This window comes from Haliotis rufescens, unplaced genomic scaffold (assembly GCF_023055435.1).
Source record: "Haliotis rufescens isolate VD_foot unplaced genomic scaffold, xgHalRufe1.0.p SCAF_13, whole genome shotgun sequence".
In the NCBI taxonomy this organism is placed as follows: domain Eukaryota; kingdom Metazoa; phylum Mollusca; class Gastropoda; order Lepetellida; family Haliotidae; genus Haliotis; species Haliotis rufescens.
This window is the reverse complement of record NW_025963813.1, coordinates 22,651,525-22,723,613: the sequence shown is the minus strand read 5'-3', so window position 1 is coordinate 22,723,613 and position 72,089 is coordinate 22,651,525. Positions and strand designations below refer to the sequence as shown.

General features: G+C 34.6%; 3 protein-coding genes and 2 long non-coding RNA genes across 5 annotated transcripts; 1 reads left to right on the top strand and 4 right to left on the bottom strand.

Moving 5' to 3' along the window:
- The first annotated feature begins 1,812 nt into the window (after positions 1–1,812).
- Positions 1,813–6,196, top strand: LOC124125537. The gene is made up of 3 exons (XM_046488866.2): positions 1,813–3,928; positions 4,168–4,328; positions 4,636–6,196. The coding sequence occupies exons 1-3, from the start codon at positions 3,671–3,673 to the stop codon at positions 5,828–5,830; spliced, it is 1,614 nt and encodes a 537-aa protein (XP_046344822.2). The 5' UTR covers positions 1,813–3,670; the 3' UTR covers positions 5,831–6,196.
- Positions 6,197–6,608: 412 nt separating this feature from the next.
- LOC124147773 lies at positions 6,609–8,813 on the bottom strand. The gene is made up of 2 exons (XM_048394649.1): positions 8,137–8,813; positions 6,609–7,713 (listed from the first exon to the last, which is right to left on the bottom strand). Exons 1-2 carry the CDS (start codon positions 8,721–8,723, stop codon positions 6,609–6,611), a joined length of 1,692 nt encoding a protein of 563 aa, XP_048250606.1. The 5' UTR covers positions 8,724–8,813.
- Positions 8,814–22,807: 13,994 nt separating this feature from the next.
- LOC124135411 lies at positions 22,808–29,721 on the bottom strand. Its single transcript, XM_048394648.1, has 10 exons — positions 29,614–29,721; positions 28,836–29,097; positions 28,323–28,385; positions 27,801–27,872; positions 26,575–26,612; positions 25,245–25,294; positions 24,885–24,987; positions 24,466–24,530; positions 24,075–24,161; positions 22,808–23,166 (listed from the first exon to the last, which is right to left on the bottom strand). The coding sequence occupies exons 1-10, from the start codon at positions 29,719–29,721 to the stop codon at positions 23,031–23,033; spliced, it is 984 nt and encodes a 327-aa protein (XP_048250605.1). The 3' UTR covers positions 22,808–23,030.
- A 45-nt stretch (positions 29,722–29,766) lies between these two features.
- LOC125378799 lies at positions 29,767–30,988 on the bottom strand. The gene is made up of 3 exons (XR_007220511.1): positions 30,924–30,988; positions 30,475–30,528; positions 29,767–29,858 (listed from the first exon to the last, which is right to left on the bottom strand). It is a non-coding gene; the product is annotated as an uncharacterized LOC125378799 (long non-coding RNA).
- Positions 30,989–48,759: 17,771 nt separating this feature from the next.
- On the bottom strand, positions 48,760–50,114 carry LOC125378798. The gene is made up of 2 exons (XR_007220510.1): positions 49,783–50,114; positions 48,760–49,055 (listed from the first exon to the last, which is right to left on the bottom strand). It is a non-coding gene; the product is annotated as an uncharacterized LOC125378798 (long non-coding RNA).
- Positions 50,115–72,089: the final 21,975 nt, after the last annotated feature.

Here is a 72,089-nt window from a genome sequence, read left to right as displayed (position 1 = left end):
ACTCATTAAAAACACTTCGTATAATATTACTCGCAACGACGATAATAAATGGACTATGGTTGAAGCAAACATTGAGTGGCTACTGAATATCGTCATTACCCCACCTTATGTGATGATGGGTAAGGGACATAATTTAACTAAGATAATAAATAGTGGCATCGTACTCGTGGCTTATATCCCATCAAAACGAAAAAGTGTGTTAGTTACCCCCCTGCCAGAAATTCCAGGTCATATGTTATATAGTCGTCCGGCCTTAAAAAATGTTACTTTAAATTTGATTACTGAATTCGAAGATATTAAAGATAACTTGAGTGCAATACCTAATATTTCCACGCTTATTATTGAAGTCTTGTTCGGAGATGCACCGGAAAATGCCTTCGAAATATTACCAGGTCTATCGATTAAATGGCTAAAGAAACACGAGCGTCGACGTTGCAGTATTATTCATATCGGAGCATCGCCCGTTGCAACCCTCAAGGGGGTCCAAATTATTAAAAGTGACAGCATTTCTCTTTCTAAGATATTCTTGCCGTATAATATACATTTGATAAGGTTGATGTATAGTCTCAAACCATTTAAGCAAGACTAATTAAAGACTATTATATGATCGTAATATACACTATGAGTTTATATCCAGCGCTCGATGTAGCATTTGAAAAGATGGAAACTGTTGATGGATTTCGATTACATCAAATAAGCGACATAATACATCGAATAGAGAAGGATAGGGAGTTGAGACTTGGATTGTATAAAAAGTATCACAGAGCCGTGAATGCTCTGGACGGAGTTGACACCGCTCTTGTAGTATCTGGCATGGGACCCGGTGTAGCGGGTATCGGTTTACTATCAACTATAATCGCCGCGCCTATCGTGCTCGGCATGGAAATAACAGCTGGAATCTCGGGACTGGCAGGAATAGCGATAAAATTCATTTCTTGTAGGTTACAAAAGAAAGCATTAAAACACGATAGTATTCGAATACTCGCCGAAGCAAAGTTGAACAGCATTGAGGATCATATTTCGACAGCAATGGCCGATTGTAAGATATCCGAAGATGAGTTTCGTTTAGTGCTGTCTGAACTCACCAAATACAACGAAATGAAGCAGGAGATTCGATCAAAATGTGATAAGACCAGTGGTATTAGCGAAGACGAGAAAAAAAAGTTCATAGAACAGGGGAGGCAACATGCGCGTCAATTATTCCGTGCCAAAACCAAAGAACTGGTTGGAGATTAAAAATAGATTGCTTACTCTCGTTTGATCACATTTAGACAAATGCTTACATAAGTATATAATAATGGAGAAAGCTATTAAATGGAGAGAATTACCACAAGGTTTTTATTATATCAGTGATGTCAAACAAACCAAATACGGTTATCAATTGTTTCTTATCAATTTACAAGAAGAGTGTAGTTATATAGTCTGGTCTCCTAGTAAAATGAACGAAGAACTTAATAAAAATGTTGAATATCGCTTTATCGATAAAAATAATGAAGAATATTTTTATTACCATTTAGGCTCATCTAAAGCAATGATTGGCCCCAGGTATTGGTGAGCTAGAGCCAATTTAACTTAATCTCATGACTATCGTTAAATCGCATAGTCATTTTGGCATAAAAAATGCCACCTGTAGTAGCAGTATAGGTATATAAGTCCGGCTCCAGTGGAAGTGAGCCAGAACCATCATTACCTATAAAAAAATTGTATCATAGACTCCAGGTGGTGGTGAGCTAGAGTCAATTTAGCTGAATCTCATGACTATCGTTGAATCGCATAAGTCATTTTGGCATAAAAAATTCCCCCTGTAGTGGTGGTATAGGTATATGAATCTGGCTCCAGTGGAAGTGAGCCAGAACCATCATTACCTATACTACTCCCTTCCCTGTTCGTCATATATTGATGATGTCATCAAGAATCGAATATTCATTAAATGCTACATTCGGCACTTAATGTTAGACTGGGTATGCCTGCCATTAATAAGAGTGATTACATGACACAAGTTGCCCCTACGCACAACAGCCGAGCATCGTTGAACTTTTCTACTATCTGGTTAAGAAACTAACTCTAAAATGCACGTTGACATGGCCATAATCAGGGACTTAGATTATGTCAACAAACAGATGATTAATTTCAGTTCATACATTAACTGGATTGCAGCTGCAATTCTCCACGTCATACCCCGAACAATCAGAACGTAGGCCTACACTTAGACACCCCACGGAGATGACACTACAGCAGACCGGATTAATCCACAGCTCACTGGAACACATACTGAAGATGCAGGAAGATCTTCAATCAGCACAAGACTGGATATCAGCACAGTTCCTGCTAAAGATGATCATCCCACTTCGCAGAGGAGGAAGCAGAAGCAGTCCCCGAAGGGGATACCACCGGAAATGCCTTCAGACCCTACCGACATCGCTTGCCCAATGGATAACGAGTTAGAACTACAGAAGATCAAAGATACGACCACATCGAATCCAGTCGAACTAGCCGGTTTACAGACATCGACCCAAGATTACACAAGTTCAGCAAGGGGCTATCAGCATCTTAAAGGAGTCAGAGACCACTCACGGGTTCTACTCCCCAGTATTCCAGGTACCTACGCTTTGCAGTCAACGGTCAGAGATACCAGTTCAGGGTACTACCATTCGGCATATCCTTAGCCCCATGGTTATTCACCAGGTTCACCAATCCCATCATCGGTTTGCGCCCATATCAGTTCATAAGGCTTCTCGGATATATAGACGATTTCCTATTGGCCGATCAGGACAATCGCAATTAGTTTAAACACAGTGTGCCTCACTACTAACACTCTTAGGTTTCCTGGTTCACCCACTAAAACAGAGCTAGTACCCACACAGGCATCACCTACATAGGCGCAAGATTCTACTCAACAAGGGCATAGCAGCACCCCCAGAAAACAGATATGCAAGAGTAGAGCACACGATAACAAGCCCACTCGATCAGGCCGTCAAGTCGAGACGCTGGTGGATGTCTCGCCTATGCCCGTTCACATCTATCCAAGATTTAACCTACAGAGGCACATGGTCTCAGCCTTTACTGAAGGAGGTTACATGTTTATATGCCTTGGTAGACTCAGTTAGTTGCAAGATCGAAGCAAGACACATACCGGGCAAGCTATATACCCTAGCAGATTACCTATCCCGGAAGAACAAGATAGTACCCACAGAATGGTCACTACATCCCGAGGTGTTCAAGTGGATAACCCAGCTATGGGATACTCCAAACCTAGATCTATTCGCCACATGTCTCAACAACAATCTACCAGTCTACGTCAGCCCGGTACCAGACCCACAAGCACTCCAAGTCGATGCGCTCGCCATGGAATGGGAGGGAATGTTTGCATACACTTTTCCCTCATGGGCTCTCGTAGACAGAGTACTGAAGAAAATAGAGGAAACAGACTGTGTCATAATCCTCATAGCCCCGGCATGGCCAGAAAGGGCTTGGTTTCCGAGACTTCTACAACCTCTGGTAGAAGTACCTCTGAAACTCCCAGTATGTCACGACCTATTCGACTTTCCGAAAAGTCAAGTTCAATGAGAGTTATCCGTCTTGAGTTGGAACTCTTCAATTGGTTGGATGAACTTCCGCCGAGTAGTGTCAACTTCCGTCGAAAATAGCGCGCTGCTTCGAAGCTGTCAAAATGGGGAAGCAATACTGCTGTATTTGTAGCAATTTTAGGGGAAAGATAGTCGGTGAAAGAATAGTATCTCTACACGTCATTCCAGTAAGCAAGTCCCTACGACAAGCGTGGATAAGGCGACTTCGGTTAGTGAGAAAAGACCTCACAGTGACCAAGCACACGGAAATATGCTCAGAACATTTCGTGGGTGGTAACGGTCCAGGCATAGGGCATGATGTTCCATCGATTTTTCCGAAGAAAAATTACAGTACTTGCACAGTGAGTTATGTTGATTCTTATAAGATTTATGCTATTGTTGGTGTATTTAATGTGTTTTATCGTTTGTGAATGTTATGTGATTGTGAAAAAGTGCTATGATTAAAACTTGAAATGAAAAAAAAACAAAAAAAACGTTTCAAGTTGTGTTGATCTTAAAATTCTATGTATCCTCTCTTTCATCTTATTTGTTTGAATAAATAGAAAAAAATGTCTCAGTGTCTGTTGATAATTTGTTGCAGGTGTCTGATGCTGACTTTGTTGATACCTCTAAGCCAAATGAAAGCCCATTCAAGCAGGCCTGTGACCCTGAATCTCCCAAAGTGACTATGCAGATACACGGAGGGACTCCTCAGTCTGATGAAATTGAACATCATTCCACAACATTCAGTCAAGGTGCCAGGTACAGCGGGAACATAAGTTTTTTCTCTTTTTTTGAATTTGTTGATTATTATGAGAAGTTATGCTTAACAAGACAAAATATAAAAATCATGGTGTAGTCTCTCTTACTTACAGAACAATAAAATATAAAGAGCATAACATATAATAGAACATTGACCAATAAACTTGATAATACACTTCTTATATTAGCTTTTGTATTAACAGATTTATGTTAATTTATTTTTTATTAATTTTAATTCCTTTAACCTCAAAATATCGAGAAAGAAACTTTATTTAATGTGATGAAAAGCTATTTATTATTTTGACAGATCCTATGACGTTGCATCAATTATGCTGCATGACTACTGTGAGGCTGTGTGTGAAGACGACATCAGTTGCATAAGATATGGATCATCGCAAACAGAAATGGTGGAAGTTAGAAGCATGTCTACTCAAACTGACGATGTAATGTTCCAGTGTTTAAATCCTGAGAAAACATCCTGTGCAATGACTCAGACTGAGACTGAAAATAAAAAAGTCTTTCGCAATCAAGCCACTCAAGTCAAACTTCCTGATTTAACATTTTTTGATGTGAAGAATGATTCAGAATTGGTAACCTATTATACAGGTCTTGTGGATGCAGAAAAGTTTTCATGTTTATTTGACAAGTTTTCTGAGGTTCATGACAGGGACTATCCAACTTCCAATATCGGATGCCCTAAATCTTTGTCTTTGATAGACGAGTTCTTTCTAGTGTTGATGCGTCTTAGACTTGGACTCCTAGTTGTTGCTTTATCAAAGCGATTTCATATTTCCAGAAGCTGCTGTGCTGATGTCATTAATAGATGGATTGATATTTTGTACAACAATTTATCCTTCCTAGTTGTCTGGCCATCAATGGATACTATTAATACAACTATGCCTCAAGGTTTTAAAGATCTGTATCCAAATACAAGGGTTGTTATAGATTGTACAGAATTATTTACAGAAAAACCTTACTCTATTGGTAAACAGTCACAAATGTACAGTCATTATAAAAGTCACATAACATTTAAAGCGCTTGTTGGTGTCACTCCAAATGGTGTTGTTAGCTTTGTCTCTGACTTGTGGTCAGGAGCTATAAGTGACCGGCAAATAACAGTAGAATCAGGACTTTTAGATTTGTGTGATGTAGGTGATGCAATCATGGCGGATAAGGGATTTACAATCTCAGACTTGACAACACCAAAAGGTATACTCCTAATAATTCCACCAAAGAAACATAAGAGAAAACAGCTGACTGCTGTAGAAATTGAACAAACTAGGAGAATAGCGAACTTGAGAATCCATGTTGAAAGGCACATGGAACGTGTCAAGAATTTCAGAATTTTGCAGGGTATAATTCCAATTACAATTTCAAAATCTGTAAACAAAATCTGGAAAATCTGTAATGCTTTGACTACTCTGCTTCCCCCTCTTTATCCTCATGACCAAGAAATTGATGACAATTACTTCTTTGATGACAGTTCCTTGCTTGCTCTGTAATTAGTAGGATTAGCATAATCTTATTGCAGCTCCAGATGTGAATGGTCACTTGATATTTTCTGCTATATTTAAACTTAATAATCATGGTATCATGATAACAATTTGTATTGAAAACATTGAGCCAAATAAGTCTAGACAAATAAGTCTATTTTTGTCGAATATGACTATTGACATGACCACCTACTGGCTGTCTATTTTTGTTTTACTTATTGAATCAAAGCATTGATATAAAAATCCTGACTCTTCATATAAGTAGATAAACAATTTCATGTTTTAGCTGTGACAGCAGGATCATAGTCCCATGGTTCTAATTTTTGTAACAATAACTAAAAATGAAAGAAATAAACGCTTGATGATTTTCTTTAATCATGTTGTCCATGTTGTCATTTCAAGACGTTACAGAAAATATGTTATGATATGTTATGGCTTAATAGAATGGTTCAAGAAATTACAAGGAGAAGAAGATATCCTATGTCTAAGCGACATACTATCTGAATGGTCAGTCGCCGTGAATGCGGCGTTAAGTAACAATTCACCCACTGAATGGTAAGTATCTATGACTATCAAAGAATGATATGATATGGTATTGAGTGAAACATTGAATTGACTGAGTGAGCATAGGGTAAAACAACTGGTAAGATGGTAGTACAACGGTCAATCTAATACAGTGAAACACCTCGCTGGACACGTAGGGTATATTTTTCAGGAATAATGGCTGACAGATAGAAACTGCGAAGCCTTGTGACCATCTGATGCCACTTGTTCTCGTCAAATGTAATCAATAGATACATTCAATAGATATCCCTTTGAGAGTCCACACCACAAAATCACACCAAGTTCTTTTGGTCAAGGCCATCTGTCCTTGTACTTGAAAGTAGTATGCATGGTTTTCTTTTAGAGTCACATTATTGTCCACAATATGGCAGAAGAAATTTATATTTGATGCAGCCTCTTCTGGTGTTAGATCTCTGAAAACAGATGGACATTTAATCTCTACTAAGCCATGTTGATTACTACATGTACTACAATCTGTGCATGACACAAGTCCATCAGGGCTAGTTGCAAGGTAAGGGTAGTCTGTATTCACAATTAGTCCACACTGAGACACTTTCAACTGTGGATGAAGACCTGCCATTTTGTTGATATACTGCCGCCTTGCTGCAGATTCATGTGAAAGTCCCCATCTGGTATGTCTGTTACCAAATTCGCCCCGATATCCCATTAGGTCACATACAAGTCTATCTGGAGCTGTAGATGTCTGTCGGATAAATACTTTGCCAAACTGTGAACTTGTTATCCTTTCCAATCTGGCTTCCTTCCAAAACTTTGTTTTATGTTGTCCTCTTGTCATTCTCTCTATTGACCTCACATCCTTTTCTGACACTTTCATGGAATCAAAATAATTTTGAAAGGTAGTTTGACAGGTTGGCGATTTAATATCAACATAGTCAGGAATACAACGATCAATGCATGGTATTTTTGGAAGTTCTGGCATAGGTTCAGGAGCTTGAGTAACAGTAGTTGTATTAACAACATATCCACATTTACCTTTTGTTTCATGACCAATTAACTTCTTATTAAATCTTGTGAGATTTATTGTTGTCTGTGGCATGTTGCTGTTGGGACAAATTGATCTTTTGTTGATTGTTCCATTCTGTATTCCAACAGTACCTTGTGTAGTCCCAGTACCTTTTTGTTGACTCTTCCTGCCACTTGACATCAGGTTCAAGTCATCCGATTTCATTGGATCCAACTTCCTTTTTCTGGGAATTTTCCACTTGCACTCAACTGATGTGCATGAAAGCAAACCATCCTTTTTCTTCTGACTAATGTCTGCAAGGGCATGAAGCAGGGCTGATACATGATTACAAGCCTCCCCGGCACTGCAAAAACAAAATTAGTTATATTTATTAATATTATTTGGACTCTAGCTTTAATATTATGAAATAACAATCAAATGCATATAAAATGACACAGTCATGTTTCCTCTATTTCACCCTAAATAATTATTATTTTTAATGTAATCAGCTAAAGATGTCACATATTAATAAGCAACAATATCAATAATCTGTTTATTTATTTAAATTAACAAAAGTGAATGAGAGGTCCCACAAAGGACGAGATTTTAAAATGTATCAATTACTTTGCTGGTATTTGGAATTAATAATTTACATATCTTTTGATCAAACTTAATATTTGGAACATATTTGCTTTGAAAAGGTTTTTAAACGTTTTGTTTGTAAAAAAAACAGCTATCTAGATATAGATGACACGACTTTAGTTATATAAATGCAAAGTCTACATACCCAGCTGCACAAGTACAATTTGCTGAATGAACACGACCTGTTACTTTTGAGAGACTTGCCCAAACGTCGTGATCAGGGCTTTTCCTTGGATCCGTTGTTGGTAGTGATGGTATGACACGGCATCTGACAAACATATGGTCACAGTCGTGATGGATATCGTGTAGAGCTACGCCGTGAACATGTCTATCTTGGTAAAACACCACTGCCTTCATTTGTCGTTTAGCCATCATGGGTTTCTTGTCTGAAGTCCTATGGTTGCTAAGTACCATATAATTGTAGATTTCCTTCTCTGAGAATTCCGGCAATGATTCAACAGCATCGTTCCATCCAGTCATTAATGTAGTGGGGTCTGGCATTCGATATCCGCTGGGTGTGACGAGCTTCCGTTGCATAGATATAACGCCTTTACTGGGTTGTACTAAGGTGGTTGCATCCAAACGAAGTGCCTTCGCCCCTCTTGCTCGCGCTAAAACTTGTGCTCTTACCCCAGTCACCTTTTGATTTCGTCCCCGTAGGTATTCACGCAATTCTTTAACTGTCATTTGATGGAATTCATCATCAACGTCAATATTGTTATTTGCCGCCATTTTGAAGGTTTACTCGGCGGAAGTGAACGTGAAAAGGGGACACCACTCTAATTTTCTTTGCAAAGGGAGATAACAACACTTTTCGGAAAGTCGAATTGAGACAACCAATGCGGACATATTTTACGGCCGCTTCGACAACCTCCATATTCACGCTTAGAAGTTATCTCGAATAAGATGCAAGCCACCGGTTACTCTAAATCAGCTGCTCGAAGAGTGGCAAGCTCATGGAGACCAGCATCGTCTGCCCTATACAATAACAGATGGGGCAGGTTTGTCGAGTGGAGAATGAAAAAAGCAAATAACGGGAAATAACGATACCTATAGTGGCTGAATTCTTGCTCTATCTAAAAAACGACAAGAAATTACGACATCAGTATTATAACACCATATGAACCCATGAGTAGGGCGACATTACTATTATCCCCAGGGAAACTGTTGTTGTTGTTTTTCTACTAGCCATGGCTCGTGTCAGAATTACACGCTATTGACACCTCCACTGTAACTCATACTCAAGAATGAAATCAGAGTCGTTTAGATCGCTCCCAGAATTTATTGCCAAAAACCAGTCGTCAACCTTCGGCACACTCGGACAGGCAATATACAATACCAGCCTTAAGTAAAAGTGTGGACTTCCCGTATAGATTGAGATGTCCCATAAGAGCCTTGAGATACTTCATTACAGCAACTCAACCCCACAGAAAGCAGAGAAAATGCCTCTTTATCTCTTGCAAGCCCTCGTCAGAAAAGGACATCACAGAGGGCACTGTAGCGGGATGGCAAATCAGTTATCATAGATAGCTATAAACTGGCACAAATCTCCACGCCGAGTTTGGGCGTCACAGATGACGTCATCACCGGAAGTGACGTCATACTATGTCTAAGTATCACAAGGGAATATACATATACCCTTCATATGACGTTTTGAAAATTCTATACGTCTAAGTCTTGGAAGTAGACTATTAGACACATCCGTTTTAGATCCCCTTTTGGGATATAATCCTTGGTTTTACCACTCCACTAGCCAAATATCTAAGGGATGCTAGATACCAGAACCCGCCGGTCCCTCTGGTGTATACTGGAACTGATGTGATAGAGGTGAGGTATTCACAAGAATTATCAAACAATAGTTATCATTGTGAATAATTCTAAGAATACCACCTCTATCACATCAGGAATTAATCCCTCCCACCTCCCCAAATATCTGCATCTAGTTGATGAGAGTAATGGGTTGAAAGAAGTGACTACATTCCCGCCTTGCGCATGCGTGGTGGCGCCCCTGGCAAGGGATAGGGTTTCCCTCACAACTATGGATATCTTGGCAGTGTGGTGGACGTCTGTAGAGGACCAATTTGACTAGCCGGACCAATTTTTCTAATCAATATTAAAAAATCTCGCAACGTTTTCATAAATATTATTTTATTATATATAATGATAAACAGCGACTAAAATACGCTATCTGAGAGTCTCTGATTTAAACAAGCCGACAGCATGCTGAAAGCGAAGTGACCAATCCATAATGGCGGATATCGTAGCCCGAACATTAAAATGTTGCATTGGTAAACGGAAACGAAATTGACATTGAATAAATCATGCAAGTGCCTTTTCTGTACAGGCAGTTACAAATCCTGTGTTTGCTTTCAGATTCGAAGTTTGAAAGTAAACATATGAGGTCATTCTTCCAGGAACATTCATGTCAAGTTTGTGTGTCTTTTTATAAAATTTGTTTCCAAACAAAGTAGATTGTATTTAATGAAGATATGTCAAACTTTCTTCTTTTTCTCTTATGCTATTTGTTGCTTCTAATATGATATTTATTGCCATTTTTTAAACATATATTTTGTAAGAAAAATAATAATAATGTCATGAGATATTTTAGCACAAGTGTAAAGTGGGAATGGGACTACTGCATCGAAAGCGAATTATTCCTATATGAGTTAACACTATTTGTATTGTAACAATCATTATATTTTCGCGATGTTCGAAAATCCACGTAGGTGAAAGAGTTGTTATATGTGTAACTTCTGCCGTAAGTCTAAAAAGTAAAATGTTTCTGGAGCATCAACGCGTCAGTCCTTAATTCTTATCGACGTCTTAAACAAAATAACTTAATTGTCTTTTTATACTGTCGCCCAAATCCAGTTAAATGATGAAAATATATTTGAAAAAATCATAAGAAAAACACCACAATTCTGTCCAGTGGAGGGCAGTGGATATATATCTTCTGTGTTGTTTCAACATATTTATATTTAAATTAGGCACAACTTATTTCAACTTGGGTATATAACTTTCATTAACAATATTTACACGAAATATAAATACACTGTTAGGAAATGTTCAGAAATTAAGGAGTGTAAACACAAGGACGGGGAAGTACAAATGGAGATTATTGATAGATATTTTTGGAAATTCAATCTCTTTTGAAAATATATTTGTATAGGTGTTACCTACACAGACATTTATTATTAGTTCAAATCTATGTACAATTTGTGTTACTGACGCAAACAATGACCTCGTCGTCCAGTGGACATTCCTTTTGAAGTTATCTCATGACAGACCTCGCAGACAATTTTTGTTTTGATTTTATTATATATTGTATGTTCTTATTTCACGTGGTTTGTTTGTTTATTACTCTTCAGTTTAGTGAGAGGGCGGCAAAACATCTCTTGGCTTACCCGTACCCATGTTTCAATAACCCTTACTCAGTGGCCCTTGCCTTGAAAAAGCTTACCCGTACCCAATAGAAATTGATATTATTAATACTAATATTCAACACAAAGACATAGTTTTATCTAACATCGACATGACCCTCAAGAGTTTCTTGACCCAATATGCTTAAACAAAAGCGGGAAGTTCACTTAATTGATTGAGCCAATTTGTAAAACACTCATTGTTGACATTTACTATCAAAATAATGAGATTTTTTATAAAACGCTAAACTTTTGATAATCTGAAAACTGCCATGTTTAGTTAACTGAATGAAAAGCATGTTAATAACTGAATAAGCCAATCGCTACCGATAGGTAGTTTGTAATAACAATGGCTAGCTTCAAGGCAGTCGGAATTACTGAAAACAACATCCGATATATTTCACAAACTGGTCTCTTGGACGAAAGTTAGCATAAATATGATGTTGTCTACGTCAGGTCGATGTCATTCACCGAGACTGAAGTATAAATTTGTATGAATTGAATGAAATTGAATGAATATGTGCATCAAACACTTTTGTATGTTTTCCTTTGTCTCTTCTGGTTAAAAAAATCCTGTTTCTCCGCCACTTTGTTTTCTAATAACCAACACGTCTATAGGGTACGGGTCAGCCAAATGTATAGGTACGGATCAGCCAATTTTAGGTACGGCTTAACCGAATTTGGGGACGGGTCAGCCAATTTTAGGTACGGGTCGGCCAATTTGAGTACGGATCAGACAAATGTAGGTATGGGTAAGCCAAAATCTCAGGTATGGGTTACGGGTTGTTGAAAGTACGGGTTGACTAGTCCCCTTCTCCAATATGTACATCGCTTCACATTTTTTAAGATGAAGGAAATAAAATATATATTTTTTAATATTACACGCATTGCTAATTTTTTATGAAGTCCCCGTCTAAACAGTAATAGACAAAGGGTCACGTAAATATATATGTGGTGACTTTATCATTGTAACTTTTATGTAATATGCAAAGTTAGCGATGTTTTCTTCTTTCTGAACAGTGCTCCATCCTGTTTCAAGTATGTGTTTTGGTAATCCTGTAACTATGCGTGCAACTTCAAACGGACTGTATATATTTACTGCGAGTGTGCGTTAAGTTTTCTCATAGAACAAAGGTATATCGTGTTTGAAGTAGATTTTATCACTTTCTTGATAAGAGAATACCATTTACCACCAGAAGTAATGACACAAGTTTTGTTTTTCGGTCTTAGATTTTGACATAAATAATATGGCTCACATAGAAATTACAGTTTCATCGTAGATATGCAACATATAAGGAATCTAACAATAACACGGGTATTCAGCCAATTTGGTCCAAATTTAGTGTTGGAATATATCAGTTTATGGGACTTTAGCCAATTTGGTCCAGTTTCAAAACTGTGGAAAAATCTTCAAAATTCAGTAAAAAATTGAAAATTCCTTCTGGGATGTTGCCGTTTAGTCTGGTTATGTGTATTTAGGCAAGGTATACATATAAAAGAAGAAAAATATATTCTTGGAAATCATCAGTTTATGGGACTTTAGCCAATTTGGTCCAAATTTCACTATTGTGAAAAAATCTGTAAAATTCAGTCAAAATTTGAAAATTCATTCTGGGATGTTGCCGTTAAGTCTGGTTATGTGTATTTAGGCAAGGTATACATATAAAAGAAGAAAAAATTATATTCTTGGAAATCATCAGTTTATGGGACTTTAGCCAATTTGGTCCAATTTCAGTACTGTAAAAAAACTTGTAAAATTCAGTCAAAATTTGAAAATTCATTCTGGGATGTTGCCGTTAAGTCTGGTTATGTGTATTTAGGCAAGGTATACATATAAAAGAAGAGAAAAATATATTCTTGGAAATCATCAGTTTATGGGACTTTAGCCAATTTGGTCCAATTTCAGTACTGTGAAAAAGTCTTCAAAATTTAGTCCAAATTTAAAAATTCTTTCTGTGATGTTGCCATTAAGTCTGGTTATGTGTATTTAGGCAAGGTATACATATAAAAGAAGAGAAAAATATATTCTTGGAAATCATCAGTTTATGGGACTTTAGCCAATTTGGTCCAATTTCAGTACTGTAAAAAAACTTGTAAAATTCAGTCAAAATTTGAAAATTCATTCTGGGATGTTGCCGTTAAGTCTGGTTATGTGTATTTAGGCAAGGTATACATATAAAAGAAGAGAAAAATATATTCTTGGAAATCATCAGTTTATGGGACTTTAGCCAATTTGGTCCAATTTCACTACTGTGAAAAAACTTGTAAAATTCAGTCAAAATTTGAAAATTCATTCTGGGATGTTGCCGTTAAGTCTGGTTATGTGTATTTAGGCAAGGTGTACATATAAAAGAAGAGAAAAATATATTCTTGGAAATCATCAGTTTATGGGACTTTAGCCAATTTGGTCCAATTTCAGTACTGTAAAAAAACTTGTAAAATTCAGTCAAAATTTGAAAATTCATTCTGGGATGTTGCCATTAAGTCTGGTTATGTGTATTTAGGCAAGGTATACATATAAAAGAAGAGAAAAATATATTCTTGGAAATCATCAGTTTATGGGACTTTAGCCAATTTGGTCCAATTTCACTACTGTGAAAAAGTCTTCAAAATTTAGTCCAAAGTTAAAAATTCATTCTAGGATGTTGCCATTAAGTCTGGTTATGTGTATTTAGGCAAGGTATACATATAAAAGAAGAGAAAAATATATTCTTGGAAATCATCTGTTTATGGGACTTTAGCCAATTTGGTCCAATTTCACTACTGTGAAAACAAATTCAAAATTTAGTCCAAATTTAAGAAATCATTCTGGGATGTTGCCATTAAGTCTGGTTATGTGTATTTAGGCAAGGTATACATATAAAAGAAGAGAAAAATATATTCTTGGAAATCATCTGTTTATGGGACTTTAGCCAATTTGGTCCAATTTCAGTACTGTGAAAAAACTTGTAAAATTCAGTCAAAATTTGAAAATGCAATCTTGGATGTTGCCATTAAGTCTGGTTATGTGTATTTAGGCAAGGTATACATATAAAAGAAGAGAAAAATATATTCTTGGAAATCATCAGTTTATGGGACTTTAGCCAATTTGGTCCAATTTCACTACTGTAAAAAAACTTGTAAAATTCAGTCAAAATTTGAAAATTCATTCTGGGATGTTGCCGTTAAGTCTGGTTATGTGTATTTAGGCAAGGTATACATATAAAAGAAGAGAAAAATATATTCTTGGAAATCATCAGTTTATGGGACTTTAGCCAATTTGGTCCAATTTCAGTACTGTAAAAAAACTTGTAAAATTCAGTCAAAATTTGAACATTCATTCTGGGATGTTGCCATTAAGTCTGGTTATGTGTATTTAGGCAAGGTATACATATAAAAGAAGAGAAAAATATATTCTTGGAAATCATCAGTTTATGGGACTTTAGCCAATTTGGTCCAATTTCACTACTGTGAAAAAGTCTTCAAAATTTAGTCCAAATTTAAAAATTCATTCTAGGATGTTGCCATTAAGTCTGGTTATGTGTATTTAGGCAAGGTATACATATAAAAGAAGAGAAAAATATATTCTTGGAAATCATCTGTTTATGGGACTTTAGCCAATTTGGTCCAATTTCAGTACTGTAAAAAAACTTGTAAAATTCAGTCAAAATTTGAAAATTCATTCTGGGATGTTGCCGTTAAGTCTGGTTATGTGTATTTAGGCAAGGTATACATATAAAAGAAGAGAAAAATATATTCTTGGAAATCATCAGTTTATGGGACTTTAGCCAATTTGGTCCAATTTCACTACTGTAAAAAAACTTGTAAAATTCAGTCAAAATTTGAAAATTCATTCTGGGATGTTGCCGTTAAGTCTGGTTATGTGTATTTAGGCAAGGTATACATATAAAAGAAGAGAAAAATATATTCTTGGAAATCATCAGTTTATGGGACTTTAGCCAATTTGGTCCAATTTCAGTACTGTAAAAAAACTTGTAAAATTCAGTCAAAATTTGAACATTCATTCTGGGATGTTGCCATTAAGTCTGGTTATGTGTATTTAGGCAAGGTATACATATAAAAGAAGAGAAAAATATATTCTTGGAAATCATCAGTTTATGGGACTTTAGCCAATTTGGTCCAATTTCACTACTGTGAAAAAGTCTTCAAAATTTAGTCCAAATTTAAAAATTCATTCTAGGATGTTGCCATTAAGTCTGGTTATGTGTATTTAGGCAAGGTATACATATAAAAGAAGAGAAAAATATATTCTTGGAAATCATCTGTTTATGGGACTTTAGCCAATTTGGTCCAATTTCAGTACTGTAAAAAAACTTGTAAAATTCAGTCAAAATTTGAAAATTCATTCTGGGATGTTGCCGTTAAGTCTGGTTATGTGTATTTAGGCAAGGTATACATATAAAAGAAGAGAAAAATATATTCTTGGAAATCATCAGTTTATGGGACTTAGCCAATTTGGTCCAATTTCAGTACTGTGAAAAAACTTGTAAAATTCAGTCAAAATTTGAAAATGCAATCTTGGATGTTGCCATTAAGTCTGGTTATGTGTATTTAGGCAAGGTATACATATAAAAGAAGAGAAAAATATATTCTTGGAAATCATCTGTTTATGGGACTTTAGCCAATTTGGTCCAATTTCAGTACTGTAAAAAAACTTGTAAAATTCAGTCAAAATTTGAAAATTCATTCTGGGATGTTGCCGTTAAGTCTGGTTATGTGTATTTAGGCAAGGTATACATATAAAAGAAGAGAAAAATATATTCTTGGAAATCATCTGTTTATGGGACTTTAGCCAATTTGGTCCAATTTCAGTACTGTAAAAAAACTTGTAAAATTCAGTCAAAATTTGAAAATTCATTCTGGGATGTTGCCATTAAGTCTGGTTATGTGTATTTAGGCAAGGTATACATATAAAAGAAGAGAAAAATATATTCTTGGAAATCATCTGTTTATGGGACTTTAGCCAATTTGGTCCAATTTCACTACTGTGAAAAAGTCTTCAAAATTTAGTCCAAATTTAAAAATTCATTCTAGGATGTTGCCATTAAGTCTGGTTATGTGTATTTAGGCAAGGTATACATATAAAAGAAGAGAAAAATATATTCTTGGAAATCATCAGTTTATGGGACTTTAGCCATTTTGGTCCAATTTCAGTACTGTAAAAAAACTTGTAAAATTCAGTCAAAATTTGAACATTCATTCTGGGATGTTGCCATTAAGTCTGGTTATGTGTATTTAGGCAAGGTATACATATAAAAGAAGAGAAAAATATATTCTTGGAAATCATCAGTTTATGGGACTTTAGCCAATTTGGTCCAATTTCACTACTGTGAAAAAGTCTTCAAAATTTAGTCCAAATTTAAAAATTCATTCTAGGATGTTGCCATTAAGTCTGGTTATGTGTATTTAGGCAAGGTATACATATAAAAGAAGAGAAAAATATATTCTTGGAAATCATCTGTTTATGGGACTTTAGCCAATTTGGTCCAATTTCAGTACTGTAAAAAAACTTGTAAAATTCAGTCAAAATTTGAAAATTCATTCTGGGATGTTGCCGTTAAGTCTGGTTATGTGTATTTAGGCAAGGTATACATATAAAAGAAGAGAAAAATATATTCTTGGAAATCATCAGTTTATGGGACTTAGCCAATTTGGTCCAATTTCAGTACTGTGAAAAAACTTGTAAAATTCAGTCAAAATTTGAAAATGCAATCTTGGATGTTGCCATTAAGTCTGGTTATGTGTATTTAGGCAAGGTATACATATAAAAGAAGAGAAAAATATATTCTTGGAAATCATCAGTTTATGGGACTTTAGCCAATTTGGTGTGCAATTTCAGTACTGTAAAAAAACTTGTAAAATTCAGTCAAAATTTGAAAATTCATTCTGGGATGTTGCCGTTAAGTCTGGTTATGTGTATTTAGGCAAGGTATACATATAAAAGAAGAGAAAAATATATTCTTGGAAATCATCTGTTTATGGGACTTTAGCCAATTTGGTCCAATTTCAGTACTGTAAAAAAACTTGTAAAATTCAGTCAAAATTTGAAAATTCATTCTGGGATGTTGCCATTAAGTCTGGTTATGTGTATTTAGGCAAGGTATACATATAAAAGAAGAGAAAAATATATTCTTGGAAATCATCTGTTTATGGGACTTTAGCCAATTTGGTCCAATTTCACTACTGTGAAAAAGTCTTCAAAATTTAGTCCAAATTTAAAAATTCATTCTAGGATGTTGCCATTAAGTCTGGTTATGTGTATTTAGGCAAGGTATACATATAAAAGAAGAGAAAAATATATTCTTGGAAATCATCTGTTTATGGGACTTTAGCCAATTTGGTCCAATTTCACTACTGTAAAAAAACTTGTAAAATTCAGTCAAAATTTGAAAATTCATTCTGGGATGTTGCCGTTAAGTCTGGTTATGTGTATTTAGGCAAGGTATACATATAAAAGAAGAGAAAAATATATTCTTGGAAATCATCAGTTTATGGGACTTTAGCCAATTTGGTCCAATTTCAGTACTGTGAAAAAACTTGTAAAATTCAGTCAAAATTTGAAAATGCAATCTTGGATGTTGCCATTAAGTCTGGTTATGTGTATTTAGGCAAGGTATACATATAAAAGAAGAGAAAAATATATTCTTGGAAATCATCAGTTTATGGGACTTTAGCCAATTTGGTCCAATTTCACTACTGTAAAAAAACTTGTAAAATTCAGTCAAAATTTGAAAATTCATTCTGGGATGTTGCCGTTAAGTCTGGTTATGTGTATTTAGGCAAGGTGTACATATAAAAGAAGAGAAAAATATATTCTTGGAAATCATCAGTTTATGGGACTTTAGCCAATTTGGTCCAATTTCAGTACTGTAAAAAAACTTGTAAAATTCAGTCAAAATTTAAAAATTCATTCTGGGATGTTGCCATTAAGTCTGGTTATGTGTATTTAGGCAAGGTATACATATAAAAGAAGAGAAAAATATATTCTTGGAAATCATCTGTTTATGGGACTTTAGCCATTTTGGTCCAATTTCAGTACTGTAAAAAAACTTGTAAAATTCAGTCAAAATTTGAAAATTCATTCTGGGATGTTGCCATTAAGTCTGGTTATGTGTATTTAGGCAAGGTATACATATAAAAGAAGAGAAAAATATATTCTTGGAAATCATCAGTTTATGGGACTTTAGCCAATTTGGTCCAATTTCAGTACTGTGAAAAAGTCTTCAAAATTTAGTCCAAATTAAAAAATTCATTCTAGGATGTTGCCGTTTAGTCTGGTTATGTGTATTTAGGCAAGGTATACATATAAAAGAAGAAAAAATTATATTCTTGGAAATCATCAGTTTATGGGACTTTAGCCAATTTGGTCCAATTTCAGTACTGTAAAAAAACTTGTAAAATTCAGTCAAAATTTGAAAATTCATTCTGGAATGTTGCCATGAAGTCTGGTTATGTGTATTTAGGCAAGGTATACATATAAAAGAAGAGAAAAATATATTCTTGGAAATCATCTGTTTATGGGACTTTAGCCAATTTGGTCCAATTTCAGTACTGTGAAAACAAATTCAAACTTTAGTCCAAATTTAAAAAATCATTCTGGGATGTTGCCATTAAGTCTGGTTATGTGTATTTAGGCAAGGTATACATATAAAAGAAGAGAAAAATATATTCTTGGAAATCATCTGTTTATGGGACTTTAGCCAATTTGGTCCAATTTCAGTACTGTAAAAAAACTTGTAAAATTCAGTCAAAATTTGAAAATTCATTCTGGGATGTTGCCATTAAGTCTGGTTATGTGTATTTAGGCAAGGTATACATATAAAAGAAGAGAAAAATATATTCTTGGAAATCATCTGTTTATGGGACTTTAGCCAATTTGGTCCAATTTCACTACTGTGAAAAAGTCTTCAAAATTTAGTCCAAATTTAAAAATTCATTCTAGGATGTTGCCATTAAGTCTGGTTATGTGTATTTAGGCAAGGTATACATATAAAAGAAGAGAAAAATATATTCTTGGAAATCATCTGTTTATGGGACTTTAGCCAATTTGGTCCAATTTCAGTACTGTAAAAAAACTTGTAAAATTCAGTCAAAATTTGAAAATTCATTCTGGGATGTTGCCGTTAAGTCTGGTTATGTGTATTTAGGCAAGGTATACATATAAAAGAAGAGAAAAATATATTCTTGGAAATCATCAGTTTATGGGACTTTAGCCAATTTGGTCCAATTTCACTACTGTAAAAAAACTTGTAAAATTCAGTCAAAATTTGAAAATTCAATCTTGGATGTTGCCATTAAGTCTGGTTATGTGTATTTAGGCAAGGTATACATATAAAAGAAGAGAAAAATATATTCTTGGAAATCATCTGTTTATGGGACTTTAGCCAATTTGGTCCAATTTCAGTACTGTGAAAAAACCTGTAAACCTGTAAATTTCATTTTATGATGGAGCAGTTAAGTCTTACAATGTATTTTAAGGCGAGAAACAAATAGAAAAAAGAATAAAAATAACATCCTTTGAAATCACCTCATTATTGGACTTTAGCCAATTTGGTCCAGTTTCAGTAATTTGGAAAAAAAATAATCTTAAAACTCAGTCAAAATTTGAAAACTTAATCTGTGATGTTGACTTAAGTTGATGATGTGTATTTCACCATAGTACATACGAAAAAGTAAAATCCTTTGAAATCATCAATATTGTACTTAAGCCAATGTGTTCAATATTTCAATTGGGTGGAGGGAATGGGTTAGCTCAGTGGTTAGAGAGCCTGCCTTCAGCCACTTGTTTCATCAGGGCGCTCACTGAAGATCCAGAGTTTGATTCCCATCAGCAGCAGTGGTGAAATTAGGATGCAATGCTACATTGCGAATGCATACTGCATAACACCCTCTGTCAGCCAGATACCGGCATTGTCCTCCAGGTCTTACTACATCACTTAACCACCATGGTGGTGTTGGCTCTCCTACATTAAATCTGGACGTCGTGAGATCAGTGAAATATTCTGGAAAGCCACATTTAAACCCAACTCACTCACTCACTCACTTTTTTTTCAATAATTTGGAAAAAGTTTATGAAATAATATCCTTTGAAATAAGCAAATCAGGTAATTTTGAGAAGTCATTGAAAGTGAGTTAAAATTTGAAACTTCATGCACATGTGCTCTTTAACCCATCAGGCAATAAACCTACATGTATTCATGCCACTGCTGTGCATATATGTATGTGGACATCCAACCTGATGTGTGAGACTTACAATAGATTATCTTTCTATGTCATTTAAGAAACAAAGACAAATTTCAATTATAATTTTTATTACTTCACATAAAATATCAACAGAAGAGTCCTTCACATACCAGTAAGCACTCATTACAATCCTTACTCAATCCTCACTTTCATTCATACACTAACTCTGTAACAAAAAATCTGACTTAAAATATACATTGAAGAAGAGTTCTATTTCTCATAATGAAACCATAAATACATTTCATGTACATAATGCATGCTCAAACAAAAGTAGATGAGGTACAAATTCTTCCACATGATTGTGTTTATAATTCACATTTAATTGTGGCAGAACATCTGTTACAAAAAGGGTAGTTGGAGACCCATGCAGAAAACTAAATGTGGAAATGTTTTTGGTCTTTGTTAAATACAGAGGACAAATACATGAACAAACATTCACAACCATTCATTCACTCACACATGAACTCTATTTTTGCATCATAAAGAAATTCATTGATCTTTAAATATTTTGTATTACTATTGTATGCAATGTATTCTCAAACAATTCTACCTGATTTTTATTCGAATAATATAGTTAAAATAACAGAAAAATATTATCTGTTTTGACCCAGTAGAAGAAAATGAAACCAAGTGAATAAATTCATGACAACTCTGTAAAATAGATCACAAGCAAACAATCTAATCATTAACTAACTTCAAAGGACATACATGTTACAAAGTCAACTTTTCACAGAATAAACACATACAGTATAAATATGTTCAGGCCAATGTGATGTCCAATATCAGTTATTGGCAATGTACATTGAAGCCCCTGTAGTCAAGAAAATACCTCTACCTGACAATCTTGACTTGGTAAATTGATTCATTAAAACCAGATACAATGTTTTCAAGTTCTATAGACTTTGATATGGACACCAACCTGCAAAAACATGTTACAATCTGAGCGCAAGAACTATGCAAGATTTGATGCTGAACTTCCAGTGTGTTTGTTTTACTAACATTCAGTAACTTTTTTAAGAACAGGTTTACTCAATTGTAAGTATTAATCAATGATTACATCGGCCACAATTATTGGTAATAACCAGAAAATGGTTACTGCTATGCTTTTCAAATGAACAAACTGATGATCATATGATGATCAAATCACACCTTTTAGGAAATTTACATCTAAATATATTTTAGCAAAGTTTATTTTGACATTCAATGTAAACTGCTAATGTTATTAAACAAACACTGATAACAAGAGTCATAAGAATATGACACATCCCCCTGCAGCCTCACAATATATCACCAATCTCATAAATAAGAATAAAAGGCAGTATCCATTTCCCACTGAATCTACATACTGAAAAAAAGTTATAAAAAATTGCCTATATTCAAACATATCCAAAGTCACATCAACAATATCTGACTGATCATTTTCCAATTTTTTTTTGAAGATATCATTAATATACTTTCTTCTTGTGAAGAAATTCAACTCAACTGAATGTAACTCCAACTTTATTCCAGAAAAAGTAACAACTTGAAACTTTAAAACATTTTTCAGTAGCAAAAGACAATTGTCCACTATCTGATTAATCATTCTGCATGTTTCATGAAAACATGTCTCATAATTCTTAAATTTTAATCTTGAACAACACCCTACTCCATCTAAATCCAAGTTCAAATTGTTTCAATGTCAACAGAAAGACTTTCAATAAATCAAGAAATTGCTAAAAGCACTAGTTTACTGCTTTAATGATACACATGCCTTTTCTTTATGATCAGGTAAGTAACAAGGAGAACCGTTAAGATCTGTTTCTATAGTATACCCCCATTCTTTTTTCGATTATTGATTCACCAAAACATGCTACATCAAATAGTTTGGAAATTCATAAACATGGATAAGTTTAACACACACAATGATCTGCACTAACAGGGTTTTACTATATCCAACTGAAATATATATCAATGGGAGGAGACTGAGGTATGTTCTATACACATATGTGAATAATTTGTTTGTTTGTTTGTTGTTTAACGCCACACTCATCAATATTCCAGCTATATGATGGCGGTCTGTAAAATAATCAAGTTGGGACCAGACAATCCAGTCATTGACATCATGAGCATTGATCTACGGATTGGGGATCGATGACATGTATCAACCAAGTCAGCGAGCCTGACCACCCGATCCTGTTAGTCGCCTTTTACGACAAGCATAGTCGCCTTTTACGGCAAGCATGGGTTGCTGAAGACTTATTCTACCCTGGAATCTTCACTGGTCCTTATGTGAATGAAAGAAAGGTACAGCGAACAACCAAACCACATCAAGGCATCAATGAGTTGGCTGCATTCATTAAAACAGTAACCCTTTCAAAAGAGCATCATAATTATGCAATTAAAGCTCTTTTGGATGCAATTCTGTCCTTTGACACTCTGGGTTGATTGAAGAGTAGGTTCTCCCTGTCAGTTTCTCGGCAAGGAATACGATTACTTCCTTAATGGCCACATACAGAATGTAGTGCCATGCAGCCCTGTAATAAATTAGAGCATATTTATAACCACACTCAATTTTAAGAATAAAATAAATATCTCCAGTTCCAGTTTCATAAATGTAAGTTGTAACTGGAATAATTGGAAATCATTTATTTGCCAAAATTTCAAAGAATGAGTTTTTTACCATTACAATGAATATATTTATTTTCAGTGGCTTCACTAGTTACATTGTAGTTGATTATTACTTTACAAGACTATTATCTCATTCTTTGGTGTCTCCATTTTCACAATACTAAATGTTTTTCCAATGTTGGAGATGTTCTAACAAAATATGACTGAATCTCTGTTCCCTTCACCAAATTGGTTCTTTTCTGTTTAGCATTCATTCCAGTGAGTGTTTAATAATAATTTATCTAACAACATTGTACCTATAACTATGTACCAGAAATCAAGTAAGCAAACCTGTACACATAATACACAATTTAATGTAACAGACATGTTTGTTTTTCTAACTGAAGGAGACAAACACGTATAGAGGATATTTGACTTTTCCTGTCGAATACAGTGTTTATCTTGTTGAGTGAAATTGACTAGTTTGTATTGAGTGAGTGGCGTAGCCGCAAGTGTAAAAATTAAACTTAGAATTAAATTAAATTTCAACTAGACGAGATGACATAAACATAGTGTTCGACAGGAAAAGTCAAATGTTCTATTTATTCTATTCTTCCTATTGCTGAATATTATGAAAACCGTACCAATGACTCGCAAATTCAGTACATTCACTGTGTCAGTCGTCTTGTTGACTGGTGATACGCATTACGTCATCACACTGTTTACTTTTTGATTTTGATATCTAACTCAGTGAAGATGCAGGTTTTATTTTAACCAATAAATGCAGTATTTCACCGATAGAAATAGAATAATAAATTGTATTTTCTGTGCTTACTGTGTGTACTCCATTGGAAGTTCCCTGAGATTTGCATCAACATCCGGCACAGTAAAGATCTGAGTCACTGACTTAGTGTAAGGGCGACTGAAAGGAATCAAAGGTGGTCAGTGACATTAATGTGAAATTTAGACTATGAGCAATTTTCAATGTATCAATTTCATCTGTATGTCTAATCAAATGATAAGTTTCTTCTGTGAATATACTTTAGATGTAAACTTTTCCTTATCACATTTCAACTACTGCTCTGTTCTCATTCAATTTGGTAAAATTCTGGTTACAACACTGGTAAATATATGCTCAAAACAACAACTGTGAATTTACACTGATTTTAAATTTGTGCCATTTGGATGTTTAGAACAGAATCTACACTATTCACCATTATTCTTACCGTTTATCCCTCACTAGACGGCGTGTCAAGGATTGCCCCAGCCACTGAAGTATGTGCCCATACATCTGAAATTTGTTTTGCCATGTATAAAGAACAATTCACTAAGCAACTGATTTCATCAACCATTTGCCATTTTTTCACCCAAACATTTTACTTTAATCTTCATGAACACTTATATTTTACCTATATGCAGAGAAGTGTATGTCAGAAACAAAAGTACATATACATTGTGTTTATTGCATAAGATGATGATTACTATCACAACATAAGAATTGTTACAGTCATGGGATTGGAATTTTTTCAACGATGAAATTTTGGAAATTTTCTCTACTAAATTGTGGACTTAGGAATTAATTGTGAACATTATCATTCTCATACTTTAATGAAATTTAGCTTTACATATGAATTCATTTTCTTACTTCAGCAGACACAAAATCTGACCCAAATCCAGCCTTGACTTCATGGTAGGGATACTTGGTAACAAACCAGTTGTGTCTCTCACCACGTCCTTCTTTGTCCTCACTGTAAAGAAAAAAGTGCCTCAAGAATGCCACATTCATTTTATATTGACTCTGTTGTGTGATATTGGTGTATATGTGACTGTTAACTTTCAATAAATAATTTCCATATTCATATCTGATGTACAGGAATATCAACAACAGTGTTATATAAAAGGAAAGGATACATACATTGAATTGGTTTATTTTGGCTAGATGTGATGTGCATGTTTAGGACTTCAGATCATTTTCCATGGCCATGTACTTTATAGAGTATATTACCTGAACCTTCCCTGTAAAAGGCTCTTAATGTAACAGCAAACTTCTGGTTTCTGTGAAGAAAAGTCAAACAGTCAATTCATTAGACAGTTTCCGCTTTAACAGTTTCAATTTCAACAAGCATATAGTCGACGAAGTCATCTATATTCCCTGCCAACCTTAAAATGTAATGGTCCGAAACCAGGTAAACTAACCCAACATTTCTTTAAGCCCAAGTTCAAATAGCTGCCATGAAAACCTTAAAATAAAACGTTCTAAAATTGTTGAACAGCAAAAGGCACCAGTTCAGCATGTGTTTGATTCAAAATACTACATGGTTTAGCAGTTATTTTCTGGAAATGAACCCTACCCTTATAGAAGTCCAACTTGTTGCCATAAAAATGTTAAAAAAATAAAACATTCAAAAATTTCTAAATATTAAAAGGCACCATTTCAGAAGTTTTGTTAGAAAGTATTGAACGTTTTTTCAGTTACACTCTGCGAACCAACCCTACCCTCATATTAATGCTAAGTCCAACTTGTTGCCATGGAAACTAAAAAAAATCAAAATTTATAAAGTCCTAAAACTAAAACAACAACTAGTCCCTCAGCCTGTCCATGATAGCAAAGACAAGGTACTGCAGGGTAGGAAACAGGGGGATCTGAGTTGAACTCATTAAGAAAGTCTAGCTGGCAGCTGAGTGTAGTTGGGAATTCTGGATAGTGTTATGACAAATCAAACATAATTAATGTCAGAGATATGTATAATTAAGTTTAAGCATAAGATGTAGTCTGGCTGCAGAAACCATAACTCTGTGATGTTGCACCCTATAATTACTACCCCAATATGTACAGCTGGTATATGGTTTCCGCAGCTAGATGTACTATGTTTTTTGCAGCTAGATGTACTATGGTTTTTGCAGCTAGATGTACAATGTTTTTTGCAGCTAGATGTACAATGTTTTTTGCAGCTAGATGTACAATGTTTTTTGCAGCTAGATGTACTATGGTTTTTGCAGCTAGATGTACTATGTTTTTTGCAGCTAGATGTACAATGTTTTTTGCAGCTAGATGTACAATGTTTTTTGCAGCTAGATGTACAATGTTTTTTGCAGCTAGATGTACTATGGTTTCTGCAGCTAGATGTACTATGGTTTCTGCAGCTAGATGTACAATGTTTTTTGCAGCTAGATGTACTATGGTTTCTGCAGCTAGATGTACAATGTTTTTTGCAGCTAGATGTACTATGGTTTCTGCAGCTAGATGTACTATGGTTTTGGCAGCTAAATGTCCTATGGTTCTTGCAGCTAGATGTACTATGGTTTCTGCAGATACATGTGTAGTAATATCTCACCTTGTTTTCAAAGAAATCAGCTGTGACTCGAGGGGAACCTGAATAGTAAATTAAAGTAATTTTAGTATTAACATGATTAATCCGTATTGATAATTTGTGGGTAAGGGCAAGGACAAATGTCAGGTCAATGTGAAACAAAAACATGTGTTGATGCCCAGTATGTCCTCTTGTATTAAATGAAAAAGCATCAAAGGTGACAATACAATAGTATTATAAAGATTTGAAATTCTACATTAGAAGTTAATCATGAAAATCATGGTTCTTAATTTGTACAGCAGAGATATCAATTTCATAACAAGAAAGAAGTGAGCAAAGCTCACATACCCCCGTTATCCCCGCTGGTCAACAACAAATAGTAAATAGTTTGTTAATTAATGAAATATTACATATTTCTAACTGATTTTAACTTCAATGTTTTAAAAACTAAGATTGAGTTCCAGTGACAATTGACCCCCCCAAAATCTCCCATGTTACCAGTGTTCACTACGAGGAAGTAGATCACCATGAACACCTTTGAATAAAAATTTGAATGAGGAGTTACATAAGAAGATTTATCAAAAGGACCAAAAATTGTTGATATAAAAACACATAAAAAATGGAACAGTATCATATAAGAAAATCAATAAATTAATAATTTCCATCTAGCCTTTACAAATATGGTAAAGAATTCATAAATTCAAACTAACACAAAGCACAGATACTTATGATGATCTACATGAGTGGAAACAATTTTGGAAAATATATTAGCTATACAAAACCAGACATCAAAATTTCTAAATTCCATCATGTTTCCATGAAAACAGCAAAATAGAAAACTTTTAGAATCTTATAAAAGATAAAAAACAATCATAGTGGTTAATATAGCAAGTTTGAAGCTAGGATACATAATATTGTAAAAATGGATTGTACAAAAACTCTACCCAAAATATATGTTTCACCATGATTCCATGGAAACAGCAAAAATAAAAAAATCAGAATCTTCAAACTAGCCAAAGGCACAAGTACTCATTGTGGTAAATGTGTGTAGCAAGTTTGGTGAAGCTAGGGTGCATGGTTAAAAAGTTATGGGCCGTACAAAAGCTCGGACGGAAGGACGGACGAACGGAACGCTATATACCCCCGATTTACTTCGTAAACGGGGGTATAATTATGGATGGAAATGATTGTGACACAAAAGAATCTTGTGTTAAGAATGAGACTTTGTTTTATTAGGAGTAAACACACACCATCATTGTCTGATTCATCTCCACTTGATAGACTGGGTGACCTACAGCTGTCATCATTGTCAGAAGCGTCAGCTGTGGGAAAAATTACACTTACGTACAATTAACACTTTCAATAGATGTTCACAAAAGTACATTACTGAAAACATGAAACAATTAATAACAAAAACAGAGTTAAAATAAACAACACTGAATTATCTCCATTGCAATTTAACGAACAAGAAAACATTAAGTCTTTTCAGATGTTACTTAAAGTTCATGTTACTTAAACTTCATTTAACTATTAATTAGTTTTCATAAGAAAGGAAAATCAATTAGAAGTAAAAATTCAAATTACATATCTATTTTTATTGATAGTGATTTTATATATATTTAGCGCACAATACAAGGAAACAAATTTGCCTGCTTTAATTGCCTCCCACATATGCCCAAATGAGAAGTTCCAGCCCATGCCTGTGACACAGTAGGTTGAAAAGTTGTCACTAGCATTTCTGTGACGTTAAAGAAACATTTACATTCTCTTACCATTAATGCTTACAGCACATCTGCAGACACTTAGCGTTTGGTGGCAAGTTCTGCACTTCTGGTCTGAAGAATAGAAAGATTATTTGAAGGAAAAAATATGAAACAACACTACATATTTATTATTTTGCTGACTTACATTAAAGCAATGCTGCGGGTGCTTGATCTCAAATTGGGAGATACTGGAATAAATCTGAGGAACTTAGCCTCATTTTATGTAAAATCTACTACAGTAATAATATTATTAATCACGTTCACTTTCACACTACTTTAACCCATGAACGGAGTATCTACATTAGGTTTTAAAATTATATGACGGGACACACTTAGGACCCAGATTATATGGAATAGTTTAAACTAGTCTAAGATACAGATATTGATTCAAGGGCAGAGATGTGTGATCTATCTACATGATACGACTATAAGCAAAGGGAAATATAGATGATGATAGCAGTTATCACTTAACTCTTAATAGTTTGCACTCACTGCTTACAAGAATTCTCAACGCTAGGGTACCTTTTTTTTCCAAGCTGACATAGTGGAACTCTGCCAGATGACCTAGACATAGTGTTCTGAGGCTGGCCTTTTTTTCCCTGGGTTTGATGACTATGGGCTCATCTGACCATGTGCTAATGACTTTAATCGTGACTTCTAGGACGTCTGCCGCTCCCATCAGCATGAGATTGTCTCCCCATGTCCCTTTCTGCAGCATCTCGTCCAAATATGTGTTCCACTCCTTTTTTTCCGGAACAAAGTTCCTCAGATGTGTACCATCAATCTGAAATACATACTTTATTTACATTAAATTGCCTATCCCACCAGTCAAATTATTTTTTTTATACAGGCCAGAATTAATATTCAATTAACCATGTTAACCTAACAAAAGATAAGAACTTAACTGCATATGCACACATCATGGTAGAAAAAAAATAGTAGTAGGACCTCAAAGTCTTTGGAATAAAGTCATGGTTATTGTCTTTCAATTTAAGTTTATCATTACCAAACCCATTTTTGCTTTTTCTTCAAGATTACACAATATTGATCAAGATCTGGGCATCAACTAAACTGGTCTAGCTTGTAACTCTTTACAGTTTACAAAATAATGTCAAGATATATGCTAAACATGTTTTTCTGGTACTTTAGAATAGTATAAACCTCAAGAGTAAGTCATATTAATGCCCTATACAAAATTATCAGTATAAGTCGTTATAATATAATAGCTATAACAGTGGAATTAATAAGGACTAAATCTGCTGTTTTCCCTTCATGTCATTATTGCATCTACCATACTTACCGTTCGGGGGTTTTTCTGCAGATGGTCAACCACCATGTCCCTGACTTCAAGGGCATTGACCTCTAAATCCAGCTGATGATAAATCTGTTGGCTGAGTGCAAGAAACATGCAGTCACCACCTCCTAAGTTATGTCGAACAGCGTAACCTCTCTTGCCAGCCATCTCTTCCAGTTTTTCCAAACTATTTGGTGTAGCTCGGGAACTGCTGAATCTTTTCAGCTTTTCTAGAATTTCGATAAATTCAGCTGAAAGAGAAAGACTGGTTTAAGTTCCTTATAAACCTATATAGTGTCAAATTCAAAACCATGAAGGGTTACGCTCGAAGTACATGACACATGATACCCCAGTAGTTAACTTTGCATGTTTACTTAGTCCTGCTTTAAATACCACTCACCATCATAGCATGCTTTACAATTGATATCATCAGGTCAGTTAATGGCAAATTGTTGCACTTAGAGGGTATTTACATGGTATACACTTTCATGCTATTCAGCTCTTATTGTTATTCGATCAAAGTTGACATCATGTAATACCAGACCAATGTACATCTCTTTAAAAACTATATACTTCATTCATTTCTTCTCAATTTTCTACTTCAAAATAATGATGGGCAATAATAATAACAGTAATAAAGAATATAAATTGCTCTATGAAGTCCTAACCTTCCCTTCTTATATTTTTTCTGAGAAGGATTTGTTACCCAATCATCATAACGGCATTCAGTCCAGTGTGCTGGCTAAAATTAACATCATATCACATAACTGAGGTTATAAGTCGTTGCACAAATAGTATAAAGGGCATCTTTGTGAGTTAAATTGACTGATTATTATGCCCTAATAAAATCAGACAGTAAAGTATTACCTTCACTTGAACACACATCTGAAGTAAAGGCAGGTGTAAATGTCTTCTTTACACCTGCAACAAAAACGTTTTTTTAGTTTACCTCCTGTTGTATGGTGTATTTGTGTATAGTTTTGAAGTCATGCTACATATATGTCAAACCAACATCTGCCTTCCTTAATTTTTTTAACAAGATATTTCAAAAACACAACAATAATAGTAAATTATCCAACATGATGTGAACACATCGTCACCTTCCATTGTTTCTGTTACTGGAGACATTCTCAGGAAGGCGACATGCATAAGGGAAGTTTTGTTTTTACAAGCCTAAAGATTTCACCTTTGTGAGAATGAACTGGAAAGAAATACCTTTTGGATTGTCAGAGTGACTAAAATTTGGGAATTTATTGAAATGATGCATGGGGTTTGTTGTTCTGCTATTATGAGTATTAAAATGAAATAAAACCTACTTTGACGAGGGGTTTGATGAGGGGTTTGACGAGGGCTTCGACGAGGGCTTCGACGAGGGCTTTGACGAGGGCTTCGACGAGGGCTTCGACGAGGGCTTTGACTCCTGTCTCTTTTCTTAGACCTCTTGTCTTCCTTGGATTGAGTCAATGAGGTTATGTCCTCCAATTTGTGCCAAGACACAGCTTTTCCAATTTTAATGTTAAATGTATGGGTTTTACTGTTGATTTTGAGAATAGTTCCCTCCTTTGCTTTTGGTGAAGTTATTTTTCTCCCACCTCTTTTCACGCCCTTTCCCAGACCCTTGTGGCGAACTAGCACAATCTCGCCGACTTCATAGTCAACCAAAGGTTTCCTCTTCATGCCTTTCTCAACCATCTTTCTTGAAGTTTTATCCGATTTGTTGCAGATGTCTTTCCTGATATTCCTAAGTTCTTTCAAGCGTGCACACACATCTTTTGATACTGTCACATCTTCATTGCTAGCCTGCAAATTATATATATCAGTATCAATTATTATAATAAAGTAGTGACAACCTAAACTTTTGCTTTTCACTTCTTGTTAGTGCTTGTGTTTGATAATATAATACCATCATCACAAATAGTCCTGTCATGGTGTAAAGATTGTGAAAAAATATTCCACTCAACAATGAAAATGTCAATGTTCAATGTTTGGTAAATTGAGGGAATGTAATTTCCGATTTCAAACACTTCTAATACAGCACTTTCCCACAATGCATCATTCTATGACTTCACAAATGTTACTATAATACTTATGATAATTTAAATCTGAAATGAGTTAGCTATGGGTATGCATATTGCTAACCATTGTCTTGTCACTTGATACTAAAAGTACATTTTTGACAAAGAAATGGTATTATTCTGATGGTCACTTTAAGCAAAAAATTTAAACTTATCTCAGTTTGTTTAACAACTGTTACATATGCAATATGAAGATATGACCTATCAGAAACAAATGTATATGTATTGAAAATCTCTGTTCACTGGTCAACATTTGAAATGTTAATACTTTTTAAAGATGAAAACTGAAAATCTTTTTTGGCTGAGAATAAATAACCACAAGGTACGTAACATATCTATTATGATATATTAGTATTCCTTTTACAAACAAACTTGTATTTATTAACTTCAATTACTTTAAAAATGTTTAGTCTTTCTTATGACTTAACTGAATTATGCATTATAGGATTGTTTTACTTTCCCGGCTTAAGTAAACGTCTCTTGGTCACTTCTGAAGTTTATAACTTCACAATGTTGGGACTTCCTGGTATTTTTAACACTTACATCTGACTTTTTGTGTTCTGAAGGCAAAAAAAGAGAGAGCAAAAGTGGTTCCTGTCATTCAAGTTAAATATAATAATTTTGATTTTGGCAGACACATTTTTCCTGATACTGTAAGCATGTCAGCATTTTATGGAGGATTCTGGATTTAAGAAAATTCATTTTAGTTTTAAGTACACAGTTCTTACTTCCATCTGTTCCTGTTCTTCAACCTCTTCCACCTCGCAGTCTTCAACACCATCACCACCAGCCTTCAACAGTCTTGTCAAGCGATGGGGTTCAAAGCCAAACATCGCTTTATATGGACATACACCTGACCAAAAATAAGTTTCATTAGTTCAGGAATATTGTGCTAATATTCATGATTCTTTAACATATATGCTAGTACGATGTTCTTTGGCAAAGTTTTTGCATATTCCATTGTTCTAAAGCAAGTTTAATGAACATGTCAAAGTCATGCTATTAAAAGCTAGCATGTAACACTGCAACATCATTAAATTGATAAATCGACAATCTTTATGAAATATCTTCATGTACAATTTGAATGTACATAAACAAAAACTCAGTTTGTTCAACATATTTACATGATTTAAATGCTCACCAAGTGATGTATTGAGAGATTCATTGTGAATCCGACAATAGTCTGGCAGTGAGTGCACCCAGGAAACATCACCAAGATTCTGCATGTCATAACGGAGACAATCCTTCCATGATCTGTGTGACCGCTCACTCTGGAAGTGTTAGTAAAAAGAGTCAGAATATTCAAGAGATCATTAAATTACAAACAAAAATGTGAATAACCTATTGTCAAATGCATACTTGCAAACTCTTGATCACCCCAAACAGGCAGATTATTTTCCCAGTCCAAGCAAATAATATCTTATGTAAGTAGGGGTTTTCATGTTCTGGCTAGTATTTGACGGGATGTTTTACTGGTAAGTAGTAGATAAAGTAATGTGTTTTCAAAAGAAAAGAATGTTATATAAATATATTGAATCCAAACATAAAGGGCAAGATAAATGGAGTAAAGACACAAAATCTGTTTGAAATTGCTGATTTAGTCCCTAAAATTGATAACACTGATTGCATATGTGGAATACATAATCCCCAGGCCAGCAAACAAATACACTGGATGTAAAATGGGAAACTGGTAGATTAGGCACGTCTGCATATGTTTGTCCCATCATTCTATGTTTGTCCCAACAGCTACAATACCATACAACAATACTAAGAAAGAAAGTCCTTACTGATGAAAAGTATGTTGCCATTTAGCAGTGTAGTGATTATGCTTAATACTCATGAATCTGAACCTGAACATACTTCGACATTTGACCTTCATGATGACCCGATTAAAAAAGGCAGGTACTATGCCTGCAATATGAGTCGAAAGGATCTTTGCAACAAACTAATAGCCAAGACAGTTTGCAGCAGCTGACAAAACAGTGCAAATACTATAAGTAGCCCCTTTATCAGGTGTGCTAAACATACCTTTCCTTGGGATTGGGGATGATAGGCCCTCGAATGGATGAGTCGCACGCCAAGTCTGCCACAGAGGGTCTTCACCATGCCTTTAAATTCACCCCCTTGATCTGTTTGGATGATTTTAGGGGTGCCCCACTGATGGTCTAAATAAATTTCAGTCAACGATTTTGCTACAGTTTCTGAAGACTTATCTGTTATTGGGACAAGCCACAGAAATCTGGAAAAGTTATCCAAAATCGAAAGCACATATTTGTATGTTTTCCCGTCTTTTTCTTCTGCTACTGCAGACAGGTCCACAATGTCAATCTGGTGTCTCTCCATGGGAGCATTGGAATACACTGGTTTCATTGGTGCTATATTTGAAAATTGTGGCCGGAGCTTTGTCATAGTTTTACTCTCCTTTAGCCAGTCAAGAATTTGTGATCTCCTTATGCCATGAAAGTACTTTGATATGATATTATACAATCGTTTTGAGCCAGCACCTTTTGTTTCCTTGCTGAAACTTCTTATGATGTGTTTAATTTCACTCCTTTTGGCAACTATTTTGCTTTTCGTTACAATCCTCTTTTCCTGCTTCCCAGATGCAGGGTTTTGAATCATCTTCAACTCAAGTTTATACAGGCTGATCTTTTTGTATGCTACTATCTGTAGCTGAGTTCTTTCTTTAACTGGTACATTTGTTCCACTGAGAAGTAGTTCAATGGCTTCATACAAAGTCTGTCCTAAGGCTGCTGGAGGCATGATGATTTCTAAAAATATAAAATGTAAATAAGAATTTTTATAGTCTTAGGATACCAGGATAAGTTAATGTAAGGAAATAGGTACATGTATATTACTGTAAAACATGCAAAGAAAACTGAAACAGGAATGTTAGAAAACTATAACAGTAACTTCACAAATATAGAACAAAATTAGTTTTGCCAATTCCTTTCAGAGTTTTCAGCTAAGGGCCAAGTCAACTCAGGGCTTTCTGAACACCTGCTCGCTGGACCTCCCATTTTGCTTGACTGATAGTTTGACTAGCAAAGAATATTTTGGCATATCTTTCTTTCTATTGTTCATAAAAGAGATGAGTTGCACAGTTGGGTGGCTCATTACTGAGGATTATAATCACTGAGCATGGCGGTATCTGTGATGTAACTGCATATGGTAAGATTGTTGACTGACAGTAATCCAACAGGAAAGTAAGGCATTCTGTTGGTTACTGTTACATAAATACCAGGGCTGGGACGGGTAACTCGGGTACCTATACTAAAAAATATCCCAATCGGACATTTTGAGACATCTCCTGAGACCTAGAGTGGGTACCCGGGTAATAAACACAACATTAGAACTCCACCCTGCTCTTTAGGAGGGCCTCCTTCAAAAGCCCTGACTTAACTACACCTTAAATACTGTTACTTCAGTTTACTTCATACTCAAGTAACAGTATTAAAGGCCAAGTGACTGGCTGAAAATTGGGTAACTAATGCATGATTAAGAAGTTCAAAATTAGAAGTGACTACCTAAAACGTGATATTTTCATTTAGAAGATGGAAGTCATATTGGAGATTCTTAGGTTTTGATAAGGAACATCTTACATCATGGCAGGCAACAGCTCTGAAGAATATGTCATATAAGACAGCGACACATGAACATTGATAATACTACACAAGTTCCCATTATGTATACCATAATCCTTTCCTCCCTTTTTTAAGGGTGGGTGGGGTGTGGGGGAGTTTTTTTCATGCCTGAATAACATCACAATTGTTATATTTGACATATTACTTTATGTGTGCAGGGTTATATATTAGGACAGATTTTTCTTTTGTCTGTGTGGTGTTGTTAAAATATGACAGGAGGTTTCATAAATAAGAAATTAAACTGGTCTGGCCAGAGATCATTTATATATGGTCCCTGGTCTGGACTTAATGACATTCGTTTTATTTCAGAGTGCTTGTTACGAGTAGGAAAAATAACCACAGGTTTGTGAGTGAGTGAGTTGGGTTTAATCTTGCTTTCCAGAACAACCCACGGGCTAAAATAGTTCCCTTAACCCATCAGAGACCAGATGTGGAGGCTCCCAAAACCGGGAGCCTCAACACTCCCAGTTCAAATCTTTGCAAGTAAGGCCTTATTCTTGTGATTTCTGCATGATTAATGACAATTTTTTGCAGAAACTTCAAGAAAATCATGCAAATGCAATCAGGTTGCATTGTAAATGAAACACTGTACCAATTATGTGACAAGATCAGACTGGAAAGGAGAAAATGTGGTTCAATTCAGCCAAAAACATGTTCAAAATGGCAGATATTTCCTGACTTTGAAGCTAAAGTTAGCATTGTCAGATAATTTTCAAGTAACAAGGCATACTCTTATACTAAAATTCAACCATTTTTCTCTCTGTATCTATGGCATTTATCCATATTCCAAACTCAGTGTTGGTGTGGGAATGTTTTTAAGGAGGTCTACTTTGGCATCGTCAACGCTCTGCCCGGGAGCCTTGATGTTCCGGCCATAAAACACAGTCTTGGACATATCATTATCTGCAGATATTTCCTGATTTTACCTTAAAAACGCAGCTGAAGGTTGGAAATTGGAATCCAGTATAAAGTACCAAGTTTGGGCTACACTAAAATCTTGAATTGGCCCTGATTATATTGCAAAATGGGCTATAACATAGCCAAACTATATGAAATTTAACAAAACATGAAGTGACAATCAGTGGTGAAAGTGGGAGTGTGGACCCTCCCAAAGTAGAATTTCTTTTAATGATTCCCACACCAACACTGAGTTTGGAACCATGATAAAAACCATTGAAACAGAGAGAAAAATGGTTGAAGATATACGAGAATGCTTGGTTACTTGAAAATTGTCTTTGAAGCTGGCCAATTTTGGCCTTTTTAGGCTAATTTTGTAACACATTTTCTCCTCAAAAGACTAATCTAGTCATATAATTGGCATAATTGTATGTTTACAATGCAACCAGATGACATTTGCTTGGTTGTCCATCATGTTTCTGTAAATACCTGCAGAAATCACAAAGATTGGGCTATACAGGCAAAGATTTGAACTGGGAGTGTGGACCAGGAGGCTCCCAATTTGGGGAGCCTCCACAATCCAATCTCTGACTGTTAACAATGAAGAAATAATTCATGGATTTTTAAGATATTTGGTTACAAATGATACATCATATAACTACAATAACAACATGAGTACAATAGACGAAGAAGGGAGATTGAACCCTTATTTCAAATTTAGTGAAAAGCAACTATTGCAAATTCATACTACAAACTTAATAAACAAATATTATAAAATTTTATCACTACTTATCATGTAATTTAAATTGTTAAAATAGCTAGATGTAATACATTTAGACACCAGTTATGGAATACCAAAATTTACTGTCTAATTCTACAGCATCCATTTTTTGTAAGACTTGTTTGGTTTTGTCATGTTTTCTGTACACAACATAATAAACTCAAAGATAACATTGATACTGTTTAAAATCTAAAGAATTCTTTAAAACATTACATTTATTTAAAAAAATTAACCAGCAGCAACAATACCTCAAATACATCTCAGTGCATGTGTTCTTCTTCAAACCAAAGAAATAAGATAAATATCAACAAGATCAAGTCTCATATTTTGGAAATATGAACATTTTCATTGAGTTAGCAGTAAATGACAAAAATCTGTATATGCTTCATGTTTCAGTTTCATCCTTGACAGAAAAGGAATATTAAGGTACTTTCTGAAATATTTATCTTATATAATAAACAAAATAGAGTTAGTTGACACAGGGTGCGAAATTAACCTGTTGTTTTTGTTTTCACATATTACCCCCTGATTTCATCTAAAATGCACCCAGTTGACTCCCTCCTCCTCCCACCCAGTCTTTATGATTTACTATGATGAAATGAAACCAAATACTTTTCATCCCCCTAAGCTGACTTGGGTATGGTATGCAACACTTGGGTACTGTACGGTAAACTTGGGTGACTTCCTGCATTGTCGGGGTACAGTCCTGTATACAGGGGCTTACTTGGGCTACTCTCCTATGGTACCCATCCTTACAACGACCCTTTCCACATAACTTATCCCATTCATGCTCAGCCAACAAACATTCCTCTGACTTATACTCCTTTCACATTAGGTGATTTAACCGTCTCTAGACTGTTTCTTTGTGACAGTTACCATTTCACATTAGCGCTTGTTTGGCTTGTCTCATAAGTTACCACCTATCAAGGTGGTTCAGAGATGGTTTACCTTTGGAGTCGGCGCTGGTCTGCCTAAATATTGTGACAGTAATTTCCTGACACTGACATTTCCGTTATCATCTAATTGGGCAAAAGATGTTGGTCTTTCATGCTATTGATCACTTTTGAAAACCAATAATATAAATGAAAGTTGACAAGAAGTTCAAAAGTGTTTTGGAATTTAGATCTTGAATTTGGACTACACCAAATACAGACAAATGTTGACAGCAAGGGAAAGAAGCAAAAAAGAGCATTTTTCATTTTGATTCATTTGTAATGTCCAATAACTTTCTCACCCAAGATAGTTTTAGAGAATTGACCGGTGTAAAGAAATCAATAATACCAAAGCTTCTCCTTTCACATTAGCTCTATAAGTTTAATCTTATCGGACTTTCCATTCCAAAGAAACTTAAATAACATTTTATTTAACTCCTTAATAAAATTCCCATAATGATTTGGCAGTCATAAACAATACCAGTAAATTCAATCTGAAAATAAGTAAGGCCTCAATAATGGCAATTGAAACAAGAGAGGTTATAGTTCTGTTCATTTCAAGTCTGTTGAAAATATAACACTAGGCAGCCTGAAATCTTCTGGGTTTCATTCAATTTTTATATTAGGCAAATTATTCGAGTTATTCTTCTTTGGGCCTATCAATATTACTTGGGACTTATGAAATACCCACTGTAGCTTCAACAGATTTTTCTCACCTGTCAAAAGGAACTCTGTATTATCATCATATTGTGTTTAAATATTTTTGATCTTTTAACTAAAATATACTTGACATTAACATACTGTTCTTAACAAGCCCAGCCAGAATTTCAAGAGCGTAGGAAGATAAAGGGAGAAATATCCTGACCTTGTCTACAATCACTTTGAACCGAAAACCAAGGAGACAGTGTGTGATTTATTACTAATTATGATTATGCCAATATATAATACTGATATCCTTACCAAGGTGAAAGAAAACTATAGTTTTGTTAATATAATGTCAAGAAACAGAATCAAAACCTGTGTAATTCATTAAATCATATACCTATAATCTGTCTGAAATTGTCACCAAATTATATCTACTAGGCACAACGTCAGTACTATTGATAAGTTAGACTAATTTCATCAATCCAAATCATTCACTGAACCTAAAAAACATGCTGTGTTTAATTACCATACATTCAAACATAATACTGCTTCGCCAAGGTAATGAACATTCCATTTTCAACTCACCCTTAGTTCCAGCAATACCAAATCCAAAAGACCCGTCCAAAGAGAATCATCTACTGAAGGAATAATTCCCTTACTTCCAAAGTCCTTGATAAGTTTCCTCAACCTAGCAGTACAAGTCAGTACACACAGATTGACTGAACAAAATCCTAATGATTCCAATGAAATCAATGAAGTGTAGTAGTTGTCGCCTATTCGCTTAACTGAAGCATAATGAGACAACTGTCACATTCCTAGAGCAATACAACAGTGATGGTCTGGTAAAAAAACATCTAATCATTGGCTAATTACTCCTATGATGACAAGTAAGGGGAGGAGCCTACCTCACCAGGCCAGAGAACATATACCAGGTGGCCAGCATTACATAATATTACCTAACACAGCTGGTAGCATGGCCATGCAGAGGGACAGTGGAGTACATAATCCAGTAACTTCGTTATTTGTATGTGTATCTATATGTATATTGGAAGGTAACAAGGTTTGACTTGGATGTTTGGGTTCTAAGAGTTTTGTGTTAGTGGATGAATGGATGGAGGAAAGGATAATTGGAGTGGGGTTCATCCCAGCAATTTGACATTTTGAAGAATAAGAAATTATTGTATTTTGATGTCACTTAAATGTAGTTCACTATAACAATATTCATTGTTAAAAAATATACAATATTCAGCCATAAGGCCTATGAGAAACCTAAGACAATAATATTTAGATGCACTTCATAAGCATATTCATTGGGAAAATAAAATAAAAGCACATAAAACATAGGGGTCAACACTGGTGTTCTCATTTTGGTTTTAATAAAAGAATGTTAGATTAGCTAGGTATATGATCTTGAATGTGATGTCCTGATGAAAAATAAATGTTTAATTAAACACACCTTTTCTTTTCATTGAGACTATTATGCCTAATTGATAAAGCTTGAATATTTGATACTTATAAAGAAATTTACAGTGCTTGATCTCTGTGAACTGGCACAAATGAAATAACTTTCTGGTAATGAAATCATTTCAGAGAGGATCCATAGTGCAGCATCCTTACATATAACATGTAAGACATGAGTGAGTATTGTTTTTTACGCCACTTTTTGCAATATTCCAGCAATATCACGGCGGGGGACACCAGAAATGGGCTTCACTCATTGTACCCATGTCGGGAATCAAACCCGGGTCTTCGGCGTGACGAGCTATTGCTTTAACCACTAGGCAACCCGACCGCCCCTGTAAGACAGTAATGATAGAAACATTTAATTTTTAAAATATTAATCAGATAATGAAAGCAGAAATTCTCCCATGAAAAAAAACTCACTATAGAATTTTGGGTAGATCTCACTAACAGCATGAGGTGAATACATTCTAAATGTGTGTGTATGATGCACTAGTCACCCCTTGTCAGAATATATTTCTATCACTTATCTGTCTCTTCACTGTAGGATACAAGATGTTCTCAGATGTGGATGTTGTTGCTCCTGAATTACATATTGAAGATGTCATGACGTTTAATACAGCACTTAACCAGCTGTAATATTGGAACATGATTCAATTCAACACATGTCCAACCACTACAACATGGAGAACTTCTGCATTACTATCGGGAAGCTTCTGAATGTGGACAAATCTGTTCCATCAACATGAGGAAACCTGAAATGACAAAAATAAAGTATGTGATGCAGGACCAAATTAGCTAAAATCCCATAAATTGATGATTCCAATGGATTTTCTTTTCTTTTTTAATACATACTCCTCACTTCAATACACATAATCAGACAAAACTGCAACATTTCAGATTGAATTTTTAAATTTTGCCCAACTTTTAAAGATTTCTTCCAAATTACTGAAATTGGACCAAATTGGCTAAAGTCCCATAAACAGATGATTTCCAAGAATATAATTTTCTCTTCTTTTATATGTATACCTTGCCTAAATACACATAACCAGACTTAATGGCAACATCCCAGAATGAATTTTTAAATTTGGACTAAATTTTGAAGATTTTTTCACAGTACTGAAATTGGACCAAATTGGCTAAAGTCCCATAAACAGATGATTTCCAAGAATATAATTTTCTCTTCTTTTATATGTATACCTTGCCTAAATACACATAACCAGACTTAATGGCAACATCCAAGATTGCATTTTCAAATTTTGACTGAATTTTACAAGTTTTTTCACAGTAGTGAAATTGGACCAAATTGGCTAAAGTCCCATAAACTGATGATTTCCAAGAATATATTTTTCTCTTCTTTTATATGTATACCTTGCCTAAATATACATAACCAGACTTAATGGCAACATCCCAGAATGAATATTTAAATTTTGACTGAATTTTACCAGTTTTTTTACAGTACTGAAATTGGACCAAATTGGCTAAAGTCCCATAAACTGATGATTTCCAAGAATATAATGTTCTCTTCTTTTATATGTATACCTTGCCTAAATACACATAACCAGACTTAATGGCAACATCCCAGAATGAATATTTAAATTTGGACTAAATTTTGAAGATTTTTTCACAGTACTGAAATTGGACCAAATTGGCTAAAGTCCCATAAACAGATGATTTCCAAGAATATAATTTTCTCTTCTTTTATATGTATACCTTGCCTAAATACACATAACCAGACTTAACGGCAACATCCCAGAATGAATTTTCAAATTTTGACTGAATTTTACAAGTTTTTTTACAGTACTGAAATTGGACCAAATTGGCTAAAGTCCCATAAACAGATGATTTCCAAGAATATAATTTTCTCTTCTTTTATATGTATAGCTTGCCTAAATACACATAACCAGACTTAATGGCAACATCCCAGATTGCATTTTCAAATTTTGACTGAATTTTACAAGTTTTTTCACAGTAGTGAAATTGGACCAAATTGGCTAAAGTCCCATAAACTGATGATTTCCAAGAATATATTTTTCTCTTCTTTTATATGTATACCTTGCCTAAATACACATAACCAGACTTAACGGCAACATCCCAGAATGAATTTTCAAATTTTGACTGAATTTTACAAGTTTTTTTACAGTACTGAAATTGGACCAAATTGGCTAAAGTCCCATAAACAGATGATTTCCAAGAATATAATTTTCTCTTCTTTTATATGTATACCTTGCCTAAATACACATAACCAGACTTAATGGCAACATCCCAGAATGAATATTTAAATTTGGACTAAATTTTGAAGATTTTTTCACAGTACTGAAATTGGACCAAATTGGCTAAAGTCCCATAAACAGATGATTTCCAAGAATATAATTTTCTCTTCTTTTATATGTATACCTTGCCTAAATACACATAACCAGACTTAATGGCAACATCCCAGAATGAATTTTTAAATTTGGACTAAATTTTGAAGATTTTTTCACAGTAGTGAAATTGGACCAAATTGGCTAAAGTCCCATAAACTGATGATTTCCAAGAATATATTTTTCTCTTATTTTATATGTATACCTTGCCTAAATACACATAACCAGACTTCATGGCAACATCCAAGAATTAATTTTTAAATTTGGACTGAATTTTACAGATTTATTCCAAATTACTGAAATTGGACCAAATTGGCTAAAGTCCAATAATGAGGTGATTTCAAAGGATATAATTTTTATTCTTTTTTCTATTTGTTTCTTGCCTTAACATACATTGTAAGACTAAACTGCTTCATCAAAAAATGAAATTTCAATTTTTGACTGAATTTTGAAGATTTTTTCACAGTACTGAAATTGGACCAAATTGGCTAAAGTTCCATAAACTGATGATTTCAAAGGATATAATTTTCTCTTCTTTTATATGTATACCTTGCCTAAATACACATAACCAGACTAAACGGCAACATCCCAGATTGCATTTTCAAATTTTTACTGAATTTTAGAGATTTTTTCACAGTACTGAAATTGGACCAAATTGGCTAAAGTTCCATAAACTGATGATTTCAAAAGATATAATTTTCTCTTCTTTTATGTTTATACCTTGCCTAAATACACATAACCAGACTAAACGGCAACATCCCAGATTGCATTTTCAAATTTTTACTGAATTTTAGAGATTTTTTCACAGTACTGAAATTGGACCAAATTGGCTAAAGTCCCATAAACTGATGATTTCCAAGAATATAATGTTCTCTTCTTTTAAATGTATACCTTGCCTAAATACACATAACCAGACTTAACGGCAACATCCCAGAATGAATTTTCAAATTTTGACTGAATTTTACAAGTTTTTTTACAGTACTGAAATTGGACCAAATTGACTAAAGTCCCATAAACAGATGATTTCCAAGAATATAATTTTCTCTTCTTTTATATGTATAGCTTGCCTAAATACACATAACCAGACTTAATGGCAACATCCCAGATTGCATTTTCAAATTTTGACTGAATTTTACAAGTTTTTTCACAGTACTGAAATTGGACCAAATTGGCTAAAGTCCCATAAACTGATGATTTCCAAGAATATATTTTTCTCTTCTTTTATATGTATACCTTGCCTAAATACACATAACCAGACTTAACGGCAACATCCCAGAATGAATTTTCAAATTTTGACTGAATTTTACAAGTTTTTTTACAGTACTGAAATTGGACCAAATTGGCTAAAGTCCCATAAACAGATGATTTCCAAGAATATAATTTTCTCTTCTTTTATATGTATACCTTGCCTAAATACACATAACCAGACTTAATGGCAACATCCCAGAATGAATATTTAAATTTGGACTAAATTTTGAAGATTTTTTCACAGTACTGAAATTGGACCAAATTGGCTAAAGTCCCATAAACAGATGATTTCCAAGAATATAATTTTCTCTTCTTTTATATGTATACCTTGCCTAAATACACATAACCAGACTTAATGGCAACATCCCAGAATGATTTTTTAAATTTGGACTAAAGTTTGAATTTGTTTTCACAGTACTGAAATTGGACCAAATTGGCTAAAGTTCCATAAACTGATGATTTCAAAGGATATAATTTTCTCTTCTTTTATATGTATACCTTGCCTAAATACACATAACCAGACTTCATGGCAACATCCCAGATTGCATTTTCAAATTTTTACTGAATTTTAGAGATTTTTTCACAGTACTGAAATTGGACCAAATTGGCTAAAGTTCCATAAACTGATGATTTCAAAAGATATAATTTTCTCTTCTTTTATGTTTATACCTTGCCTAAATACACATAACCAGACTAAACGGCAACATCCCAGATTGCATTTTCAAATTTTTACTGAATTTTAGAGATTTTTTCACAGTACTGAAATTGGACCAAATTGGCTAAAGTCCCATAAACTGATGATTTCCAAGAATATAATGTTCTCTTCTTTTAAATGTATACCTTGCCTAAATACACATAACCAGACTTAACGGCAACATCCCAGAATGAATTTTCAAATTTTGACTGAATTTTACAAGTTTTTTTACAGTACTGAAATTGGACCAAATTGACTAAAGTCCCATAAACAGATGATTTCCAAGAATATAATTTTCTCTTCTTTTATATGTATACCTTGCCTAAATACACATAACCAGACTTAATGGCAACATCCCAGATTGCATTTTCAAATTTTGACTGAATTTTACAAGTTTTTTCACAGTACTGAAATTGGACCAAATTGGCTAAAGTCCCATAAACTGATGATTTCCAAGAATATATTTTTCTCTTCTTTTATATGTATACCTTGCCTAAATACACATAACCAGACTTAACGGCAACATCCCAGAATGAATTTTCAAATTTTGACTGACTTTTACAAGTTTTTTTACAGTACTGAAATTGGACCAAATTGGCTAAAGTCCCATAAACAGATGATTTCCAAGAATATAATTTTCTCTTCTTTTATATGTATACCTTGCCTAAATACACATAACCAGACTTAATGGCAACATCCCAGAATGAATATTTAAATTTGGACTAAATTTTGAAGATTTTTTCACAGTACTGAAATTGGACCAAATTGGCTAAAGTCCCATAAACAGATGATTTCCAAGAATATAATTTTCTCTTCTTTTATATGTATACCTTGCCTAAATACACATAACCAGACTTAATGGCAACATCCCAGAATGATTTTTTAAATTTGGACTAAAGTTTGAATTTGTTTTCACAGTACTGAAATTGGACCAAATTGGCTAAAGTCCCATAAACAGATGATTTCCAAGAATATATTTTTCTCTTCTTTTATATGTATACCTTGCCTAAATACACATAACCAGACTTCATGGCAACATTCCAGAATGAATTTTCAAATTTTGACTGAATTTTACAAGTTTTTTTACAGTACTGAAATTGGACCAAATTGGCTAAAGTCCCATAAACTGATGATTTCCAAGAATATAATTTTCTCTTCTTTTATATGTATACCTTGCCTAAATACACATAACCAGACTTAATGGCAACATCCCAGAATGAATTTTTAAATTTGGACTAAATTTTGAAGATTTTTTCACAGTAGTGAAATTGGACCAAATTGGCTAAAGTCCCATAAACTGATGATTTCCAAGAATATATTTTTCTCTTATTTTATATGTATACCTTGCCTAAATACACATAACCAGACTTAATGGCAACATCCAAGAATTAATTTTTAAATTTGGACTGAATTTTACAGATTTATTCCAAATTACTGAAATTGGACCAAATTGGCTAAAGTCCAATAATGAGGTGATTTCAAAGGATATAATTTTTATTCTTTTTTCTATTTGTTTCTTGCCTTAACATACATTGTAAGACTAAACTGCTTCATCAAAAAATGAAATTTCAATTTTTGACTGAATTTTGAAGATTTTTTCACAGTACTGAAATTGGACCAAATTGGCTAAAGTTCCATAAACTGATGATTTCAAAGGATATAATTTTCTCTTCTTTTATATGTATACCTTGCCTAAATACACATAACCAGACTAAACGGCAACATCCAAGATTGCATTTTCAAATTTTTACTGAATTTTAGAGATTTTTTCACAGTACTGAAATTGGACCAAATTGGCTAAAGTTCCATAAACTGATGATTTCAAAAGATATAATTTTCTCTTCTTTTATGTTTATACCTTGCCTAAATACACATAACCAGACTAAACGGCAACATCCCAGATTGCATTTTCAAATTTTTACTGAATTTTAGAGATTTTTTTACAGTACTGAAATTGGACCAAATTGACTAAAGTCCCATAAACAGATGATTTCCAAGAATATAATTTTCTCTTCTTTTATATGTATAGCTTGCCTAAATACACATAACCAGACTTAATGGCAACATCCCAGATTGCATTTTCAAATTTTGACTGAATTTTACAAGTTTTTTCACAGTACTGAAATTGGACCAAATTGGCTAAAGTCCCATAAACAGATGATTTCCAAGAATATAATTTTCTCTTCTTTTATATGTATACCTTGCCTAAATACACATAACCAGACTTAATGGCAACATCCCAGAATGAATATTTAAATTTGGACTAAATTTTGAAGATTTTTTCACAGTAGTGAAATTGGACCAAATTGGCTAAAGTCCCATAAACAGATGATTTCCAAGAATATAATTTTCTCTTCTTTTATATGTATACCTTGCCTAAATACACATAACCAGACTTAATGGCAACATCCCAGAATGATTTTTTAAATTTGGACTAAAGTTTGAATTTGTTTTCACAGTACTGAAATTGGACCAAATTGGCTAAAGTCCCATAAACAGATGATTTCCAAGAATATATTTTTCTCTTCTTTTATATGTATACCTTGCCTAAATACACATAACCAGACTTCATGGCAACATTCCAGAATGAATTTTCAAATTTTGACTGAATTTTACAAGTTTTTTTACAGTACTGAAATTGGACCAAATTGGCTAAAGTCCCATAAACTGATGATTTCCAAGAATATAATTTTCTCTTCTTTTATATGTATACCTTGCCTAAATACACATAACCAGAGTTAATGGCAACATCCCAGAATGAATTTTTAAATTTGGACTAAATTTTGAAGATTTTTTCACAGTAGTGAAATTGGACCAAATTGGCTAAAGTCCCATAAACTGATGATTTCCAAGAATATATTTTTCTCTTCTTTTATATGTATACCTTGCCTAAATACACATAACCAGACTTAATGGCAACATCCAAGAATTAATTTTTAAATTTGGACTGAATTTTACAGATTTATTCCAAATTACTGAAATTGGACCAAATTGGCTAAAGTCCAATAATGAGGTGATTTCAAAGGATATAATTTTTATTCTTTTTTCTATTTGTTTCTTGCCTTAACATACATTGTAAGACTAAACTGCTTCATCAAAAAATGAAATTTCAATTTTTGACTGAATTTTGAAGATTTTTTCACAGTACTGAAATTGGACCAAATTGGCTAAAGTTCCATAAACTGATGATTTCAAAGGATATAATTTTCTCTTCTTTTATATGTATACCTTGCCTAAATACACATAACCAGACTAAACGGCAACATCCAAGATTGCATTTTCAAATTTTTACTGAATTTTAGAGATTTTTTCACAGTACTGAAATTGGACCAAATTGGCTAAAGTTCCATAAACTGATGATTTCAAAAGATATAATTTTCTCTTCTTTTATGTTTATACCTTGCCTAAATACACATAACCAGACTTAACGACAACATCCCAGAATGAATTTTCTGCATTACTGTGGGGAAACTTCTGAATGCAGACGAATCTGTTCTATTCACATGGAGAAACCTGAAATGAAAAAAATAAAGTATGTGATGCTAAAATCCCATAAATTGATGAGTCCAATGGATATTTTGTCTTTTTTAATACCAACTCCTCGCTTAAATACACATCATCAGACAGAACTGCAACATTTCAAATTGAATTTTTAAATTTTGACTGAATTTTAAAGATATTTTCCAAATTACTGAAACTGGACCAAATTGGCTAAAGTCCCATAAACTGAATATTTCAAGGGATATTATTTTTCCTTTTTTCCTATTCATTCGTTGCCTTAAAACACATCATGAGACATAACAGCTACATCACAGATTGAATTATCAAATTTGGACTGAATTTAAAAATATTTTCCAAATTTCTGAAATTGGATCAAATTGTCTAAAGTCCCATTAATTGGTGATATTAGGATATTATTTTTCCTTCTTTTATATATCCGCGCCTAAATACACATCACCAGACAAAACAGCAACAACCGAGATTGAATTTTTAAATTTTTACTGAATTTTAAAAAGTGGACCAAATTGGCTCAAGTCCAATAATGAGATGATTTATAAAGGATATTATTTTTCTTTTTGCTACTTGCCTTAAAATACACCATCAGGCTAAACTGCTCCATCCTAAAATGAAATTTCAGATTTTGACTTCATTTTACAGGTTTTTCTAAAGTACTTGCTATTATATTGTTAAATATTGAATGATAGAAACGTTTTTTAAACTGAATGACGGTATATTTTTGTATTGTCACATCATTTATTTCATGAAGAAAAAAATTGAATCAATAAACGTAAGATCATTTTCAGCAGGTTGTGCTCAGTGATGATGAGTGGGGCTTACAAAAAAAAGCTGCTTTTTGAAAAAATAAATGTAACAGCGGTACTCTGGTCGTCTCAAAGATAAGGGAGTACTTGTTGGGTCAGAAGGGATTTATTTTCAATGGGCGTAGAGTGAGAACTTCACGATAGTCCGGATCTGCCCTAAAACATACATAATTTGATATAAATATCATGGGTATGGACAGTATAAAGGCACAAGATAACAACAATAATAATAATACATTTAGATCTATAGTTACTTACTTTTGGCATATATATTTGAACAAATCCTTCCAGATAAAACAAAGTACAGTCTATACATAGTTAATCATGCATACCTTGTCTCAGGGACGCAGGCTGGAACCTCCTTTATTGATGTACAGTGAATAGCCCTGCACAAATAAGTATACTACATATAGATATATTACATATCCACCGTTACACTAGTGTGTATGAAATACAAGCAAAATAAATTCTACAAAAGACTATACATATATACATGATACATATACATGTATCACTTCTAACCAGTTTATATCTATTTTATAAAATGTACACTTGGCTATTACCTCAGTCAAATACACAGTTAGGGTAAAAGGTAAAATAAATTCCTATGTGCACAAAATAAGTCAACAGCACAATATGTCTACTGAACTGTAAACAGTCACATGTCTAATGTCACACAAAAACATTGTTATTAACTCTGAACAGACAAGCTATGTTAGATCTACGTAGCTGAGGAAAATGACAATAGGACATTTCTTGGAAAATCTCTGATGTTTAGAATTTTCAATAGGACATTCCCATAGACTGCTGTATAATTTCTGCAAAATCAATGGGACATTTGTGACAATGGGTAGGCAAATATCCTAAAGATTGGACGATCTGTATCACTGGTAACGTTACTCGAAGGCTTGTTGCAAGCGAGATTTCGTACAGTTCAAACATCGTGACACTGAAAGGGCCTTGATCTAATCAGTGTGTGAGGACGCCTGGCGTGCTAAATAAGAAACAGACCTTTACTATCTGGTCATAAGTTTACAACATTCACAGGCTTCGTAGGACAGGTTAAAATCAAACAATGCGCTATTGAAAAAGCATAAACAAATATAGATCTACCTTATGCCAGACGGCTCCTTCGCATTATCAAGGGAGGTAACTCTTAATACGTTTTGCTGCCCACTATCAATGTTCTCTTTGCGACACATGAATGGTTTCATAGCTGGGTAATACTTTAGAATGTTGGAACATCATTGGCCCAACATTGTTGTATGTTTGTAAGAGTCTGATATCGCAAATAAAATTTATTCTACAATATTAACACGTAATTTCCATTTTTTTTCTTTGTTCGTCGAAAAACTTCTCACAGTTTTGTATCAACTGGTAAAGTGGCCCGCAGAAAGTGGGTTGAAATAAAATTGTGGATCGGTTAGTCAAAATGGGCCTAGTCAAAACGGGCCGTTACAGACGTCTGTTGAAAATTTATAAAAAAAATTTAGTGTGGTTCTCAGCATAAACAGGAATTTATGGCACTGATGTGATAGAGGTGGTATTCTTAGAATTATTCACAATGATAACTATTGTTTGATGTTTTCCATCAGTTGTAATGTCCAGTAATGACGACTGTTACAACCCTTAATGTAAAATGTAATAATTTTACATTAAGGGTTGCGGGTTTACTCTTGATGTTAACCCTTAATGTAAAATAAAAATTAGTCTTAATGTAAGGGTTGAAGTGATGTATAATATTTTTTTACATTAAGGGTTATCACTATGAAATAATACTTATCGATCTTTCATAAAACTTCGCAGATTTAATTGATCGTTACTTTGTCTATATGTGCAAATGAATAATCATATTTAGATTCCCTCTCTACAACGTGAGTGAGTGAGTTAAGATTTAAAGTCACACCGGCAATATTTCAGCCATATAGTGACCCTCTCTACAACGACCACCTGGTTGTTATGTTCAGGCTTCATAAAAGGGTTTATGACCCCTGGCCCTTTTAACCGATTTACATCAAACTTACTCTTTTACAAAGGTTATTTTTCGATACTCTACAAGGTACCTCGTTACTATCCTAATACCGTAAGACGAAAAGGAGGACTCAGCGCAAGCAGATCAGACCAAGTTGTAGATGATGGTGGGTTGTTAGAATGGTCCATAAACAGAGTTTTAGGCATACAATAATGGACATTTTGTTCCAGTATAACGGATATGGCAGTTAAGCACACACCAGAATTATAATTATTCTATTGCAAACGACAGGAATTCCAATGCAATGGTGTTTGGTTAAAATAAACCCGTAGGTTTCCCAAGTAGCCACTTAAAGTTAATATGTATTTATAAATTATGAATAAATCTTATTGGATTGTGACTAGATTTCGCATGACGGATGACGCACGTCGTACAAAGACGGATGGCAATACGTCACAAAAGTTTTTCGGATATCTTGCATGTATGGGAAGAAATTAAGCTAACTAGGGGAATGAATGGCATGTCGAACAGTGTCCGTAGCTACAACTACGTACATATCTGAAAGAAATCAATGTAGTAGTTTAGAAGTTGTCCAAACAAATTGAAATGACGAAGTAATAAAAGGCAATAACACCGCCAAAATGAAACAAAATACAATTGCAATGTTCCCAACAACTTGTTGAAGTGGCCACAGGTACAATGTTTGATTGTTTGATGTTATTTTCTCCGGACAGACCGACACACAGACGGACACGTTGATTCCATTATACACCCTAACATCGTTGCGGGGGTACAATAAACTAATAATCTAATGAAATGATATTCACGATGGTTTTCAAAAGGAATTAATAAATAGATATTTACTCATTTAGGTGTTTGAGACCCATAAATTACAAAATGGCGACTGTGAGACCATCTTGGATTTCTGAATGAGGTTATATTACTCTTTGTTGTGCTGATCATCCACACCTAGTTTCAGAAGCTCTTATTAGTATGGTAAAATAGGCTTAAATAGGCTTAACTATCTAACTTTCGACCAACCAGAGGACTCCATTCCGTTGGTATTGTAATCAAATGTGTTTTGTGTGCAAAAATATATCTAAATATCCATTTTAACGCAAATAAAGTCATTTTGTATAGGGTCCCTAGATACGCCTTTGTACCAAGATTTCACAAAATCGTCAGTTATGACCCATAAAGAAAACCTGTAAATGCAACGACCAGGTTGTCATTGTTGAAATATGAAAGGTGCAGTGCACTTACTCAAGTTCTATGGCTCTACTTTTTGTTGTTCCTGAGAAAACGTGCACAGCTGAAGGAAGAATATATCCAACATGTATTACGAATAATTAGTCTTCACTTTATTCAGTACTTGTAGTCCACGGGCCTTCAAAAAGACGAAATGCAATTTAGGTGCAAACAGTATCAAATACATCACATTTCTTTGCATTTTTTGTTTGTTGAAAAAGCAGTTTTAACATACTTGCATATTATCAGAGTTGGAGTATTTGTGTTCTTACAGCATTGGTGTGAAACAAGTACTTTTCTTGCGATGCGATTTTCTTGGGTCTTGCGATGACAGTAGTGTATTAAACTTCAGAAAATTTGAAAAGATGTAAAACTTTGCCTTAGATAACATAGAAAAATTAACAAAAACTGACATTTCAGTAAACCAATTCGTATATAAAAAAAGAATGAAACAAAAAGGGATAAAGCATACGCACTTGCCTCACACCCATGAAGCAACACATATACCAGACAGTCTGTTGTTTGAACGAACACAAGCCTTTACATTACTGTACATGGATTGTAACATTTTACCCATTTTAGCACTCAAACTATGTTTGTACAAAGGCTTCCATAGATGTCGTCAAGGCCAGCTGATATATATTGTTTCTTGGCACTGATGCTTTCAAAAAGTTCGGATCTGGTGATTGGTGATTCTAATATGTCAATTGTCAGTTCTTGCACATAACTTTAACTATGTCCTCCACCTCACCAAGATTATCCTGAATACCAATTGGTTCAGAAATCAGCGACGAGAATTAGCACCCTCCAGTCTTATATATCAATAGGGTTGGGTCGTTGCGGTCGTCCAGACACATGCTTTATGAATGTCCCAGAAAAGTTTCGAGTCTACCGCTGCTGCATTTTCTGGGTCACTGTTACGACGTAAATTGTAATAACGCGGTAAATTGTAATAAACTGCGGTAAAATGTAATAACACTGCGGTAAAATGTAATACTGCGGTAAATTGTAATACATACTGCGGTAAATTGTAATAACTTCACTGCGGTAAATTGTAATAAAAACTGCGGCAAATTGTAATAACTTAAACTGCGGTAAATTGTAATAAAACTGCGGTAAATTGTAATAAAAACTGCGGCAAATTGTAATTACCACTGCGGTAAATTGTAATAAAAGATTATTGATTTGCAAATATACAAAGAAACTTGCATGAAGTATAAAATGTGCGACCAAGCTGTGTGCGAAATACGCATCAGTCGGAAACCGCACGTTAAATCTCCTAAGTAAGTAAGTAAGTATGTTTGGAAATCCCGTGTGCGATATACGCATCAGTCGGAAAGCGCACGTTAAATCTCCAAATTAAGTACGTAAGTAAATAATGTTTGGAAATCACATTCCGGACTTTCAAATGATTGATTGATAAATACTAATGAACATTAAATTTTTGATATTTGCATTTACTATGAACCAAATTCAAATTCCATGAACAATTCCAACCTCCAGCATGTTTAAGAAGGAAATAAAGAAAAGCGATTTTGTTTCAATTTCTATCATTTCTATTGAAACACAGGTGCGGCAAATTGTAACAAACTGCGGCAAATTGTAATACCAAGTGCGGTAAATTGTAATAACATCTCCACATCCTTCCGATTTCAATCTCAATTCAAGTTCCAGTGTTTGTTGGAACTTAACAAGATCAATTCCAACCTCCAGCATTTTAAAGAAATTTAAAAAAAGCGATTTTGGTTCAATTTCTATCATTTCTATTGAAACACAGGTGCGGCAAATTGTAACAAACTGCGGCAAATTGTAATACCAAGTGCGGTAAATTGTAATAACATCTCCTAATCCTTCCGATTTCAATCTGAATTCAAGTTCCAGTGTTTGTGGGAACTTAACAAAATCAATTCCAACCTCCAGCATGTTTAAAAAATCAAAAAAGCGATTTTGTTTCAATTTCTATCGTTTCTATTGAAACACATGTTCGGCAAATTGTAACAAACTGCGGCAAATTGTAATACCAAGTGCGGTAAATTGTAAAAACATCTCCTAATCCTTCCGATTTCAAAGTGAATTCAAGTTCCAGTGTTTGTTGGAACTTAACAAGATCAATTCCAACCTCCAGCATGTTTAAGAAAATCAAAAAAGCGATTTTTTTTTTCAATTTCTATCAAGTTTATTGAAACACAGGTTCGGCAAATTGTAACAAACTGCGGCAAATTGTAATACCAAGTGCGGTAAATTGTAATAACATCTCCTAATCCTTCCGATTTCAATCTGAATTCAAGTTCCAGTGTTTGTTGGAACTTAACAAGATCAATTCCAACCTCAAGCATGTTTAAGAAAATTAAAAAAACGATTTTGTTTCAATTTCTATCATTTCTATTGAAACACAGGTGCGGCAAATTGTAACAAACTGCGGCAAATTGTAATACGAAGTGCGGTTAATTGTAATAACATCTCCTAATCCTTCCAATTTCAATCTGAATTCAGGTTCCAGTGTTTGTTGGAACTTAACAAGATCAATTCCAACCTCAAGCATGTTAAAGAAATTTAAAAAAGCGATTTTGGTTCAATTTCTATCATTTCTATTGAAACACAATTGTAACAAACTGCGGCAAATTGTAATACCAAGTGCGGTAAATTGTAATAACATCTCCTAATCCTTCCGATTTCAATCTGAATTCAAGTTCCAGTGTTTGTTGGAACTTAACAAGATCAATTCCAACCTCCAGCATGTTTAAGAAAATCAAAAAAGCGATTTTTTTTTCAATTTCTATCATTTCTATTGAAACACAGGTTCTGCAAATTGTAACAAACTGCGGCAAATTGTAATACCAAGTGCGGTAAATTGTAATAACATCTCCTAATCCTTCCGATTTCAATCTGAATTTAAGTTCCAGTGTTTGTTGGAACTTAACAAGATCAATTCCAACCTCGAGCATGTTTAAGAAAATCAAAAAAAGCGATTTTTTTTCAATTTCTATCATTTCTATTGAAACACAGGTTCTGCAAATTGTAACGAACTGCGGCAAATTGTAATACCAAGTGCGGTAAATTGTAATAACATCTCCTAATCCTTCCGATTTCAATCTGAATTTAAGTTCCAGTGTTTGTTGGACCATAACAAGATCAATTCCAACCTCCAGCATGTTTAAGAAATTTAAAAAAAAAACGATTTTGGTTCAATTTCTATCATTTCTATTGAAACACAGGTTCGGCAAATTGTAACAAACTGCGGCAAATTGTAATACCAAGTGCGGTAAATTGTAATAACATCTCCTAATCCTTCCGATTTCAATCTGAATTCAAGTTCCAGTGTTTGTTGGAACTTAACAAGATCATTTCCAAGCTCCAGCATGTTTAAGAAAATCAAAAAAGCGATTTTTTTTTTCAATTTCTATCATTTCTATTGAAACACAGGTTCTGCAAATTGTAACAAACTGCGGCAAATTGTAATACCAAGTGCGGTAAATTGTAATAACATCTCCTAATCCTTCCGATTTCAATCTGAATTCAAGTTCCAGTGTTTGTTGGAACTTAACAAGATCAATTCCAACCTCCAGCATTTTAAAGAAATTTAAAAAAAGCGATTTTGGTTCAATTTCTATCATTTCTATTGAAACACAGGTTCGGCAAATTGTAACAAACTGCGGCAAATTGTAATACCAAGTGCGGTAAATTGTAATAACATCTCCTAATCCTTCCGATTTCAATCTGAATTCAAGTTCCAGTGTTTGTGGGAACTTAACAAGATCAATTCCAACCTCCAGCATGTTTAAAAAATCAAAAAAGCGATTTTGTTTCAATTTCTATCGTTTCTATTGAAACACAGGTGCGGCAAATTGTAACAAACTGCGGCAAATTGTAATACCAAGTGCGGTAATTTGTAATAACATCTCCTAATCCTTCCGATTTCAAAGTGAATTCAAGTTCCAGTGTTTGTTGGAACTTAACAAGATCAATTCCAACCTCCAGCATGTTAAAGAAATTTAAAAGAGCGATTTTGGTTCAATTTTTATCATTTCTATTGAAACACAGGTTCGGCAAATTGTAACAAACTGCGGCAAATTGTAATACCAAGTGCGGTAAATTGTAATAACATCTCCTAATCCTTCCGATTTCAATCTGAATTCAAGTTCCAGTGTTTGTTGGAACTTAACAAGATCAATTCCAACCTCCAGCATGTTTAAGAAAATAAAAAAAGCGATTTTTTTTTCAATTTCTATCATTTCTATTGAAACACAGGTTGGGCAAATTGTAACAAACTGCGGCAAATTGTAATACCAAGTGCGGTAAATTGTAATAACATCTCCTAATCCCTCTGATTTCAATCTGAATTCAAGTTCCAGTGTTTGTTGGAACTTAACAAGATCAATTCGAACCTCGAGCTTTTTAAAGAAATTTAAAAAAAGCGATTTTGGTTCAATTTCTATCATTTCTATTGAAACACAGGTTCGGCAAATTGTAACAAACTGCGGCAAATTGTAATACCAAGTGCGGTAAATTGTAATAACATCTCCTAATCCTTCCGATTTCAATCTGAATTCAAGTTCCAGTGTTTGTTGGAACTTAACAAGATCAATTCCAACCTCCAGCATGTTTAAAAAAAAAAAAAAAAGCGATTTTGTTTCAATTTCTATCATTTCTATTGAAACACAGGTTCGGCAAATTGTAACAAACTGCGGCAAATTGTAATACCAAGTGCGGTAAATTGTAATAACATCTCCTAATCCTTCCGATTTCAATCTGAATTCAAGTTCCAGTGTTTGTTGGAACTTAACAAGATCAATTCCAACCTCCAGCATGTTTAAGAAAATTAAAAAAAGCGATTTTGTTTCAATATCTATCATTTCTATTGAAACACAGGTTCGGCAAATTGTAACAAACTGCGGCAAATTGTAATCAGAGTGCGGTAAATTGTAATAACATCTCCTAATCCTTCCGATTTCAATCTGAATTCAAGTTCCAGTGTTTGTTGGAACTTAACAAGATCAATTCCAACCTCCATCATGTTTAAGAAAATTTTAAAAAAAAGGGATTTTGGTTCAATTATCTATCATTTCTATTGAAACACAGGTGCGGCAAATTGCAATAAATTGCGGCAAATTGTAATACCAAGTACGGTAATTTGTAATAACATCTCCGAATACTTCCGATTTCAATCTGAATTCAAGTTCCAGTGTTTGTTGGAACTTAACAAGATCAATTCCAACCTCAAGCATGTTTAAGAAAATTAAAAAAAACGATTTTGTTTCAATTTCTATCATTTCTATTGAAACACAGGTTCGGCAAATTGTAACAAACTGCGGCAAATTGTAATACCAAGTGCGGTAAATTGTAATAACATCTCCTAATCCTTCCGATGTCGATCTGAATTCAAGTTCCAGTGTTTGTTGGACCTTAGCAAGATCAATTCCAACCTCCAGCATGTTTAAGAAAATTAAAAAACCGATTTTGTTTCAATTTCTATCATTTCTATTGAAACACAGGTTCGGCAAATTGTAACAAACTGCGGCAAATTGTAATACCAAGTGCGGTAAATTGTAATAACATCTCCTAATCCTTCCTTTTTCAATCTGAATTCAAGTTCCAGTGTTTGTTGGACCTTAACATGATCAATTCCAACCTCCAGCATGTTTAAATAAATAAAAAAAAGCGATTTTGTTTCAATTTCTATCAAGTTTATTGAAACACAGGTTCGGCAAATTGTAACAAACTGCGGCAAATTGTAATACCAAGTGCGGTAAATTGTAATAACATCTCCTAATCCTTCCAATTTCAAAGTGAATCAAGTTCCAGTGTTTGTTGGACCTTAACAAGATCAATTTCAACCTCTAGCATGTTTAAGAAAATTAAAAAAAGCGATTTTGTTTCAATTTCTATCATTTCTATTGAAACATGGGTGCGGCAAATTGTAATACCAAGTGCGGTAAATTGTAATAACATCTCCTAATCCTTCCGATTTCAAAGTGAATTCAAGTTCCAGTGTTTGTTGGAACTTAACAAGATCAATTTCAACCTCCAGCATGTTTAAGAAAATTTAAAAAAACCCGATTTTGTTTCAATTTCTATCATTTCTATTGAAACACAGGTGCGGCAAATTGTAACAAACTGCGGCAAATTGTAATACCAAGTGCGGTAAATTGTAATAACATCTCCTAATCCTTCCAATTTCAATCTGAATTCAAGTTCCAGTGTTTGTTGGACCTTAACATGATCAATTCCAACCTCCAGCATGTTTTAGAAAAAGAAGACAAAGCGATTTTGCTTCAATTTCTATTATTCTAATCAGATGGGGCAAAAGTTTACAAACTGCAATAAACTGCTGCGAATTGAACGGAAGGAATATATGTGCGTTGAAAATGTACATGTATTCTACATGGAAGTCGAACCCTGACATTCCTATACTTCACACTGGTACCACCATCGAAAAGATATAAGATTACATGTTTTGACATGAAACACGATCCTTCAAATGTCCAATACATTTATAATGTCCCCATTTAATTTAATTTCAACAGCCCTCCCTGAAAAGACTAAAATGACCCATGTCCAGACATTAAACTCACATATGAACTGTTGAAAAAGAGGCAATGAAATTGTTGATATCCAAACATCCGATAACGGAAAAGAGAGAGATACAGAATGATGGACAAAATGAATGATGAACCAACCATGTGACAACGATGCCAGAGATGTCAATTCGACGAACCCTGGTGTTTCAAAAATCGTCAGTCTCGCTCAATATATGATGGCAATGTCTTTTTAAAACTACTTTTTCCAAAATATGTCTATTATTGCATACCATTCGAACGCATTCTCTTCTAGAAGTAGCCATGCGTTGATTCACTTGGCTAATTATTCTTTTGAGTTCTATTGCAACACCGCTACTTTTTCCATAGTGCATTATGATTCTACGCACACTAACGGTTCTTGAAATAGTAATGTGTCGGCAATAAACGCGTGGTCGCAGATGGAGAAATGATCTTGTGTGTTGATGGAACTGATGGGACACTTGCAGGAAAGAAAGTCTTGCACAATAATCTGTCAGACGACTCCTGGGCTAGCTGTAAAGATACTTCAATGATGAGAAGCACCACCTCGTTTGGCAGATCAGTGAATGCAACCTGCGTATCATATTGTGGCATGTTGTCTTTTCGACATGAGAGGAATACTTCTTCATCGCTGCTGTTGGTACTGTAAAAGCCTTCATTTAGGTCCCCCTGCATGTCCAATGGCTCTCGATCCTTACTCGGAGAATGACCTTGTTCTTCATCGCTGCTGTTGGTTCTGTTGAAGCCTTCATTTATGTTCCCTTGCATGTCTAAAATCTCATCATCATCACATTGCGAATGATGCTGTCGAGATAAGTTGTGTTCTTCGTCGCCGCTATTTGCGCTGTCAAAGACTTGTCTTGGCAAGTTTCTGTTTCCTTCCCCGTCTCGTGGCTGATCTTCACTTTGGGTTTCATGTAGTTGTAGAGCAACATAGTGTTCCCCTTCTTCTTCAGCAAAATGGCCAAGACTGATTGTTTGGGTTGCTACACTGTATGTAGGAACGATGGTTACAGTAGCATCACCGCCAAGCGATGAGTGCACGATAATATCAACATTAAACATATCTGAGACTGCTTGCAGTGTTATGTGATCTCCGTAGGTACCTTCCTCTAACATACCGGAAATGTATGTATCCCAGTCTTCGCCCGCGAAAAGTTCAAAGGGGGATCCATCTGAAGTGTAGGGATGTTCAAGGAGGTAACTGACAACCTGTTCTCGAAGTGTCCTGGGCGATCTGAATATACCAATTTTAGATAAAAGATGGCACAAGGCTGCAAACTGACAGTTACCGTTTCCCGGAGGGTCATACGCGATGTCACCTTGTAATGCAAATGGCCTGTCTGTGTCCAATAATGGTATTTGTTACTTTGCTCGATGATGTCTGCGCTGTAGTCTCGAGGAAGCCCTCTGTTTTCGTTTTACCTCTTCGTCAATTGTGGTACTTGACAATCTATCAAATGAAATCCATTCAGGCGTGTCCTCTTTTCCTGTAATAGGATTTGTGAATGAAATCTTATACATAGACGATTTCAACCTGCGTGCCAGAATCCTTCCTTTTACAACGTACTGTTTTCTAGGGGCGAGTTTTCCCTTCTTGGAACCATATTTGCATAAAACATCATCGCCTACATTGTACACCGAGGGCGGATGCAGTCTTCGTTGTCTTTGTATACTGAGTCTGTCGGTTTTCTTTGTAGCAACTTCAGCCCGATGTCTAGTCCGAGTAACGTACTTACTCTGCTTCAACCTGTCCTTTGCGTTAGGCTCATGAATATTTTCAATCATCATATCAGCATTGAAATCATCTGAATCAACGTCTAAAGCCGTGTTAGATTTTCTTCCGAAATACACTTCAAAGGAACTCTGCCATCCTAAACATTCTTTCTTTTCGTTATTCAGTATTGAGGCATATCTTCGCAAATGTGACGCCCAGTTGACGCCCTTGGCGCCCATAGTTACAAAATCATACATTATTTTCTTTTTCAATTGTCTATGGGATCTCTCCACCTTTCCTTGAGATTGAGGGTGGTAAGGTCTACTGCGTATGGGTTTGATTTTTAGGGTTTTACAAAGTTCATTTACATGTCCTTTAAATTCGACACCCTGGTCCATTTGTAGCTTGTTAGGTGGTCCATGTTCTTCGTAGATCACTGAGCACTGGCTACACCTTTGCTTTTCTTTGTTTGCAATGCCACAAGCCATATATATCTACTGAATACATCTACAAGAGACAGGACGAATTTATATGTTTTCCCTTTCCACCGAACAGCACTTTTGCTAAAATCTACGAGGTCAACTTGGTGGTGTGATTGGACATACTTTGCTCTCACTGGTCTGATGATAGCTTTATTTGTAAAATTGGCAGAGTGAATGGAATATTTCTCTTTCGTGCGTAGTTTGTTCCGTACTGCGGTCTCTGTAAGCCCTGACAAAGAATCATCTGCCAAATGCCATAACTTTCTGTAGCCTGCTGATTTCTGGTTGTGAAATACATTTTCGACAAGCTTTGCAACTTCCTTTCGTTTTAAGACTGGTTTTCCTCTAAAGTACAATATGTTGCTTGGCTCTGGTCCTATAGAGAAGTCGTGTTTTCTTCTCCAGTATCTAACAATGGCATTTCGCTGCACTCTTGTCCTTTCGGCGACCGGTGTTTCAAAATTACCTTGCACGAGTAACACAATAGTATCATATGTTTCTTCATCAAAGCTGTGCTAATATTTGCGTTTCGTTTCTGCCGCGTTACAGTTAATCAAAGTCAAACAGCACAGAACTGCTACAACGAGTGCATGCATGGTTAAAAATGTACGTGGACGTCCTTTGAACAAAGCCGGGGTCAGTTAGACATCCTTCGCGCACCAATGAGCAACTTTGGCAACACTGGAAGAAAGTAGCAACTTACTTGTGAATTCAAATGGACGCAAATGTATGTAAAAGTAAAGTCATGTTAAATTAGAAATAAACGTCGAATATTTAATTTATGTCTAAATTTTACATAAAAAAACATCAACTTAACAATTTATTGAAACGGAGAAGACAGCGCGTGATTTAGATATTATGTAGGGAATATAATTTATGGGGGAAATAACATGAAAAAACAGGGTGTAAAAATCATCGTCGATTCAGATTTAAAAAGTAACAAAAATAACTTCACAATCTGCTTATTTAATCGTAAACACAAAAACACTTTAGACAACGATACGAAATCAGTGTTTCAGGGCAATGTGACACAAGCGTCTAAAGCTCCCCGCTAGAAGGCGTGGTCTGTGTGTTTGTGGATAAATTAATGCAAAGGAAACTGCATGTGTAGCCACTGAAATGACAGAACCTCTCTATATATTGTAAGATGCGTTGCTTTAAATGCAATGTGTAACCTCAGCAACTTTAAGTACATTATGGTTTTGCAGATTGTAAATTATTGAAAAGCATTTCGATAGAAATCGGATATATAAGTTTAAGTACATAAGAATTGAGTAAAACAAGACGCTGTAATTCAGATCAGAACCTTGTAGAATTATATCAAAAAAGATGGAAACTATGTACAAGAAGTTACTATACTAATAATAGAAGAGATGTTGGCAATATTGTCGTAATGACGTTTACAGATTCCATCATGTGTTCTCTGCCTGCTGTGATATCTCGCCTACACTCGCTCACCCCAGACAATCCAGTCAATGCCTACCATTGCATCCTGTATTCAATATTTGCTGTCCACTTCTACTTCTAAGTTAATAACTTTACCTTCTGTAATACAATGCAGTAAATGCTTGTTTTCTATATTGGTTGGTGAAGCAGGTTTGGTGACCAATTATTTGGTGACCAAGCTATTTGCTAACACATTTGTTCCATCGGATGTCTATAAACAACTTGTGCCTCACGCCTTGCCCTCTGCTGGGAGACTAACGATTAAATCAGCTTATATCTGGTCAGATATATTTCAACTGAATTACTGGATTAATATACTACCAACTTCATTCATCTAATAATTATTACATTGATTTCCTTCTCTAGATAAGTTGAAAGAGAAACAAGTGTATAAATATACACACAATGAAAATTGCAATTCATCATAGTGAATATATAATGACTGAAGAACTAAAGTAAAGAATAAGTTAATAAAACAGGGGATCAATAGGCAATAATACACAGACTACTTTTGATTGTATTTCAAGAAAGTGTCAGCCTGGCAGGCGTGGAAATATTGCGATAGGACAATTCTAGATAATTTCCGATCAGTAAAGTGGATGGGACAGAAATTGATATAAATGAAATTTACATTTATCAACTGAGTAAAGTTCAGTAAGTTACAAACACGAAGACAGTCAGCATTGATCTGATTCTATTCTAAATATTTACTGAGTGTTTTCAGAGTCAGACAAAAGCATATACTTTCCAAAATACAGACGGGCGTCTATGCAGAGTACTGTATATACTTCGTTATACATCGGTTCATTGGCATATTCCAATTGGTCAAACCCCATTTGTCGTCAGATACCCCAGTTGTTAAACAGTGGAGTAGAAATTGCTTTCAAAACTTTTACTTGCTATGGTAATGGACAAGTTCTAGGAGTCTTAATAGACTTTAACGCCGTGATATAACTGAAATATTGTTAAAAGTGGCGTTGGGTCTGTATAGACTGACTGTATAAATAATATCAAAGAAAGACGTTCGTTTGATGAAAATAACTTCTCTACTCCGACACAATAGTGTTATATACTGGTATATTTTTTTCTAATAACTAATCAAAAATTTTCAATCATAGCATGTTTGCGGAAAGTTGACTTTGTTCTATCACAGAGAACGAAGGCACAGGTTCACTTTCAACATTCACCTCATACATCAAAATACATCCAGAACAAGATTTGGTGATTCTGAAAAGTGGCAATATTGACACATACTTTAATCACAAATTAAGTAAATCATCTCATTGTTTTTATAATCTTTGTTATTGAACGTTGATATGAAAATACAAGCCGCGAAAATTGCACGATATTAATTAATAACAAATACTATAAGAAATCAACATTTAATGTCTTGACCAAATACATCTAGCTAATTGTAATTAGTTAGAAATACTCAGAATTAGGCTACAGAAAAAGATATAAATGAAATAAAACCTGTGTTTCAAGCAAAATGAGCTTTGAACTATACTAAACTAGCGGATGTGTTGTATTAGCTACTTTATTTTTCAGTGACATATTATTCCCTCAGATAATATCAGAAGACCAATTGTTATGATGTATGGTTATGTGAAATGATTGCAACGTTCGGTTTCATTAAAACATCAATATGAAAAACAAACGTCACATCATTCATATAGCAAAAGGCTGCCGCTGTGCTTGAGGTTAGAGTGAGTGAGTTGGGTATAACGCCGCTTTCAACATTATTACAGTTATAACACGGCTTAATGTGGGAGGAAACATTCAAACCCACAATCATAGGTTTCTGACGTGCCCAAGGGACGCAACTCTGCAAAGCGAATCGCGGCGCCTTGGACGACTGGGCCACCCGTGCCCCCGCTAAAGGTTGGAAAGGATTAAAAGCTGAATATTATCCTGATATCATCAGTGATTTGAACACTTCTATAGCATCATAAAACACAGATATTAGAAAAGCACTATTTCTTTAGCGGAAGGCTGCCGCTTTGCTAAAGGTTAGAAACTATCAATATCATTAAACATAGATATTAGAAAAGCACTATTTCTATAGCGGAAGGCTGCCGCTTTGATAAAGGTTAGAAACTATCAATATCATTAAACATTGATATTAGAAAAAGCACTATTTCTATAGCGGAAGGCTGCCGCTTTGCTAAAGGTTAGAAACTATCAATATCATTAAACATAGATATTAGAAAAGCACTATTTCTATAGCGGAAGGCTGCCGCTTTGCTAAAGGTTAGAAACTATCAATATCGTTAAACATTGATATTAGAAAAGCACTATTTCTATAGCGGAAGGCTGCCGCTTTGCTAAAGGTTAGAAACTATCAATATCATTAAACACTGATATTAGAAAAGCACTATTTCAATAGCGGAAGGCTGCCGCTTTGCTAAAGTTTAGAAACTATCAATATCATTAAACATAGATATTAGAAAATCACTATTTCTATAGCGGAAGGCTGCCGCTTTGCTAAAGGTTAGAAACTATCAATATCATTAAACATTGATATTAGAAAATCACTATTTCTATAGCGGAAGGCTGCCGCTTTGCTCAAGGTTAGAAACTATCAATATCATTAAACATAGATATTAGAAAATCACTATTTCTATAGCGGAAGGCTGCCGCTTTGCTAAAGGTTAGAAACTATCAATATCATTAAACATAGATATTAGAAAAGCACTATTTCTATAGCGGAAGGCTGCCGCTTTGATAAAGGTTAGAAACTATCAATATCATTAAACATTGATATTAGAAAAAGCACTATTTCTATAGCGGAAGGCTGCCGCTTTGCTAAAGGTTAGAAACTATCAATATCATTAAACATAGATATTAGAAAAGCACTATTTCTATAGCGGAAGGCTGCCGCTTTGCTAAAGGTTAGAAAATATATATATCAATATTATTAAACACTGATATTAGAAAAGCACTATTTCTATAGCGGAAGGCTGCCGCTTTGCTAAAGGTTAGAAACTATCAATATCATTAAACATTGATATTAGAAAAGCACTATTTCTATAGCGGAAGGCTGCCGCTTTGCTAAAGTTTAGAAACTATCAATATCATTAAACATAGATATTAGAAAAGCACTATTTCTATAGCGGAAGGCTGCCGCTTTGCTAAAGGTTAGAAACTATCAATATCATTAAACACTGATATTAGAAAAATCACTATTTCTATAGCGGAAGGCTTCCGCTTTGCTAAAGGTTAGAAACTATCAATATCATTAAACATTGATATTAGAAAATCACTATTTCTATAGCGGAAGGCTGCCGCTTTGCTAAAGGTTAGAAACTATCAATATCATTAAACACTGATATTAGAAAAATCACTATTTCTAGAGCGGAAAGCTGCCGCTTTGCGAAAGGTTGCAACATATCAATATCATTAAACATAGATATTAGAAAAGCACTTTTTCTATAGAGGAAGGCTGCCGCGGAGATCGGCCACTTTGTTATTAAAGGTTTGAAACAGTATCATCAACATTCAAAGCGCCAGATCATAATCAATCTCCATCCATTTTTCAGAAACAGATTTTTATGTGGCTCACAAAAAGATATTATAAAGATTAGAAACTAGCATTCAGATTCCACATTAATATTAGAAAAGCACTACTATTAACATTTAGAAAGCTATATTTCTCAAGATACCGCATTATTTGTTTTAAAGTACACTGAAAAGCAAAGTTCGTTACATAGCAATATAATTTATATTTATCCATTACATATACAGAAAGATGGTCGACTTACCGCGTGGTGTTGTGCGATGAAGAACTGTTCTGCTAATTGGTAATCCTTTTCTGAAAGTTGTTGTTTTGTTTTAAACATATTTTATTGACATATATGGTCAACGGGATTGGGCAAAAGTTATCCAACTTAGGTGGCCCTTTCCCTACTCTATATGTACAGACATTGATTATACATATATATACACATATACATACACACATACATATACATACGTATACAGAAATACAAACATATACACATAATCATATATACACACAATCATACATACTCATACATACATACATACACATAGTCAGATACATATACACTTATTACAAAGAGAAGTAACAAAGAGAAATATATTTACACAAGAACATAAACATAATGTTTGCAAGAGTAACATAGACAGTCATGCATAAGAATTGTCTATAGACACAGTTTACTTGTATGTACACATTAATCCAAAATACATGCAAAACTACATATATAATTACACAATCATACATACACTTATGTACATGTACACATATGCATACCTACACACACTACATGTACATAAATACACATATACCCTTGAATACGCATGCATACATATATATACATACACATATTTACACAAATACTCCAGGATATATATACCAGTAAACATTATGTTTACAGAAGGAGGCAGAGATACACATGTATTCATATTCATGCATGCAGTTTATTCACTGATGGCGTAATTAATAATAAATGGTCGCAGAGCGATATTCTGTATTAATGATAAAGGGTTACTCGAATCTATTAGTCGACAGTATATATTTTTGAACGCTGTTGAAGATGAGGTTATTGTGACTTTCAGATAGGGGTACATCACCGTAGAGAATATTTTGTATTGTACATGTAGTTCCAGCTTTTATAATGTTAGCGAACATGATATTTCTGGGAATAGTGTAATTGGGACATTCAAGAAAAAAGTGTATGTTGTTTTCACATGGGTTTCCACAAGAGCAGGACAAAGTATCAGATAAATCTACTTAAAGAGGTCTGCATTTAGGGAACTGCAAGAATGCCTAAGGCGTGTATGTAAAATATTAGCTCTACGGTTGCCGATTGAGAAGTATGGAGGTGGAGCTGTAATGGTTGTTTTAATCATGTGTTTAAAATTTGATAATGATGTTGCACTTCTGTATTCAGGGGGTAACTCATTCCATAATTTGATTGAGGAAGGTATAAATGATTGTTGGTATGTGACTGTTCGTGCTTGCGGCGAATTCAGATTATTCTGATTTCGTAACTCATGGTTTGTCCGTTGGGCGAATAGTTACACACTTAGAGGGTATATAGTCGTGCATGTAATTTTTTAGTTGGGAGCGGAATTTGTCACACATTTCATTAACGTCCAGACATTCTTTAAAAAAGTCGTTCCAATTTTTATTCTTAATTTGTATATTCATTTTAGCAAAGTTAGCTTGTTTGTAGAGCCATACGTTTCTTCTATATGACTTTTTTATATTAAGATATACATTAATAGACACGAAAACTCCCCTGTGATCCGATACATCGGAACTAAAATCTAGTACACCGGATAAGGAACAATTACAATCATTACTTACTAAAATAGGGTCAATAAGTTTAGCCGAATGTGTTGTAATTCGTGTTGCTTCATTTATAACACTACGTAAGTTCTTGCGTGTTATTATGTCACGTAAATGGTGGATATTCGTATTGAAAAGATCCTCATTTAGGTCACCAACTAGGACGATGTCACGGGAAACATCAAGTGCAGTTTCTATCATGTGCTCAAGAACAGTCCAATATGCGGTAGGGGTGTTGGGTGCGCGATAGGTGACACAAAGCAGAAAACTGTGCTGTGGTGAATAAACTTGAAACCACATAGATTCAAAATTAATTACTTCCAAGTCTGTTCTATGCTTGACACTAAGTGAATTAGAAAAATATACAATTATACCACCTCCGAAACAATCCCTGTCCCTCCTGTGAGGTTCGTGGAAGAGATCAAGGAGCAGGTCGGCTGACTGAATGTTGGCGTCCAGGTGAGATTCAGTGAAGCATAACACATCGAAATCGCAGATATCATCGTAGATTATAGTCAATTTATGCCGGATACTTCTAATATTCAAGTGGAATATGCTTATATCATTGGTTGTGTTATACTGTTTTGGGCCGGGATTTGGATGAATATCACCAGCAATGAACAATAGAAGGAGGGAGATTAATTTCATATTTACGCTCAGGCCATACGTCATGACAAAACAAAGGTGCAGTATGTACATCGTGGAATACATTTTGAAATGGATATATACTTCATTGGTAAAAGCGTGACGCCTGAGGTAAGTTGGCATACATTTATTGTAAAATAATCCAATCGTCGCCCTGTATGACATGATGTCAATCATTGCCTAATTTTGAGAGAATAATGAACCAGGTGAGGGCGACGATGAACGTATTCTTAAAGTGTTTGATAATTAGTTTGGTGAATATGACTAATCGTATGTTAAGCGCGCTGAAGAGGCATAATGAATATATAAGTTCTTCTTGATTGTGCAGTACAAAATGTTCAAAAGTGTTAAACTGTAGTCTCTTTGTGGACAGAGGACAAACACATGAAGTATGTACAAGTAATATAGAAAAGATCCAGGAAAAAGCTGGGTCTTGTGCAAAATGAATAGAGGGAATATGATACAAAAGCGAACAATGTGAATCATAATGATGGCGACAAGTAGGGAGTGTTGCAACAAATTGATTTTGTTGGCTAGGGTGGGACTGTGCAAGTACAGCAATAGCTGTGACCAAGATGCATCTGATTAATGACATCTGCAGAAAGAAGTAGGTAGCTCTGAAATGATATGATGGTCACTTTCAGAATATAGATGAAATTGGCATGATACCTAAACAGGTACAGGTCTAGAGGTCACAACACATTTATGAATTTATCAGATCGTCAATGTCTGCAAGACAGTTGATCCAAAAACGCTTTCCGCTTTGTTTGCATGCAGATATCCTACCGTCAAATGTCCAGAATGAGTACATTGAGGTCGCTTTCTTGAGTTCTAGGAGCCTTTTAATTAGTGAATGGCGATGTTTGGTCAGGTCTTCAGTGATGAAGATTTTGTCAGGGTTAGACCTAAGTTTGCGTTTTGACATGTACACGGCATTTTTCGTGTTGTGGGATACAAATTTGACAAGTACTTAGCTCTGCCGTTGAAAGTTGTTCACACCTTATGAGGAACTGTTCTGCATACGGGTAATCTCTTACTGAAATTCCTCACATCCGATGAAGAATGATATCACTGGAGATCAAATTTTCGGCTGACTGGTTGCTGGGTTGTATGCTATGGGAATTGTACAATCTTCGGCTGACACAATAATGGTGTAGCGAAAGGTGCCCCAAAGAGTTTTACATGTTGCTCTATCCAATCAGCAACAGATTTATGGGATATTGTCACTAATCAGTGTCACTGATCATTGTTTATTCAGGGTTGTCCTTCCAAGTGTATTTAGTGATGTAATTATGCAGGTGGACTGGGCAAAGGTAAAGGAATGAGACGCAAATTTACCCCAAGCGCACGATCGCACCCCGACGGATTCTTTGATTGTAATTGCGATCAAAGAATAAATAATTATCCGACACGACAACCGTCAGACGACATGTGTTTCATGATCTGTTTTTTTTGGCACTTTGGTTTATTTCGTCGATCACATGACAACGACCGTAATGATCCCGCTAATATTACGTTGCAAACAACCAAGTTTGATTTCATTCCAGGTGTCATTTTTCTGACTTTAATTGGAAGAATTAATGAGAGGATGTTACCGCTAATAATAAGGTTGTATTGTAAATGAATGTAGACTGCCATGTTGTCAGAATGTAAATAGGATTTGTGTTCTTAACAATCACCGGTCCGGGTGTGACCATGTAGATAGGATCTCATTAGGGTTTTTGACTTTGACAATTGCAACGAGCATATTAAAAATCGATGGCAAAGTGATACAAAATGTAACAGTTTATTATTAACCGCATAAAAATTAGATCTTATTTATCGGTAACGCTCATCAAAGATCTAAGGACTTCACATTACGGGTGTCGTCAGAAGGACCTTTCGCCAACTTTGACCGACCAATGAAACCAATAACAAGAAATCGCCTTTTCTCACTCGAGTTTTGTTCAAACTGGTGACTTTCATTTCAGACTACGCTTGAAAAATATGTTGACAAAGTTCTCAACATTAAAAACATTAAAACATAAAAAACATTCTGGAATGTTTTGATATATCGTCGAGATTGAGTCTTTCAATAGAAATGATAGAAATTGAAAAAAAAATCGCTTTTTTTATATTTATTTAAACATGCTGGAGGTTGGAATTGATCATGTTAAGGTCCAACAAACACTGGAACTTGAATTCAGATTGAAATCGGAAGGATTAGGAGATGTTATTACAATTTACCGCACTTGGTATTACAATTTGCCGCAGTTTGTTACAATTTGCCGCACCTGTGTTTCAATAGAAATGATAGAAATTGAAACAAAATCGTTTTTTTTAATTTTCTTAAACATGCTGGAGGTTGGAATTAATGTTGTTAAGCTCAAACAAACACTGGAAATTGAATTCAGATTGAAATCGGAAGGATTAGGAGATGTTATTACAATTTACCGCACTTGGTATTACAATTTGCATCAGTTTGTTACAATTTGCCGCACCTGTGTTTCAATAGAAATGATAGAAATTGAACCAAAATCGTTTTTTTCAATTTTCTTAAACATGCTGGAGGTTGGAATTGATCTTGTTAAGTTCCAACAAACACTGGAACTTGTATCAGATTGAAATCGGAAGGATTAGGAGATGTTATTACAAATTACCGCACTTGGTATTACAATTTGCCGCAGTTTGTTACAATTTGCCGCACCTGTGTTTCAATAGAAATGATAGAAATTGAAAAAAAATCGCTTTTTTGATTTTCTTAAACATGCTAGAGGTTGGAATTGATCTTGTTAAGTTCCAACAAACACTGGAACTTGAATTCAGATTGAAATCGGAAGGATTAGGAGATGTTATTACAATTTACCGCACTTGGTATTACAATTTGCCGCAGTTTGTTACAATTTGCCGCACCTGTGTTTCAATAGAAATGATAGAAATTGAACCAAAATCGGTTTTTTCAATTTTCTTAAACATGCTGGAGGTTGGAATTGATCTTGTTAAGTTCCAACAAACACTGGAACTTGAATTCAGATTGAAATCGGAAGGATTAGGAGATGTTATTACAATTTACCGCACTTGGTATTACAATTTGCCGCAGTTTGTTACAATTTGCCGCACCTGTGTTTCAATAGAAATGATAGAAATTGAACCAAAATCGCTTTTTTTGATTTTCTTAAACATGCTGGAGGTTGGAATTGATTTTGTTAAGTTCCAACAAACACTGGAACTTGAATTCAGATTGAAATCGGAAGGATTAGGAGATGTTATTACAATTTACCGCACTTGGTATTACAATTTGCCGCAGTTTGTTACAATTTGCCGAACCTGTGTTTCAATGGAAATGATAGAAATTGAAAAAGAATCGCTTTTTCAATTTTCTTAAACATGCTGGAGGTTGGAATTGATCTTGTTAAGTTCCAACAAACACTGGAACTTGAATTCAGATTGAAATCGGAAGGATTAGGAGATGTTATTACAATTTACCGCACTTGGTATTACAATTTGCCGCAGTTTGTTACAATTTGCCGCACCTGTGTTTCAATAGAAATGATAGAAATTGAACCAAAATCGGTTTTTTCAATTTTCTTAAACATGCTGGAGGTTGGAATTGATCTTGTTAAGTTCCAACAAACACTGGAACTTGTATCAGATTGAAATCGGAAGGATTAGGAGATGTTATTACAAATTACCGCACTTGGTATTACAATTTGCCGCAGTTTGTTACAATTTGCCGCACCTGTGTTTCAATAGAAATGATAGAAATTGAAAAAAAATCGCTTTTTTGATTTTCTTAAACATGCTAGAGGTTGGAATTGATCTTGTTAAGTTCCAACAAACACTGGAACTTGAATTCAGATTGAAATCGGAAGGATTAAGAGATGTTATTACAATTTACCGCACTTGGTATTACAATTTGCCGCAGTTTGTTACAATTTGCCGCAACTGTGTTTCAATAGAAATGATAGAAATTGAACCAAAATCGCTTTTTTTAATTTTCTTAAACATGCTGGAGGTTGGAATTGATCTTGTTAAGTTCCAACAAACACTGGAACTT

Coding starts and splice junctions, on each gene's coding strand:
- LOC124125537 (XM_046488866.2), top strand. CDS start 3,671: ATGGGGAAGCAATACTGCTGTATTTGTAGCAATTTTAGGGGAAAGATA. Junction 3,929..4,167: donor AAAATTACAGTACTTGCACA/GTGAGTTATGTT, acceptor AATTTGTTGCAG/GTGTCTGATGCTGACTTTGT. Junction 4,329..4,635: donor ACATTCAGTCAAGGTGCCAG/GTACAGCGGGAA, acceptor TTATTTTGACAG/ATCCTATGACGTTGCATCAA.
- LOC124135411 (XM_048394648.1), bottom strand. CDS start 29,721: ATGTTTCTTGCACTCAGCCAACAGATTTATCATCAGCTGGATTTAGAG. Junction 29,098..29,613: donor TGCAGAAAAACCCCCGAACG/GTAAGTATGGTA, acceptor TATGTATTTCAG/ATTGATGGTACACATCTGAG. Junction 27,873..28,322: donor ATGTGCTGTAAGCATTAATG/GTAAGAGAATGT, acceptor TTTTTCCCACAG/CTGACGCTTCTGACAATGAT.
- LOC124147773 (XM_048394649.1), bottom strand. CDS start 8,723: ATGGCGGCAAATAACAATATTGACGTTGATGATGAATTCCATCAAATG. Junction 7,714..8,136: donor AATTGTACTTGTGCAGCTGG/GTATGTAGACTT, acceptor TTGTTTTTGCAG/TGCCGGGGAGGCTTGTAATC.